Below are 72,089 nucleotides of genomic sequence, written 5' to 3'. Positions count from 1 at the left end.
TTGGATCATGGAAAAAGGAAGAGAGTTCCAGAAAAACATCTACTTATGCTTTCTTGGCTATGCCAAAGACTTGGACTGTGTGGATCCCAACAAATTGTGGAAAATTCTTAAAGAGATGGGAATACCATACCACCTGACCTGCCTCTTGAGAAACCTGTATGCAGGTCAGGAAGCAATAGTTAGAACTGGACATGGAACAATAGACTGGTTCCAAATAGGGAAAGGAGTACATCAAGGCTGTATATTGTCACTCTGTTTATTGAACTTATATGCAGAGTACATCATGAGAAACGCTGGGCTGGATGAAGCACAAACTGGAATCAAGATTGCTAGGAGAAATATCAATAACTTCAGATGTGCAAACGACCACCCTTATGGCAGAAAGTGAAGAAGAACTAAAAAGCCTCTTGATGAAAGTGAAAGAGGAGAGTGAAAAAGTTAGCTTAAAGCTCAACATTCAGAAAACTAAGATCATGGCATCTGGTCCCATCATTTCATGGCAGATAGATGGGGAAACAATGGAAACAGTGTTGGACTTTATTTTTCTGGGCTCCAAAATCACTGCAGATGGTGACTGCAGCCATGAAATTAAAAGACACTTGCTCCTCGGAAGAAAAGTGATGACCAACCTAGACAGCATATTAAAAAGCAGAGACATTACTTTGCCAGCAAAAGTCCATCTACTTAAAGCTATGGTTTTTTCCAGTAGTCATGTATGGGTGTGAGAGGTGGACTATAAAAAAAGCTGAGCACCGAAAAATTGATGCTTTTCAACTATGGTGTTGGAGAAGACTCTTGAGATTCCCTTGGACTGCAAGGAGGTCCAACCAGTCCATCGTAAAGGAGATCAATCCTGACTATTCATTGGAAGGACTGATGGTGAAGCTGAAACTCCAATACTTTGGCCACCTGATGTGAAGTACTGAGTCATTTGAAGAGACCCTGATGCTGGGAAAGATTGAAGATGTGAGGAGAAGGGGACAACAGAGGATGAAATGGTTGGATGGCATCACTGACTCAATGGACATGAGTTTGAGTAGGCTCTGGGAGTTGGTGATGGACAGGGAATCCTGGCATGCTGCAGTCCATGGGGTTGCAAAAAGTTGGACATGACTGAGCTACTGAACTCAACTGATGTTCCTATTGCCATTTTCTTAATTGTTTGGGATTGATTTTGTAGATCTTTTTCCTTCTTTTGTATTTCTTGGCTATATAAATCCCTTTAACATTTTTTGTAAAGCTGGTTTGGTGGTATTGAATTCTCTTAACTTTTGCTTGTCTGAAAAGCTTTTTATTCTCCATCAATTTTGAATGAGATCCTTGCCTGGTACAGTAATCTTTGTTGTAGATTTTTCCCATTCAGTATTTTAAATATATCCTAACATTTCCTTCTGTCCTGCAGAGTTTCTGCTGAAAGATCAACTGTGCATAATATGGGGTTTCCCTTGTATTTTACTTGTTGCTTCTCCCTTGGTGCTTTTAATATTCTTTCTTTGTGTTTAGTCTTTGTCAGTTTGATTAACATGTGTCTTGGCATGTTTCTCCTTGGGTTTATCCTGTATGAGACTCTTTGTGCCTCTTGAACTTGATTGATTATTTCCTTTTCCATGTTGGGGAAATTTTCAACTATAATCAGTTTCAAACATTTTCTCATTTCCTTTCTTTTTCCCTTTTTCTTCTGGGACCCCTATAATTTAAATTGGTGCATTTGATATTGTCCCAGAGGTGTCTGAGACTATCCTCAGTTCTTTTCATTCTTTTTACTTTATTGTGCTCTTCAGAAGTTATTTCCACCATTCTACCTTCCAGCTCACTAATTTGTTCTTCTGCTTCAGATTTTCTGCTATTGATTCCTTCCAGAATAATTTAAATTTCAGTAATTGTGTTGTTTGTCTCTGTATGTTTATTCTTTAATTTTTCTAGGTCTTTGTTAATTGATTCTTGCATTTTCTCCATTTTGTTTTCAAGGTTTTTGATCATCTTGACTATCATTATTCTGAATTTTTTTTCAGGTAGTTTGCCTATTTCCTCTTCATTTATTTGGACTTCTGTGTTTCTAATTTGTTCCTTCATTTGTGTAGTATTTCTCTGCCTTTCATTCTTACTTTTCTTTTTTAACTTATTGTGTTTGAAGTCTCCTTTTCCCAGGCTTCAAGGTTGAATTCTTTCTTCCTTTTGGTTTCTGCCATCCTAAGGCTGGTCCAATTGTTTGTGTAAGCTTTGTATAGGGTGAGATTTGTCCTGAGTTTTTGTTTGTTTGTTTGTTTTTCCTCTGATCAGCAAGGCTAAGTGAGGTGGTAATCCTGTCTGCTGCTGATTGGGTGTGTATTTTTGTTTTGTTTGTTGTTTAGATGAGTTGTTCTGCACAGGTTGCTCCTGGTGGTTGGATGATGCTGGGTCTTGTATTCAAATGGCTTCCTTTGTGTGAGTTCTCAATATATGATACTTCCTAGGGTTAGTTCTCTGGTAGCCTAGGGTCTTGGAGTCAGTGCTCCTACTCCAAAGGCTCAGGGGTTGATCTTTCCCTAGGATACCCCCCAGCATGTGCTGATCTCTGGATCTGTTGTGGGGGAAGCTCAGATTCTAATCTGGTCCTATTCCTCTGTGTTCTTGCCTCCAATGTCCCCTGCTATCAGAACTAGTGCATTTTCTTTTGTGGGAGCTCTGAATGTCCTTTTATATAGTCCATAGACACAGAGTCTGCCTATTTGATTGTGGACTTAATCTGCAGTTTATACAGCTGGTGGGAAGATTTTGTGTCTTCTTCCTTAGCCACACTGCCACTGGGTTTCAACTGTGGTTTTATTTCCACCTCTGCATATGGATCACCCACTAGTGTTTGCTCCTGAGGCTTCCTTGGAGGACTTGGGTTTGCCCTTGTGAGGGCCAGATGTGCAGGTGGTGCGGCTGCTTGGGTCGCAGGAGTTCTGGCAGCACCAGCTACTCAGGGGAGTTGGTGGCTAGGGCAGCAGGAAATACAGTGCTCTAGAAGGGTATGGAAACCAGTATTGGCCAATACACTCCAGTACTTTTGCCTGGAGAACTGCCCTGGCAGAGAAGCCTGGCAGGCCACAGTTTACAGGGCTGCAAAGAGTTGGACATGGCCAAAGCAACCCTGTGCACATACACACAAGATTTTTTTTGCCTGTGGCAGCTCTGCCCCAGTGAGAGTTGAGTGTGAAGGTGGCACAGCTGCTTGGTTTGCAGGGACCCTGGTGGCACAAAGTGTACAGGGACACGGACTGCCTCCACTGCAGGAGTTATGGCCCTATTAGAGTCTTTCTTTGGGCCTCTTGTAGGTGGCGATCAGAAGGCCTCTTTGGTTAGCCTTTCTCTGTAGCTTTGCCTATTCAGGCACTTAGAGGTCTCCCTTGCCTAGGATCCTTCTCTGTTGTTCAATGTGTCAGGCACATAGAGGGGGCCCCCCTGGCTGGGGTCCTACTCTGTAGATCAGCACATTAGGCACTTAAAGAAGCACCCTGGGTGGAGTCCTACTCTGTAGTTCAGTGAGTCAGGTGTTCGATGGGCCAGACTCTCTACTGTTTAGCTGCCCATGCTGGCATGTGGGGAAAGAGAGGCTATGGTGATGGCTCCCCCACTATGTGTGACTCAGCAGTATAGCCTTGCTTCCATGGCTGCCCAGCTTTCCACCACAGGCATTTCCTACCACTATCTCCTCCCTCACATCCCCTCAATCCATCTCCTCATAGTCAACAGCAGCCTTTGCCATGGGATTGCTCCACAATCCCTAAACTTCAGCTCCCATCTGCTGTGCCTTCCAGGGGATCTGTGTCCCTGTCCAGGGTATGCATGGCTGAGGTAAGGACTGATTCTCACTCCATTTAGGCTGCCTCAGATCAGCTGTTTCACTCTCAGCCTTAAATGTTTCTCCTCTAACCCAGACAATTGTCCCAATGTGGGATCGAACCCCTGCTTCAGTTCCCCCCGCAGGTCCAGTTCTACTAACACTCCTGTTTTCCCCCTAGTTCCTTTGTCCTACTGAGTTTTGGGTGATTCTATATATTCTTTTCCACTGGTCAGGTACTCCTGTCCACTCTCAGCTGGTGTTCTGCATACACTTCTGTGTCTGAAGGTGTATTTCTGATGTATCCATGGAGAGAGATGTACTCCACATCCACCTGCTCCATTGCCACCTTGTTCTCCTCCTGTCTTTGTTATTTACTGGCTGGGTGTATGCTTAGTCACTCAGTTGTGTCCGACTCTTTGTGACTGCATGGACTGCAGCCTGCCAGGCTACTCTGCCCGTGGGGATTCTCCAGGCAAGAATACTGGAGTGAGTTGCCATGCTCTCCTCCAGGGGATCTTCCCAACGCAGGGATCGAATGCAGGTCTCCCACATTGCAGGTGGGTTCTTTACTGACTGAGCCATCAGGGAAGCCTGGGTATTCTTAGGCTTTAAGTCTGGCTGGGTATCCTTAGGCAAATTAAATAATATTGCTAATCTTTAAATCTTCATTTATAAAATAGGAGTTTTTGTCCTCGCCTTATAGAATTGAAGGTTTTTGTGGCTATGAACATCTGGCAGTATGCTGGGTAGTAGATATTTATATTTATTTTCATTTGGAATCTGAGAGCCAAGATTTAAATTGACAGCAGATTGGTAATGGTGGGAAGGATGTGTTTGTTGAGTCCCTTTGCTTCTGGCTTTAAGCAATAGCAGATGACCTCTTCATAAAAGGTGAGGGGCTTCTCTCTCTCCATTCACCATCACTGCTGGTTCTCTTCTTGATAAGAGGTGTGTGTTTTCTAAGCACGTGTCGGATATGGACTGTCAGTATCACTGGGGATCAATTTTTCTGAGGATGCTCTTGTTGCCTGAGGCTCAGATATTCACTTCCTAGGTGGCACTAGCAGTAAAGAACTTTGCCAGCACAGGAGACCTAAAAGACAGGGTTTGATCCTTGGGTTGGGAAGATCCTATGAAGAAGGAAATGGCAACCCACTCCCATATTCTTGTCTGGAGAATCCCATGGACAGAGGAGTCTGGTGGCTATAATCCATGGGGGTCTCAAAGAGTCAGACACAACTCAGCAACAAACACACACACAGATGTTCACTAGAGAGCATCCACTGATTATAAGAGTTACAGGGAGCAGTTTAGATAACCTGGTTCTAAGATCTTACCCTCTGTCACTTTCAGACTACTAGCAGAATATTCCCATGCTTCTGACATATTAATATTCAGAGCTATTTTGTCCTCTCTTTGCTTACATCCAGCTGTGTGTATGTTCAGTCATGTCTGACTCTGTGACCCCATGGACTGTAGCCCACTAGACACCTCTGTCCATGGGAGCAAGAATACTGGAGTGGGTTGCCATTTACTCCTTCAGGGGATCTTTCCAACCCAGGGATCGTACTCATGTCCTGCAGCTTCTGTAGGCAGATTCTTTACCACTGAGCCACCTGGAAAGCCCACATTCCACTCTTGTAGTCCTCAATTCTATCTTTGCAAATTAAAAAAAGTTAAAAGGAGGAACAGTTTTATCTCTAAAAGGAATGCTACTTTCTCTAAGACTCAAACTTCAGACAGTCCTAAAAGTAACATATCTTTCCCCTTCTACATTTGCAACTCAGTGGAGAAATAAAGTTAATAGATCACTAATGAATACTGTTCCTAAAATATGCCCAACACTGACATAGAGTGGAGAAAACAAGAAGGAACCCAGTAAAATATCCAAGTGTTCTTTGAGGATTATTTTAGAAATTATCTGACAGAGCTGTGGTGTTTGTTCAGGGGGACTACGTGAGGATGCTTCTTGCTGTCCTTGCTCAGTGCAGTGAGGTAAAGGACCATATACCTCTAGGTGGCTTCTAGGCAGATCTGCTCGTTTTGGAAGACAGTGTTCTGCAACCCACTGGTTTCACTTTAGAGAAGAGAACCTTGCTTCTAAGGTAGTTGATCTTCAGAAACCAAGTCCGGATAATGGGTCTTTGTTGAAACCTCTTGCTGACGATTTCCACACTTTTTATAAGTGTATCCACATTCTTATATTCTTTGTATATGCTGCTGAGTATAAGTAATATAGTTAACAAATTAAAGATTGAGATTAAATTACATCCTGCATTCAGTTCAGTTCTGTTCAGTCGTTCAGTCGTGTCCGACTCTTTGCGACCCCATGGACTGCAGCATGCCAGGCCTCCCTGTCCATCACCAACTCCCGGAGTTCACCCAAACTCATGTCCATTGAGTCAGTGATGCCACCCAACCATCTCATCCTCTGTCATCCCCTTCTCCTCCTGCCCTCAACCTTTCCCAGCATTGGGGTCTTTTCAAATGAATCAGTTCTTCGCATCAGGTGGCCAAAGTATTGGAGATTCAGCTTCAACATCAGTCCTTCCAGTGAACATCCAGGACTGATTTCATTTAGAATGGACTGGTTGGATCTCCTTGCAGTCCAAAGGACTCTCAAGAGTCTTCTCCAACACCACAGTTCAAAAGCATCAATTCTTCAGCACTCAACTTTCTTCATAGTCCAACTCTCAGATCCATCCTGCATTACAGTTACTTAAAACATGATGCAGTGTGCCGTTTACTGTCACTTTTTAACTTCCAGATTTTTAGACTGTACCTTTTAAAGAGACCTAGTCATCCCCTACAGAAACAAGTAAACAAAGTCAGTGAGCAAACAAGCAAGCAAACAAAACCCACACAGACACCAGAACCTGCACTTGAGGAAAGCTGCCACCAGAGGGTGCAGCTGTTAAGGCCAGGCTGTGAGATTTATGTGAATAGTTTTGCTAAAGACACGAACACCTGTTCCCTTCCTGTCAATAGTCAGAATTAAAATTCATTTAAAAAAGTGAAAGGACAACATACTTATAAATAGAAATGATGCTGAAGAACAATAGCTTTTAAAGATATACTTTGGTCATTTAAAAACCAATATTCTGTAATATTTCTGACTCCAAATTAAAATTTCTAGAATCCCTTGATTAGAAATTTACTTTATTATTTTAAATGCATTATTCTACTATTTTTAGTCCCAGTAGTGGACAACAATAGCCCTAAAAGCCTAAAGTAGACAACTTACTTGAAAATTATGAGAATGGGTTACTCAGGTGGTTCCGACTATGAAGAATCTGCCCGCAATGCAGGAGACCTGGGTTTGATCCCTGGGTCAGGAAGATCCTCTGGAGAATGAATGGCAACCCACTCCAGTATTCTTGCTTGGGGAATTCTATGGACAGAGAAGCCTGATGGGCTACTGTCCATGGGGTTGCAAAGAGTTGGAAAGGACTGAGCAACTAACACTCAGACACATCTTAGGATTCTTGGTTTTAGAGTTTTTCAACTATTGATCACTTTTTGCTTTGAAAGCTTGAAAGTCTCGTATTTTTAATGAATCACATTTAAAAAATTTTAAGCTCATAACTCTTTTACATGTATTTATACCATCTGGAGCCTCATAACTGGAGTAAAATGTGCAGAAGATTGTATATTGGTGAATGAGAATCATATCAACCTTTGGAAGCTTAATCCTGTTTCTCTAGATCTGGATTTATGTCCATATTCATAATATTAAACTCATCCTCCATAAAACCAGCATAGATAACTGTTGGGGTCCATCTTACCCAGACCAAGTATAGACCATCATACTCTGCATTATATAGTACTCAGTATGACTGCTAAAACATGATACATAGGTCCTCAGTAATAAGGGAACTTCTCACCCAGTCATTCATCCTCCTCCTCAGATCTCTACAACCTGGTCCAAGTATATTTTTCAAGTTGCTTGTTATTGAACCAAAACAAGCATTAATCTCCAGATGTATCCAGAAGTTGTAGATAAAAAGTCCATTGAATAAGGAGCTTACCCAGCAAAAGAGTGAAATGGTAAAAATGGTAATATTTATAGCTATTTCCTGATTTTAATCATCATCATTTTACTCACCATTTTCCTTATTACCATCCAATATTCATACTGACAATTCATAGCACATATAAACTTGCTTCATGCATAGGATAGACAAAAAATATAAGAGAACCTAGAGCTTATTGGATTGTGGTTCAAGGATGTGTGTGTGTGTGCACTGAGTTGCTTCAGTCGTGTCTGACTATTTGCAACCCTATTGGCTGTAGCCCACCAGGCTCCTCTGTTGTTGGGATTTTCCAGACAAGAATACTGGAGTGCATTGCTACGCCCTCCTCCAGGGGATCTCTCCAACCCAGAGACTGAACCCACATCTCTTAGGTCTCCTGAACTGGCAGGTGGGTTCTTTACCACTAGAGCCATGTGAGAAGCCCCAGTTCAAGGATAGAAACATTCATTTTATCCACTTTTCCTACCATTAAAATTCCAGATCAGGGAAATTAAGCAATTTGTCCAGAGCAATTAAACAACTAGTGGCAGTTTCAACCTATAGGATCAAAAAGGCCTTACTTTTCTGTTACATATTTCAAAGTGGTTTGAAATATGTTGGGCTGGTTAAAATGTAAAGCCAAGTACTAGAAAGAAGTAACCATCAAAAGTACAAGCAACTTATTTTAATTGTGGTTTGTTTAAACAGTCACTTAATGATAATCATGATCTACTCAAAGCTGTTTAAAGCTCTGTTAGAGAGTCTATTGTTTTGTGAAATCCTATCATGTTGCTCCCCAGGGTTAACATGGACTGTCAGTGGGGAGAGGTACACAGCTGAGGCCAGGGTCCACCATACATGTTCATTAAATGATTTCATTTCTAACACACTTCTTCCACCCAGTTAAAGCACTGGGGATTGAAGGAAAGCTTCCTTACTAGAAATAGGAGTTTTTTAATTTAACAGCTCCTTAAAAAATTTTTGAACTTTTCTACTTAAAGACATATTTTAAATAGCTTAATTAAGAAGTTTAAGAAGGTGTGCTGGCAATCCCTACACAAGTAAGATTTATGGTGACTAATCTGATAAGATTACACAGTAATTTGATGTTCCCTTAGTGTATCTTGGACTTCCCTGGTGGCTCAGATGGTAAAGCATCAGACTACTGTGCGGGAGACCCAGGTTCGATCCCTGGGTAAGGAAGATCTACTGGAGAAGGAAATGGAAACCCACTCCAGTACTCTTGCCTGTAAAATGCCATGGATGGAGGAACCTGGTAAGCTATAGTCCATGGGATCGCAAGAGTTGGACATGACTGAGTGACTTCACTCACTAGTGTATCTTAACTATATGATAGAGAAAACCTTCCAAATTGTAATGGAAATTGAAAGCTAAAAAGATATATACAGATACTGGTTTCCATGGTGTGTAAAGCAAGACCAATCCTTATCTTCAGTAAAGCAGGGCTAGTGGAGTGACTAAACAATGCTAGCATTTTTAGTTTGTGAGATCATTAATAAAAGGTTAGACAAGCACCCCGTACTTTATAGTAAATGGCTCATTTATGATTTTCAATCTTTTCAGTCTGTTAACCTTGCAACTGACACTAGTCTGCTTTAGTGTCAGGAAGGAGATAGAAGTTTTATTTGCCCGTGGCAGATTTCTTTGGGATAAGCTGGTGAAGGTCAAAGACAAAGCCTTCTTGATTTAAACCTTTAAGTGCATCATTTCCTTCTTGCTTTTACAACAGTGTCTTAATTGTAAAGTGGATTCGAATATCACATAGGCTATTAGAGTTAACAACAAATCTGGGTCATCTTAAATATTAATGTTCTTTTATCCTGGAATGCTGTGATTCTATGAAATCCATTGATCTAAGGTCGCATAGGAAGATCGTTAATATGAGGCTTTGGGCTTTTTGTATAACTTATTTCTGGTGGGCCTGTGACTTTGGAACTGTATCCAAACCGGAGAGGGTTCCAGGTATCTGGGTTGAGGATATAACTGTGGAGAGGATAGAGCAGCTGGAGAAGGAGAGTTTGGGCTTTTGGCAGGGAAATGTAGTATTTGTGGAAATAATCAAAGAGGATGGTGACTCAGAGAGTAGGGGAGTAAAGGAGTCACTGTGCACATCCTTGTTTCCTAGTTGGGGCCCAGGGCATCTTATGTCAGTGTTTTCTCGTGAGAGAAAGGGATGGTAGGATTAGGTATTATTTGCTTGATAGCTGATTTTTCGTTGCAAAATTTAAACCTTAAATGCGTTTTTTTTTTTTTTTTTTGATAATGGTTGCCCACAGAGCTCATTTTGCTCATTTACCTATCAGTGTATCAAGTCATCCACTGACCCTTCCATCCATCCACAGAAGTTTGTTGAAATTCTGATCTGATTCAGGCTCTTCATATAGTCACTGGGGGTATTTCTAGAGAGCAAAACAATCATGTTTCCTGTCCTCTTGGCAATCATAGACAGGCGGAGGAGACGACATGAACAAATAAAGATAACAAGAAAATTTAAAACTACATTTGTATTCTATTAAGAAAGTTTATAATAATGACAAGTACTGGTGGAGAAATAACAAGTACTATGAGATAGTACTTGAAAAAAGAAATAATTTCTTTTTTGCTCTGTAAATAATGTTCAAGAAGTTAATTTATCCTCATGGTTTGGTGAACTTTACATATCAAATCTCCATTTTCATTTCTAAAATCTTCACTCTTTTCCCAACTTCAGCTCTCCAACTTCCTGTGAACATTTTCTTTTGGATATACCATCAATACTAAAAGTATTTTTGTAAACTCTCCCATGTGTAAGCATTTGTATCAGTCAGGGAAACACCATGTATTTGGTTAACTCAAAGTTGTAGGTTTCTTTTTTCCCTCCTCTCCATCCTTAATTTTGACTTCAGATTTGCTCATTTCCTCTGATATTTCTCTTGTTCTCAACTTTGTTTTGTGCTTTGATTCTCCTTCTCAATTTTGCTTCACTTTTGATCTTGCTTGGTTAATATTTTAATCTCTTTGCATCCTAAGTATAGAATGTACTCAGAAGGCAGAATTATTAATCCCAAGCTCTATTTTCTTCACCTCATTCTCCTTTAAAAAATCTACTTATTTTTTGATTGATATCCATGGGACAGCAACATTTGTGAACCTGTTGCCTTCAAGGAAATTAAGCAATAACCCTGGTGTAAATACTAGCTTTGAGTTATAGACACACTAGAATAACCTGATAGATTTTAATTTTCAGGTCTTTTATGCTAGCTTTTCATCAAACTGGTTATAATGAATGTGTACCCAGAATTTTATTAATTGGAAGAGAAGAGTGTATGCAGTTACATTGAAGTTCATCATATGTTGGTGCAAAGATTGGGTTTTTATGAAAAAATGTGTATACATAACAGAAGGAGTTCAGAGTGTATGAAAATATATAGTTACATTAATGGGTCATGGGATATAAGTTTGGTAAAAGAGTAATAAGGGAAGGGAGGGCAAGAGGGAGGTGGTGGAAGTGATTTAATTAGAGGCCAGATATAGCAAAGAACTGGAGTTGGAAGAACTAGAGCTAGAAAGCTAGAAGATGGTAGTTAACAGGATAGAAAACTTAAACTTGGAAATTTGGCAGAGGCCCAATAATTGGTTACTAGGCCCTGACCACGGGAAGGAGTGGAGATCTGGTGTGGAGGAAAGGATCATTAGACATCCAGTGAAAGAAATGAGAGGCCAGAGTCTTGCATGAATCTCCTATGTGATTGTTGGAGTCACAACAAGTAATGATAGGCAAGTGATGATGAGAAAATGTCAGTGAGCAAGGAAGTAAAATCTTCAGTGACTGGAAAAGTGACTGGGAGAAAGGTTCTGTTCAGTTCAGTCACTCAGTTGTGCCTGACTCTTTGTGACCACACGAACCGTAGCACACCAGGCATCCCTGTCCATCACCAACTCCCGGAGTTCACTCAAACTCATGTCCATCGAGTCAGTGATGCCATCCAGCCATCTCATCCTCTGTCACCCCCTTTTCCTCCTGCCCCCAATCCCTCCCAGCATCAGAATCTTTTCCAATGAGTCAACTTCGCATGACGTGGCCAAAGTACTGGAGTTTCAGCTTTAGCATCATTCCTTCCAAAGAACACCCAGGGCTGATCTTCAGAATGGACTGGTTGGATCTCCTTGCAGTCCAAGGGACTCTCAAGAGTCTTCTCCAACACTACAGTTCAAAAGCATCAATTCTTTGGCACTCAGCCTTCTTCACAGTCCAACTCTCACATCCATACATGACCACTGGAAAAATCATAGCCTTGACTAGATGGACCTTTGTTGGCAAAGGAAAAGGTCTGCTTTTCAATATGCTATCTAGGTTGGTCATAACTTTTCTTCCAAGGAGTAAGTGTCTTTTAATTTCGTGGCTGCAGTCACCATCTGCAGTGATTTTGGAGCCCAAAAAGATAAAGTCTAACACTGTTTCCACTGTTTCTCCATCTATTTCCCATGAAGTGATAGGACCGGATGCCATGATCTTTGTTTCCTGAATGTTGAGCTTTAAGCCAACTTTTTCACTCTCCTCTTTCACTTTCATCAAGAGGCTTTTGAGTTCCTCTTCACTTTCTGCCATAAGGGTGGTGTCATCTGCATATCTGAGGTTATTGATATTTCTCCTGGCAATCCTGATTCCAGCTTGTGCTTATTCCAGTCCAGCATTTCTCATGATGTACTCTGCATATAAGTTAAATAAGCACAGTGACAATATACAGCCTTGACGTACTAGAGGTTAGACTCTCAAAAACACAATATTAAAAATACAAAACAAAATCAATCACAAAAATTATAAAAAAATTGAAATTTGCTTTAAAAATAGGGTCTTTTTTTGGGCAATAGTAGGTTATAAAAGTGAAAATTAAAGGAGTAATAAAGAACTTAAAAATAAAAATAATTAAAAAATGATAATAGTAAAAATATATCTAGGATTTTCTCCTGAGCTATTGAGGGCGGTGTGGGGTCAGTTCCGTTTCAGATGGTTCCTTTTTCCAGCTTATACTTCTCAAGTTCTGTAGGCCCTGTCCGATGCTTAGTCAATGATAACTACAGGGTTTTAATCTGTTGCACCTGTCACTTCCAGAGCCAGTCCCTCTTCTTGTTTATTTTGGCTTCCTCTGTTTGCAGATCTCCTCAGTGTCTAATTTCTGCCTTGACACAAGGGGGCGAAGGTGGTCACACTTATTTAGGCTCATTTGTTCAGTTGTGCTGTGGGGAGGGAGGAACACTGCAAATAAATATCACTGGCGTGTGTTGGGAGTGCTCGCAGTGTATGGACCACATTGGGTTTGCCCCAGCTCACGGCGCATATGCTTTCCTGGTCTACACTGCTCAGGCTCCAGGTTGCTCTGCAAGGGAACTGTCCAAAGTGGGCCCTGGATTTCGTGCAGTTTCTAGGTCTAAGCTGCTCAGGTTCAGGTTCTCGGGTACTATACAAAGGCACAGACTCAGTTGGGTATGCATTTTGTGCTCTTCCCAAGTCCAAGCAGCTCAGGCAACCAGGTGCTTTTCAAGGGCACTGTCCTAGGTGGGCTGTGCGTGTTAATCTCCTTCCCGGTCCCAGCTGTTTGGTTTCCAGGTGCGCCATGGGAGCACCATCTCAGGTGTGCCGTGTGTCTCCTCTGGGGAGCTGATCTCTGGCTGTGACCCTCCTGGTAGATGTCAACCATCCAGGATCCCAGCAAGACTTGGTTAGCAACTGGAAGCCTGCTCACAGTTTGGTGGAGAATGCCATCTCTGGGGCCAAAATTGCCCCTTGCCTTCCAGCTCTGGCTGTCTCCTGCCTGCCTCTCTGCCTCTGGTGGGGGGAGGGGCCAGTTGGCAGCTGGCTAGCTCTCCTTTGATGCTAAGTCACTTCAGTCGTGTCCGACTCTGTGCGACCCCATAGACGGCCACTCACCAGGCTCCCCCGTCCCTGGGATTCTCCAGGCAAGAACACTGGAGTGGGTTGCCATTTCCTTCTCCAATGCATCAAAATGAAAAATAAAAGTGAAGTCGCTCAGTTGTGTTCGACTCTTAGCGACCCATGGACTGCAGCCTACCAGGCTCCTCTGTCCATGGGATTTTCCAGGCAAGAGTACTGGAGTGGGTTGCCATTTGGTATTTGCCTAATCCTTTGTTCTGTGAGTGGGCCAGGTAGGTTAGAGCTTTTCATTGGAAAGTTCTCTCTCTGTCTCTTTTTTTTCTCTCTCTGGCTATCTCACAGTTTGGGTTGCTATCTCATGTTAGTTCCCTCAGATTGTCCTCAGGGCATTTAGGCCTGTCCTTACCCTAAGCATGCAACCCTGCCTCCCTCCTCAGCCACCCTTCCCCCCCATCCGCCCCCACCCTGCTCGCCTGTGGCTGATGCGAGTGTCTCTGCTGGGAGTTGCGGTTAGGCGCATATTCTGTGGGTTTTTTCTTTTTTCCCTCCCAGTTATGTTGCCCTCTGAGATTCCAAAACTCCCACAGACCTGCTGGCGAGAGGGTTTCCTGGTGTTTGGAAACTTCTGTTCCTTCACGACTCCCTCCCTGGGATGAGTATTCGTCCCTAACTCTCCGTCTCTCTTGTCTTTTATATTTCACCCTACCTCCTTTTGAAGAGAATAAGATGCCTTTCTGGGTGCCTGGTGTCCTCCACCAGCATTCAGAAGTTGTTTTGTGGAAGTTGCTCAGCATTCAAATGATCTTTTGACGAATTTGTGGGGGAGAAAGTGGTCTCCCTGTGCTATTCCTCTGTCATCTTCGATTTAGTGTACCCTGGGTGGGACCTCATTGTATCAATAGTTTTGACCTATGGTTCCCTTTCATTATACCTAACTGCCTCTATCCCATTCCATTTCACCTAATCTTTTAAGAAGTACTTTCAAAAATTGTGTGTATGTGTATGTATTTTACTGAAAGCAATCTTAAAGTTACCAATTTTGTCTGAGAATCAGGAAATTTGCTGAATGACCTCCCCCCCCCCAAATTTATTTTAACAAAATCACTGGATTTAATCATTGTATTAATAGATAGTAAAGAAATTTTCACCTGTGAATATTAGCTCTGTTCAGTTCTAAGGGGGTTAGTATAACTGGATCAGCAAAAGAGATGGGAGAGGATCTGTGGTCCTCTCTACTGTTGGTGATCTTGTTAAGAGCGTGGATATAGGTGAATATGGATTGTATGTTAGTATGGTGAGTAGGTGGTGATTGTGGCAGGTGAGAGAGGGTACAGTTTGTTTAAGGAGATGAGATACTATTGATAGCCAACTAAAGGCTGTCCTGTAGGAATGTTGCTCCAGTGTTGTCAGATCTTATCATGAAGCCAGAAATCTGAATGTTTAGATATTATTATGAATGAAATATAATGATGCTTATACTGTTTAAATGTTGACTACCAATTGAAAATCCAATTAAAAATACAGTGTAGGCTGAGGCACATGAAAAGATGATCAATATTGTTAATTATTAGAAAAATGACAATTAAACCTGCAATGAGGTATCATTTCACATTGGTAAGAATTGCCAGCATTAAAAAGTCCACAAATAGTAAATGCTAGAAACGGTATGAAAAAAAGGAGCCCTCCTACACATTGGTGGGAATGTGAATTGGTATAGCCACAATGGAAAACAGTATGGCAGTTCTTTAAAAAACTAAAAATAGAGTTTTCATAGAAAATTATATTTTGAAAAGATACATGCATTCCAATGTTCTTAGTAGCACTATTTACAACAGCCAAGATATGAAAGCAACCTAAAGCCCATCAATACATGAACAGATAAAGAAAATGTGGTATATGTACACAACTGAGTTACTGAGCCATGAAAAGAATGAAATAATACCATTTGCAGCAATGTGGATGAATCTAGTGATTATCGTATTAAGCGAAGTAAGTCAGAGAGAGACAAATATCATATGATGTCACTTACATGTGGAATCTAAAAAAAAAAAATGATGCAAGTGAATTTATTTACAAGACAGAAATAGATTCACAGACATAGAAAAGAAACTTATGGTGACCAAAGTGAACCTGGAATTGTCCACTTTGTATTTTTTATGATGATATATTTTCTCTTGTTTGTATCATATAAACAGAGTCATCTGTGATCATACTTAGCAGAGACCCCATATGGATTTAATATGTACTTAAAAACTGTTGAAAATCACAATTCAAAAAATGATTTTTAATGAGCTGTGTCTTTTTCAAGTTTTCTCTTTTCCTATATCAACCTCAAAAGACAATCTAATTATTTTACAAAAAATATATAGAAGCAATGGAATAGATTCTTGTGTGAGGAGTTTGATTTGTTGATGAGGGGATTTCACAGATATTCTCTGAGCTATGGGAGGTATGGAGAACATAAAAGTGCTTTAAAAATTCTTAATTAGTAAGGTTCTTTTGGACTAAGAAAAAAACTTTTAAGAAAGACTAAAAAATTTTTTTTTTAAGACTAAAATTTTTAAAAAAGTTCTTATATTACCCTAAAAGGGGGGGTAATGATTTTTTTCTATTCATGTATAAGTTCCTAGGAAAGATTGTGATTAAAGTGCATTATTTAAGAAATAAAACATTTCTAACCACAAATTTACTAAAATTCTTATTATGTTTTTCAAAGAAATAATGCCAGTAACTATTTGTACAGTGGCTTTATTACTTTCTTTTTTAAAAAATAGTCCATTTCTCTATGTAATATTCCTGAACATTTTCTTATCATCACTATTCAGAAGGCCTTGTGTCTTGAATATTACACATAAAAATGTAAACTACACATTATTCAATTAAATAACTTGAGCCTAGTCAATGTACCCATAAATGTGGCTAAGAGGGTGACCATCTGACCATTTTCAGAGCATAGCAGAAAAGGATGAAAACACTATCCCTGATTTTGGGGCTTTGGGTTCTGACTGCTAGCTTCTTGGTAAGTCCCATCAATTGAAATCTTCATCCATTTTATTTTATTCAGACCATCTTTGCAAATCCATGGTGATAATTCTGAACCTTGTTTATATTCTCTTAGTTTTCCAAATGCTAGAATTTTTGGTAGCACACTTAACAAAATTGAATTATATCCACACATTGGACCATTCACTTGTCACTATTTAGTGTTGTTGTTTGGGTAAAATTTCTGTATACCTGACCACTCTCTTTCTACAAGAAGCAAGGATATTAATGTTCAAGAAAAAAATGTCATCTTGCTTTGATGCCAGTTTGACACTATGCCATGTCTCCTCTCTTAGAATCAAACTGCATCCAGTTCTATACGGTATAGTGTAACAAAAATGTCAGGTCGTTCATAGTTCTCTCGAATGTTTATATTATGCCAAAGTGCCACTAGCAAAGAACTGCTAACCCACAGTCTGAATCTTCTTTGAAATAAAATAATTTGGTTGGAGTTTTTATTTTCTTTGCCCCTCTTTGCTTAAGTATTTTGATTCAATAATTTGAATATAAGCTTTTTTTTCTGGTTTTCAAGTCTGAAAAGACCTCTCTGTAAAGATTCATGAACAATTTGTGTTCATTTGTATTGAATCTAAAAAACGTTTCCACCATTTATAATACTGAATGGGTTAGTGACATCATGTCCTTTGCACCAGACATCTCAACATCTAGTCCTCATGGTAGGTGTGTTGTCATAAATTCATAAAGTTATGTTGTATCATTTGATTTTGGAAAGCTTTCTTTTTCTACCAGACAACCACCTGAGAAGTCAGCTTTCCATATCTGCAAGGGGCTAATGTTTTAGTGTTTTAGTTAAACTGTCACTAGTATATTGCACTAACATATTAGTAAATGTTATCCAGTTTCATAAAAAAGTAACATTTTTAGAGTTTAAGGAAGGAACTAAAACAAAATAATTGACCTCTTCATCTTGATGACATAAAAAGTCTCCAATCTTCTGATAAGGCCAAGAGGATCAGGAAAAGTTCTAACTATTTTAAATGGAGAAATCTAGGCTTGTGAATTCTGTAAATTAACCAACCAAAGCTCTCTTCTAGAACAAAGAAGCTCTACGCTTAAGAGAAATTGTTGGGAGAAGTATCAAAATTAAGCAGAAAGGAGACAAGCAGTCAATGTTCTGATGAAAGGAGGGGAGGAGAGCAAAGAAGGTAGAGTTCAAACAGAACAAACAGCACTCCTGGCTAAGCCCAAGTTGCATAGGGCAGGCCCAGGTGGAGGAAAAAAACATGTAAAAGGAGGAGCCAAAGTGCTTTCGGACTCTCCCGCGTGCGTATGCGCGCGCGCGCTCTCCCTCTCTCTCTCTCTCTCTCTCTCTCTCTCTCCTGCTATCTTCTAAATAAAATTGAGCTGTAACACTGAAAAAAAAAAGTAAAAAAGAAGGTAGAGTTCAAAAATTTTAAGGCCATAATTTGTTAACATTTCATGATAACAGTAGACAGGGAAATCCTAGAACCAATGGGAAATGAATAATTTTTTACATTCTTCTTTATAGAACAAGAGAGTCTATCTTGCTCCAAAGTTAGTTATAAAAAACAATTATGGCAGAACCCACTCAAAATGATTTTAATAGAGAAAAAAAGCAATGATCAGAATAATGATCCTATGGGTAAGGAAGCCATGCCAGAAATTCATGCCCCAAAATAAATGGAATATTTGTTCCCATATATCAAAACAAATTTAAAATTTGGAGGAAAAAAGAAGCTATGAAAGAACTGCATTAATCAATAGAAAACTCAGAAAAAATGATTGGACAGAACCAAAGTTTGAAAAAAGAGCTCTTGGAATTCAGAAGAAAATTGGAAATTAAAGACCACATGTAATGAACACATGAACAAAGAAATACATAAGAAAAATAGAAGTGAAAGGGAGGAAAATATGTTTCAACAAAAAAAGTAATTTTTAAGGAGATGTTGAACTGGAAAAAAAAAACAACCTAAAAGTTGAGAGTTATGATTTATTAGGTAACCTTACTGAAGATTATAGTACAAAAGACAGCCTCATCTTTGAGGAACAGTTCTAAAGAAGTAAGGGAGAAGCTAGGATATATAGGAGGTTTTGTTGAAAAGAAAGTATAGTCAAACATCAAATGATCACTGCTTACCACAAAAAACAGACATCATGAGTTAATGATTTTAGTGCTTTTTCATGTATGAAAAGATTAGGCTCATTGAAAGTATTCCTTTAAGATGTGGCTTTTGTTTCAAACTTCAAACTTTTAATTTTGTATTGAGGTATAGCTGATCAGATATGCAGATGACACCACCCTTATGCAGAAACTGAAGAAGAACTAAAGAGCCTCTTGATGAAAGTGAAAGAGGAGAGTGAAAAAGTTGGCCTAAAGCTCAACATTCAGAAAACTAAGATCATGGCACCTGGTCTCATCACTTCATGGGAAATAGATGGGGAAACAGTGGAAACAGTGTCAGACTTTATTTTTGGGGGCTCCAAAATCACTGCAGATGGTGATTGCGGCCATGAAATTAAAAGACGCTTACTCCTTGGAAGGAAAGTTATGACCAATCTAGACAGCATATTAAAAAGCAGAGCCATTACTTTGTCAACAAAGGTCCATGTAGTCAAGGCTATGGTTTTTCCAGTGGTCATGTATGGATGTGAGAGTTGGACTGTGAAGAAAGCTGAGCACCAAAGAATTGATGCTTTTGAACTGAGGTGTTGGAGAAGACTCTTGAGAGTCCCTTGGCCTGCAAGGAGATCCAACCAGTCCATCCTAAAGGAGATCAGTCCTGGGTGTTCATTGGAAGGAATGATGCTAAAGGTGGAACTCCAGTACTTTGGCCACCTCATGTGAAGAGTTGACTCACTGGAAAAGACCCTGATGCTGGGAGGGATTGGGGACAGGAGGAGAAGGGGATGACAGAGGATGAGATGGCTGGATGGCATCACTGACTCGATGGACATGAGTTTGAGTGAACTCTGGGAGTTGGTGATGGACAGGGAGGCCTGGCGTGCTGCGATTCATGGAGTGGCAAAGAGTCAGACACGACTGAGCGACTGAACTGAACTGACTGATAGCTGATTAACAATGTTGTGGTAGTTTCAGGTGAACAGTGAAGGAACTCAGCCATACACATACATGTATTCATTCTCAAATCCTCCTCTCATCCAGGCTGGCACATAGCCTTGAATAGAGTTCCATGTGCTATACAGTAGGTCCTTGTTGGTTATTCATTTTGAATCTAGCAGTGTGTATACGACCTTCCCAAAATGATACAAATGAATTTACAAAACTGAAAGAGATGCACAGATATCAAAAACGAACTTATGATATGCATCTTTACCATGACATGGACTATGGTTCCAAGACCCAAGGCTGGTGGAGTCATAATCATATACAACATTTTTTATAGCCATTTTGTATTGAAGCATAATTTTTAACCATCTTTTTTATTAAAGTATAGTTAATTCACAATGTTGTGTTAGTTTCAGGTGTATAGCAAAGTGACACAATTATGCAATATATATTCTTTCAGATTCTTTTCCATTATAGGTCATTACAAGATACTGACTATAGCTCCCTGTGCTGTAGCTGTAGCAGGTCCTTCTAACTGAAGTGGACATTCTGAGAGGATCTGTTACTTGAGTCGGTAGAGTGTGGTTTCCCATGGAAGCACTGGAGGACAATCTTCCCCAGGGTGGGAGTCACATGAGGATCAAAATGTTTCCTTATTTGTAGGAGGGAAAAATTATATCTTTCTCATGGTTTTAGCATGGAAGTCAAGGATCTAATAATGTGGAAACATTTTGAGAGGTGTAAGTGATGTAAAGTTGTATGGTCCTTATATGATTATGATCACTGCAGATAGCTCAAGTCCCAAATACTCAGTTTCTTAGATTATTTTAGAGACTTTTGTTATGTGACTCCTCTATGCCAGTCTCTGTGCTAGGCACAGTTGGGGATGCAGAAATATCTAAGGCAAGTTTTCTGTGGTGAGAAGCTCCATGTCTAAAATAGGAGTCAAGTGTAAGATTGTCTGTGGTGAAAACAGAAGGAAATATGCTTATCACGAAGGTGTAACAGAGGTATGTTTATCACTGTCCTGTCTTAGGGCAGCCTCAGATTCTTTCCATCGACTGAGGCTTTCCTGTTCATGTAACCCTGCTAAGGGACTAGGTCCTTCCTTAACCCCTTCAGTTTTCAGGTCTCCTTCTCAGAATTCTTTGTATCCCTGCAAAGAAAAAGCATTTTAATGTCAATGCTCTTTACAAAAATTGAAAACTAGGTTTCTGTTTCAAATCGTTTTCTTGAGGATAAAGCTTCCAGGTTTTTTTTTTTTTTTAAATAAATGACACACTATAATGCTTCAAGATTTGTATGCAAATGATCTGGGTAAAAGTAGAACTCAAAAGATACAAATTCTCAGTACCTACTTGATGCTCATAACCTAGCCAGATGCTTCTCAATGATGGGTCAAAATATTTGAAATTTTATGGTAGCCAATTACTGTCTTACGGCTCTCTCAGGATGGCAGCTGAATCAAGTGAGAGAGCTTTTTCACAGATATACTACTTTTCATAGCCTTCGGTATTTATTGGAGACAGGAGAAACTTTGGTTGAAAGGGAAAGTTACTTCTTGATTGATAAATTTTTTTCACATAGAGAAATGATGGTTGTGATGTTTGGCAACAGATCTTTTCATAAGTCTATTCATTACTGGGAAGCACTATTTTTCTTTGAGTCACATTCTGCAGTAAATTTTGTATCCTGGGATTAAGCTTTGTAAATGTTTTGAGTCATTGTATTTTCATTGCCATTAGTACTAAATACTCAATTGTTTATGGTAGCTTTGTACCCATGAAATTTAGTTTACCTTCCAGACAATCAAGGACTCTGGCAAATATTTACGAAAGCTTTTGAAAGCACACAGAATTGTCCCATGTGCTGTCCTATTGTACAGAAAAGTCATGAAAGACATTGGCTAGAAGGTTATCAAACTCATTTTTATTTTTTAATTTTAATATTCTTTATTTTTTTGCCACATGACTTTTCTTGGAGTATAGTTGACTTATAATGTTATGTTACTTTCTGCTGTACAGCAAAGTGAATCAGTTACACATATTCATGTATCCATTCTTTTTTAGATTCTTTTCCCATATGGGCCATTATGGGAGTATTGAGTACACAGTATTGAGTACAGTTCCCTGTACTGTACAGTAAGTTCTTACTGGTTATCTATTTTATATATAGTAGTATGTATGTGTCGGTCCAAGTCTCCCAATTTATCCCTCTCTCCCTGACTTTCCTCCTTGGTAATCATAAGTTTATTTTCTACATCTGTGACTCTACTTCTGGAAACCTTCCTTCCTGTCTTTGTTCAAATGTCATTTTTCTCAATGAGGCTTGTCTTCACACTCTATTTAAAATTGCAACATCTCTCTCTAGCATTTACTCAGTTCTCCTTGCTCTTTTTTTGTATACACTCACTCCCTTTGACAAACATGGTAGGTAGGCAGAACAATGGCCTCTAAAGAGGTCCTTATTCTGAACTCTGGAACCCATAAGTGCTATGTTAAATAGCAGAAACGGAATTAAAGTTGCAGATAATTTAGGTTATTTTCAAATAGGGATATCATCCTCGGTTACCTGGTAGGTCCAATGTAATCACAAAGGTCCTTAAAATGAGAATAAAACTGTAAAAAATGAAGATGGAAGAGGAAGACAGGAAAGAATCAGAGAGAGTTATGAGTGGTAAAAAGGCAAGGATAGAAAGTGCACCATTGCTGGCTTTGAAGATGGAGAAGGGGGGCCTCCTGAGGACAGATGGGGCAAGGAAGTGATTCTTCCCTGGAGCCTCCCGAAAGGACCTCAGTCCTGCCAACACCTTGACTTTAGTCCAGTGAGACCCATGTCTGACTTCTAACCTAAAGAATAAATTTGCATGACTTTAGCCACTAAGTCTGTGATAAATTTTTATACAGGAAATAGAGAACTATTAAAATATGTTATATAACATACCATATGATTAATATGTTTATTTTATTATTTACTTTCAGTGTTTCCAATTAAAATTTATTTTAAAACAATAACATATGCATGGTTCAAAATACAAAACTATTCACAAAAGTGTAAACACTGAGGCCTAGTTTCCATAAAAGAAAATTTATATATTTATTTTTTCCTCTCTGTTATATGAAATAAAATGTACTATATATATTATTCTGCAACTTGCTTTTTTTAAATTTAATGATATATCTTGAATCTCTTCATGTGAAACATACAGGATTTCCTTGTTCATTTTTTTTGTTTGTTTTATTGAGGTATAGTTGTCAAATAAAATTGTAAGGTATTTGAGGTGTACAATGTGATAATTATATGTATATATCAGTTCAGTTCAGTTCACTTGCTCAGTCATGTCCGACTCTTTGTGATCCCATGAATCACAGCACGCCAGGCCTCCCTGTCCATCACCAACTCCCGGAGTTCACTCAAACTCATGTCCATCAAGTTGGTGATGCCATCCAGCCATCTCATCCTCTGTTGTCCCATTCTCCTCCTGCACCCAATCTCTCCCAGCATCAGGGTCTTTTCCAATGAGTCAACTCTTCACATGAGGTGGCCAAAATATTGGCATTTCAGCTTCAGCATCAGTCCTTCCAATGAACACCCAGGACTAATCTCCTTTAGGATGGACTGGTTGGATCTCCTTGCAGTCCAAAGGACTCTCAAGAGTCTTCTCCAACACCACATTTCAAAGCATCAATTCTTTGGCACTCAGCTTTCTTCACAGTCCAACTCTCACATCCATACATGACCACTGGAAAAACCATAGCCTTGACTAGACGGACCTTTGTTGGCAAAGTAATGTCTCTGCTTTTAAATATGCTGTCTAGGTTGGTCATAACTTTCCTTCCAAGAAGTAAGCGTCTTTTAATTTCATGGCTGCAGTCACCCTCTGCAGTGATTTTGGAGCCCCCCAAAATAAAGTCTGATACGGTTTCCACTGTTTCCCCATCTATTTCCCATGAAGTGATGGGACCAGATGCCATGATCTTAGTTCTGAATGTTGAGCTTTAAGCCAACTTTTTCACTCTCCTCTTTCACTTTCATCAAGAGGCTTTTTAGTTCCTCTTCACTTTCTGCCATAAGGGTGGTGTCATCTGCATATCTGAGGTTATTGATATTTCTCCTGGCAAACTTGATTCCAGCTTGTGCTTCTTCCAGCCCAGCGTTTCTCATGATGTACTCTGCATAGAAGTTAAATAAGCAGGGTGACAATATACAGCCTTGCCATACTCCTTTTCCTATATGGAACCAGTCTGCTATTCCATGTCCAGTTCTAACTGTTGCTTCCTGACCTGCATATAGGTTTCTCAAGAGGCATATCAGGTGGTCTGGTATTCCCATCTCTTTCAGAATTTTCCACAGTTTATTGTGATCCACACAGTCAAAGGCTTTGACATAGTCAATAAAGCAGAAATAGATGTTTTTCTGGAACTCTTTTGCTTTTTATATGATTCATCGGATGTTGGCAATTTGATTTCTGGTTCCTCTGCCTTTTCTAAAACCAGTTTGAACATCTGGAAGTTCACAGTTCACATACTGCTAAAGCCTGGCTTGGAGAATTTTGAGCATTACTTTACTAGCGTGTGAGATGAGTGCAATTGTGTGGTAGTTTGAGCATTCTTTGGCATTGCCTTTCTGTGGGATTGGAATGAAAACTGATCTTTTCCAGTCCTGTGGCCACTGCTGAGTTTTCCAAATTTGCTGGCATATTGAGTGCAACACTTTCACAGCATCATCTTTCAGGATTTGAAATAGTTCAACTGGAATTCCATCACCTCCACTAGCTTTGTTCGTAGTGATGCTTTCTAAGGCCCAGTTGACTTCACATTCAAGGATGTCTGGCTCTAGGTGAGCGATCACATCCTCATGATTATCTGGGTCGTGAAGCTCTTTTTTGCATAGTTCTTCTGTGTATTCTTGCCACCTCTTCTGAATATCTTCTGCTTCTGTTAGGTCCATACCATTTCTGTCCTTTATCGAGCCCGTCTTTGCATGAAATGTTCCCTTAATATCTCTAATTTTCTTGAAGAGATCTCTAGTCTTTCCCATTCTGTTGTTTTCCTCTATTTCTTTGCATTGATCGCTGAGGAAGGCTTTCTTGTCTCTCCTTGCTATTCTTTGGAACTCTGCATTCAGATGCTTATATCTTTCCTTTTCTCCTTTGCTTTTTGCTTCTCTTCTTTTCACAGCTATTTGTAAGGCCTCCTCAGACAGCCATTTTGCTTTTTTGCATTTCTTTTCCATGGGGATGGTCTTGATCCCTGTCTCCTGTAAATGTCACGAACCTCATTCCATAGTTCATCAGGCACTCTGTCTATCAGATCTAGTTCTTTAAATCTATTTTTCACTTCCACTGTATAATCATAAGGGATTTGATTTAGGTCATACCTAGCAGGCTATGCTTACTCCTTGGAAGAAAAGTTATGACCAACCTAGATAGCATGTTGAAAAGCAGAGACATTACTTTGCCAACAAAGGTCCGTCTAGTCAAGGCTATGATTTTTCCAGTGGTCATGTATGGATGCGAGAGTTGGACTGCAAAGAAAGCTGAGTGCCGAAGAATTGATGCTTTTGAACTGTGGTGTTGGAGAAGACTCTTGAGAGTCCCTTGGACTGCAAGGAGATCCAACCAGTCCATTTTGAAGAAGATCAGCCCTGGGATTTCTTTGGAAGGAAAGATGCTAAAGCTTAAACTCCAGTACTTTGGCCACCTCATGTGAAGAGTTGGCTCATTGGAAAAGACTCTGATGCTGGGAGGGATTGGGGGCAGGAGGAGAAGGGGACGACAGAGGATGAGATGGCTGGATGGCATCACTGACTCTATGGTTGTGAGTCTCAGTGAACTCCGGGAGTTGGTGATGGACAGGGAGGCCTGGTGTGCTGCGATTCATGGGGTCACAAAGAGTCAGACACGACTGAGTGACTGAACTAAACTGACTGAGCCACATAGAGTTGGACACGACTGAATGACTAGCACATTAATAAATATGATTAAGTAAAGATTAAGTTAACCTAAGTAAATGAGCTACTTTATTTGAAGGATGAAAAAAACTGATGTTCAGAGAAATAGAGTGCTGGACCCAAATCACTAGCTAATTAGTGGCAGAGCTGACCACAATGCAAAGCTTCATTTAGACCTAAAATTTCACCCATCCTGGAATCTAAGAGAAACAAAAGGCTTCCAAATCCACATACAATGAAAACAGATTGCTTTGTGCAGTATTTATTAGTTGGCAAAAAAATCTAAATACAATCATCAAAATTCTTAGCATTTGTGACAGAAAACAAAAACACCTTCACATTCCAGATTAACATCATCTCTGTATGTTAAGTAGACGGTTTTAAATTCTTCTATGAGTAGAATCAGAGTTATTTTCAGAGACAACTTTGCAAAGTTGACATCAGGACAGTAGTTTGACATGCTTTGCTTCTAAACACTTTCAAATATATGGATAAAAGTTTTAGAAAATATTCACTGTTGAATACATTTCAAATTGAATTAATGTGAATTAATCATTTAGTAGTAAGTTGAATTAATAGTAAAATACTCTGAGCACCATGTGAACATACAAAAAAGTGTTCTGGTGGTTCACAGAGGCACGCATCAAGCACATCAGATCTGAACTTAAGATGTAATACAATATACGTCAATCCTGAAATCTAAACATTTTTACATGCTCTCAAAAATGTAAAGCTAGAGTCCTTATGAGTGACTGGGAGATTTCATTTTTAGTCACTGCAGATCTTCACTTGATATCAGTTTCCCTCTTTTTTGGCTCACATGTTGTAGGATGAAATTTCATTTAAAGTTTTAAGGTGATTTAAAGAGTCTTTATCTATAATAATCAATACAGGACTAGGTCTATCTATAAATATTTATGTATTTTTGTTTATTTGGAGAAACCTATTTATCCCTTTATATTTGTAGGATTAGGTAATTCAGGTGGGTTTTGAATTGGGAGTACAATGTAGTAACCTTATAGTTTCTAACATTTAAAGGGAAAAGTAGATGTTTGCTTGTTCAATTTTCTCTCTTTATCTAATGGTTTTCTGTCCCTCAGTGGGCTATCTCTGTAGGTTCCACAAAGTGATCTTAAATCATGTTCAGGCACCTGATTTGTGGGATAGAGATGATTTTTATTGTTAATAGGTCATATGAGGTGAATAATTAGACTCAAAGATTAGTGACAGTGCTTTAAATTTGAGTAATATTATGATTTCACTTTGAGATTGGTGATAAAAGTAAAGGCGTAGTTCTGTACTCATAAGTCATATCTAATGACAGAATACTTCACAATGTATGAGGTACTAGTACCTCTTTATAATATTCCAGATTTGCTCCCGCAGCTGGTTAATACTGGAGAAGAACTGAAGAAGAGTTTTTTCTATAGAAGGTGAAGTTGTTTTTTCAACAGTAGTACTTGGAGTAGTGGCACCAGTACTAGTTTGGGTTGTGGGTGCGGCTGTAGTTTGGGGAGTGTCGGGGGTGACAGTGGTTGGAGAAGGAGCAGGTGTGGTGTTTGGGGCAGCTGTGGTCTCTGGAGCTGTGGAGGGGAGTGGTACTGATGTGGTTGGGGAAGTGGTAGGTGCGACAGCTGTGGTCTGCAGTGGAGCTGTAGAGGGCTGTGCTGATGTAGTTGCAGGAGAGCCTGTGGTGCCACTGTTTGCCGTTGCAGATGTGGTGGTAGCCTTAGGAGCAAGAGTAGTCACCGTTGGAGGGATACTAGTACTGGTGGAGATAGATGTGGGAGTCACAGATGGGATCTGCGTGGTAGCCTCCAAGGTATTTTTGTTAACAGTGTTACTTTTATCTGGACAGTTTGGTGGGCTGGAAGGTTTTGGCCTTGGGAAGATTCTTCTCCTTGGATTTGGAATTTTATGGTGTCTTGGATGATCAAAAGGGTATGGCTTTTGAATGAATGGATTCCAGTTAGGTGGTAATTTGGGATGAGACGGTGATCCTATGTATGGTCGAAGATCAATCTGTCTGTGCTGTGTTTCCTGTTGCTTTTTGTGGCCTTCGCTGAGCTGTAGAAAAGGAAGTACAAGAACTGAAAACATCAATTTATTTATCAACTAGGGTATTATTGCTGAATGCAGAATGAGCAGTATTTGTAACTTTTTGGGATTGGAAGCCAGACTGTAGTGACTTGAGTGATTATCCTTGCAATTTCATTAAATCTCAGTAATATCTTGCTATTAGAAATTTTGTCAAACGTATATTTCCCATACAACTAGGATGTTTACTCCTGTGGGCTCAAGCCTGGAAGATTAGCTAGATCTGCCCTTTTGTGCTTGCAGTTTCTCTCGTCTTCCTCTGGTAGAACATGGTCAAGTACTGCCCAACGCTTGAGCACAAAGGCTACTGGGTTGCTGAACTCTATTAGTGAAACTTCAGTCGAAGACATTCAACTGAGATCAAGGAGTCCTATATGAATCACAACCCTCACATCCATCATCCTCAATATATAAAACAAAACAAACAACAGCAAAAACCCAAACAACCAACATAACAAACCAATGCCCATATCAGCTTCATATCATTGATATCAGAGAAAGCCTAGTTTCTAGCCTTTTATTTTATTTTATTTTATTTTTTTTAGTTTCTAGCCTTTTAAATTGACTTTGGCTGTTACCTTTTAACTTTATCATTAAACAAATTAAAATTATAGAAACTCAAGGGGTTCATGAATCCTATGATGTAGAAAAATTTTGCATTTTGCCTGGATAGAGAACCTGTACCCTTCATGATGTATTAAAGGTGTTCACATCTGAAAATAACACAGATTTAGTCCAGTTGTACATCTGACACTTAATATTTTTCCAAATACACCTCATGAATGACTTTTCAGCCACTTTCCAGCCTGACAACCTCTTCTGATTGGGAACTCACTATCCTATCTCCCAAGATGGTAGAGAGTTCTTCCTGTTACAGAATGACATTTCTGGAATTTCTATTCTTAACTAAAAAGAGATTTATTTCTTCAGATTTACATTTTGTCCTAATTCTATGCTTGGCAGTATGTACTTTGGCTACCTGATGTGAAGAGCTGGCTCATTGCAAAAGACCCTGATATTGGGAAAGATTGAGGGCAGGAGGAGAAAGGGGCAGCAGAAGATAACAGAGGATGAGATGGTTGGATGACATCACTGAATCAACGGACTTGAGTATGAGCAAACTCTGGGAGATGGTGATGAACAGGGGAGCCTGGCCTGCTGCAGTCCATGGTGTTGCAAAGAGTTGGGCACAATTGAGTGACTGAACAACAACAGAAGATCCTGGAACCCTTCAAAATTGGAAAATATCTATCCTGCTTTCTGGGTCTTATATTCTGCAAGATTAACATCCTTAGTTCTTTTAGCCATTGTTGACATTATTTAAATTAGAATGCCATCACTGTTTCAGTTTCTTGTCTCTAAATATACTGCAATTTATCTATATTCCTCTTTTTTCTACATCCCTATATCTCTATCTTATACTAGAATTTTAAACTGTCAATCATGTTAATTTAAATTGGAGGTAAGGACTATCATAAGGACAAAGGGGTTTCAGCCTAGAGATCCAATCAAATTATGCTACATTTTTCCTCTTTATAATTTCTACATCAACCCTGTTTAGACCACCAAACAGATAAATCATTCCAGTCCCACATGGCAAAGCTGTCTTCAGAGACAGAGTGTAGAGCAGGTAAAGTGACAACTCTGAGAGACTAGCAGAGTTGTTCGGCTATGATAACTTCCTCAGAGACTGATTTACCCTGCCTCAAAAATAACTTTGTACTCGATTGCTCAGTCGTGGCTGACTCTTTGTGACCCCGTGGACCATACTCTGCCAGGCTCCTCCGCCCATGGAATTTTCCAGACAAGAATTCTAGAGTGGGGTGCCATTTCCTTACTTCAGGAGATCCTCCTGACCCAGGGATCGAATTCACATCTCCTGCATTGGCAGGCAGATTCTTTACTGCTGAGCCACCTGGGAAGCCCCTCAAAATAACTTTGAAAAGCCATTAATTGTTTTAAAAAATTATCCAGGGCATTTCAATTCTGAGACTATCCATAAATTAAAATAATGACTTCTGATCCACATAACTTGGATGTTTTTGCATAGATCTTTCTCAGAAGGCCACAGAATTCCAGAATCTTTAACTGTGAACCCAGGATGTACCTCCAATCAATGAAATATCTCAGGAGGTCCATTAGAGGGCAGTGGTTTTCTAATATAAAATAAGCAGGCCATATTGTTCGAGCAACTCTTTCCCTGCAGATTCAATATGCGAGCCAGATAATCACAGTAGTGCTCTGCTTGAAGCAGGATTAGGGGCCTCTCATCCCACTAGCTCATTCTTCCTCTTTTCAGATGGACATTCAGCTTGCTGTGAAGAATTCCAAGATCTTGGAGGAACATGTTTGAAATACACAACATCAGACCATCAGTGGAAGTTTGCATCTGTCTAGTGTCCACCATTAAATAACTGAATGACTTCGGGAAAATCACTTACTTTTCCTGGATCTTAGTTTACTCACTTATGAAGTGATTCAGATTAAATACGAGACCCAAAGTCTAATTTTACAACATCTATGCTTTGAAATAATTATACTATTTATTTCCTTTATCAGATGATAAATTTTGTGAGGACAAAGATTTTTTTTGTTATTGTTAATTTTTGTATGCCTGATACCTACAACTACACTTGGCACATAGCAGACACCCATTAGACATTTATTGAATGAACAAATGTATGGAATTGATAATAAAGAAACAGATTTCTCATTGAATGAAATCTTAACATTAGAAAGTATTTATTAGGGCTTCCCAGGTGCCGCTACTGGTAAAGAATCCATCTGCCAAGGCAGGAGATGTAACAGAAGCAGGTTTGATTCCTAGGTTGGGAAACATCCCCTGGAGGAGGAAATGGCAGTCCACTCCAGTATTCTTGCCTGGAAAATTCCATGGACAGAGGAGCCTGGTGGGCTACAGTTCATGGGACTGCAAAGAGTCGGACATGACCGAGCGTCTGAGCACAGTACACAGGGTGTCAATAAGTTTCAATTTAGGTGACCAAAATAATTTCTATGACATTTTCATATGAAGTCAAATTAATTTAAGCCTATTAATTTTAATGTTAGTTTAACATTGTGTGGCATGCTACAATATGCAGTAAAGGACCAGTTTGACTAGTTTACTTAAAATGTATTGACAAATTATGACTGGCAGTTATAGAACCTGTTGATTGGAATTGGACTCAGGGAAGCTTGAGACTGGGAGGAGCTGAATGCCTCTGAGGGTTTGAGCCTCATGATTGAAGTATGGAAGTATGTGTAATAAATATAGAAAAGCCAGGAGAGCCAATTAAAAACAGTCTTATTTGGCTGTTCATATCTATTATTTACATTTGAAAAAAAAAATCCTATAGCACTTATTTTGTATCAGGCCCTATTCTAAGTGGTTTACAACTATACATTTATTAATTCCTTGGTAACACCATAGTGAAAGTGTTAGTCACTCAGTTGTGTCAGACTCTTTGCAATCCCATGGACTGTAGCCCTCCAGGCTCCTCTGTCCTGGGATTCTCTAGACAAGAATACTGGAGTGAATAGCCATCCCCTTCTCCAGGGGATCGTCCCAACCCAGGGACTGAACTTGGGTCTCCTGTAGGTAGATTCTTTACCATCTGAGCCACTAGGGAAGCCCCATAAGGTGGGTACTATTATTATCCTCCTTATAAAGATGAAAAACTGAGTCCCAGAGAGATTAAGTAACTTTTCGGAGAGTATGTCTCCATATGGAAACCACACATGAGAGGAGAAGAGAGGGAGAAGTGAGCAGTAAGGAGAGAGCAGGCTGAGACAGGGAGGAGGGAGTGCATGGGAATCAGGGAAAGGGGGAGGGCAGAGTGGAGTGGAGGCAGGGAAGGGGGAGAGGGGAGTGGAGGCAGGGAAGGGGGAGGGGAGAGTGGAGTGGAATGGGTGAGTGTGGGGAGAGGATGGAGTCAGGGAAGGTGAAGTCCAGAGAGGCACCAGACACCTGGAGCAAGAAAGGAGGGGTTGGAAGAAGCAGAAGATTCCTAAAATAACTAGAGGAAAGGCAAATTTTGAGAGTAGGAACAGGAGAAAAGAACAGGCCATGAAATAGAGAACTAGAAAGGAAGAACACTAAAAGAGTGAAGGTCAAAATGGCTCTTTTTTGGAAATTGGGACGCATGCTGAATGTCTTTATTTTTGGTTACTAGCCTGAAAACCTGTGAATCATTTTCCAAAGAGGAAAGAAATAGTATATTTAAATAATGTTTATTTAACAGAGCTAATCATCTGGCTCCTGAATACATCCCCTTAATCTTTTTAGGGAACATCTGAAAGATAGAGGCCAGACTATCTGCTCCCAGAAATTGCTCTACAAAAGCAGAGTAGGTTGTTTCCAGGACTCCAGGTCTGGTCTTTTCTGACTCTGGGTTGGTGCCATAGTCTGGTAGTTTCCATAATGTCTAAGGCCCAGGTCGGACATGACTGAGCGATTGAACTGAACTGACTAAAAATTTAATATCACCATGAATATTCAGGCCTTATATCCTTATCAAGTAGTTTGTAAAATGAAATTATAACAATCTTACAGTCATGAGTTTTACATCTATACTATGCTTTACAATTTATAAATGCATGTGTTCTTATTCTTCAATAGCCTTGTGAGGTATATACCATTATCACTATTTTCACATGGGAAATTTGGGACCCTGTAGGTAGACTGTAGCTCAAGATTCATCTGGATGTTCAGATGATGAGTTAAGCCCACATCAGTTCAGCTCTGTTCAGTAGCTCAGTCGTGTCCGACTCTTTGCGATCCCATGAACCGCAGCATGCCAGGCCTCCCTGTCCATCACTAACTCCTGGAGTCCACCCAAACCCATGTCCATTGAGTCAGTGATGCCATCCAACCATCTCATCCTCTGTTATCCCCTTCTCCTCCTGCCCTCAATCTTTCCCAGCATCAGGGTCTTTTCAAATGAGTCAGCTCTTCTCATCAGGTGGGCAAAGTATTGGAGTTTCAGCTTTTCAGCATCAGTCCTTCCAGTGAATACCCAGGACTGATTTCCTTTAGGATGGACTGGTTGGACCTCCTTGCAGTCCAAGGCACTCTCAAGAGTCTTTTCCAAGACCACAGTTCAAAAGCATCAATTCTTTGGCACTCAGCTTTCTTTATAGTCCAACTCTCACATCCATACATGACCACTGGAAAAACCATAGCCTTGATTAGATGGACCTTTGTTGACAAAGTAATGTCTCTGCTTTTTAACATGCTGTTTAGGTTGGTCATAAATTTCCTTCCAAGGACAAATACAGTTTTTTTTTTATATCATGTATCACCTTGAATCATTAATTTTTAAATTATTTTCCCAGCAGACTCTAAATATCTTAAAGTCCATTTTGTCATTTTTCTGTTGGTTTTGGAAACCATACTTCCTGTCCTTCTTTGTGGTCCCTCCATTTTCTCTATTCTGTGTTCAAACTTCTTACATTTTCTCTCCAAGTGATCTTATGGCTTCAAATATATTATAAATACATATGTTGCCCCTTGAATTCTTTCTGAACCCTAGACAATGTATATCCACTTGCCTCTTGACATCTTGTAGAAATTTAATAACCATCTCAGATTTAACATGTCTAAAACAGAACATTTTTGTTCATTTCCTTCTTTTACCACATACATAATCCAGCAGAAGTTACAGTGGACCTAATCACCAAAATGTATCTTAAATTCACCCTTATGGTTTTTTTTTTTAATTGCTGACATTTAATGCAAGTCACCATTATCTTTTATCTGGACCACTGCTATAGCTTCTTGAGTGTACTCTTTACCTCAGCTTTTGTCCCCTGTAATCTGTTTTCTCCCTGGAACCCAGAGTCATTTCACTGCCCTGTGGACAGTCAGATGGTTCTGAGGCTTCCTGATATACTGAGAATGGAATCCATATTCTATACCAAAGAGGCCCTGGGTGGTTTCCACCTGTTCTCATCACACCCATGATAAAGTTAGTGCTATACAAATATCAGTTAGATTAACCAAACCATTTCTTGTATTTTACTTATGTGTTGTCTTATGTTTTACAGGAAACAAAAGATGCCAAGCTTCTTGAAACTAGAAGTCTTTCTTTTGTTGTACTTTTGAAGTCTCAGTTAGATATACATCCCAAATGTTACTGATACATATGAATAAAAGTTACTTGGAAGGATACTTACTGAGAAGCAAGCACTCAGTGCACAGATGCACACCAGCAGGGGCAGAGTTTTCATTTTTTCCTGTTGGCTTCTGGCAAAAGCAGAAAAGTAGCTCTCTAGTTATGATATTATGGGAGAGGGATACATTTTGGTTAATGATTTATTTTTCTTAGAATGTACAGTGTGAAAGAGACCAGTGGTTTCTGAAATTATGTATATATTTTCACTCCATAGTGGTAAGGCAAAAATTGAATTAAGTTAAAACACATTCTTTCAAAGAGAAAGCAATGGAAGAGGGTCAAGAATTATTCTTATTATAACTAGTTTGTAGCATAAGCATTCCTTACAGATACTAAAGACTGCCTGGGAAGGGCAGAGTCTTAGGAAGTTTAGCAATAAGGGAAGGAAATAATTTCCCTCTTACTTCTGTTCTAATTCTAGAAGCTTCTTTATTTAATGAAACATTATACAAGCTATCTGATATTTACTGAACATGATTTTGCAAATGTTTTATAAGGTTCTTTTAAGATAGCTCAGTTGGTGAAGAATCCGCCTTCGAGGAAGGAGACCCCAGTTCGATTCCTGGGTTGGGAAGATCCGCTGGAGAAGGGATAGACTACCCACTCCAATATTCTTGGGCTTCCCTTGTGGCTCAGGTGGCAAAGAATCCACCTGCAATGTGGGAGACCTGGCTTCATCCCTGGGTTAAGAAGATCCCCTGGAGAAGGGAACAGCTACCCACTCCAGTATTCTGGCCTGGAGAATTCCATGGACTTTATAGTCCATGGGGTTACAAAGAGTTGGACACAACTGAGTGACTTTTAGGAGAAGGCAATGGCACCCCACTCCAGTACTCTTGCCTGGAAAATCCCATGGACGGAGGAGCCTGGTAGGCTGCAGTCCATGGGGTCGCTAAGAGTCGGACACGACTGAGCGACTCCACTTTCTCTTTTCACTTTCATGCATTGGAGAAGGAAATGGCAACCCACTCCAGTGTTCTTGCCTGGAGGATCCCTGGGATGGCGGAGCCTGGTGGGCTGCTGTCTATGGGGTCACACAGAGTCGGACACGACTGAAGTGACTTAGCATAGCATAGCATAAAGTGACTTTTACTTTCACTTTAAGCAAAGAAGGTATTCCTTGTTTCTTTGTTACAAGGCTGTTACTTAGAAAAATTATCCTATCAAATGGCCTCTTTTTGAAATTTTATTTGACTGAAGATTTTACCATGCGATCCCCTTTCCCTAAATCCCTAAAGGACAGGAGTTATGTTTTATTCACTTTATATCATCATGCTTAGCACATAGTGCATATTTAATCAATTAAAAAACTGAGGAAGACAACCATACATTTGGTTATAGGTTGTAAGATGGGAGAGTAAGGGAGGGGCATGACCTTTTACTTCTCTTATTTTGATCATACATATATTCTACCATCAGCTTGATTTTAGAAAACAAAATAAAAGTTAAATCTCTATGTAGACAAAGTAGATATTAGGGCAAATAAATGAATGAATGTGCACACATCAGTGTGTTGTGCTATCAGATCGTATTCACTTCACAATATAGCCCTGTGGTTTATCAAACTAGAGAGTATTAGAGTCAATCATGTTTAGTTTAAATGCCAACTCTGTCACTTTCTGTGTGACTTTGATTGAGTTGCAGTCTTACACATTAAGGTTGTCCTGAGGATGGCCTGGAATAATATATGTTATAAATTGTACCAAGGAAAATGTTTGGTGGTAAAGAACCTGCCTATCAATGCAGGAGACTTAAGAGAATGGGTTAGATCCCTGGATCAGGGAGATCTTCTGGAGGAGGAATTGGCAAGCCACTCGAATATTCTTTCCTGGAGAATCCCATGGACAGAGGAGCCTGGTGGACTACAGTCCATAGGGTTGCAAAGAGCTGGACATAACTGAAGCAACTTAGCACAAAGGCTCAGTGGTAGTTGTTATTATAGTACTAGTTATACTAAGAATAAAACCATCAGGCCCCATTGGAGAAATATATTTTTATTATTTTATCAGTTTCCTAAGCCTATCATTATTTTCTTTTTATTTTCAAGATTAAAAAAATAAAGACAATAAACATAAATAAAAGATCAATATTCCCCATTGATCATATATTCTTCTAGTAACATATGAGTGGAACCTTTTGTCACATAGTTTAGCAGTTCATAAGAACAGAGGAAAATAACTATTAAAACAATTATGACTATTATTGAAAATATTCCATATAACCTAAAAGCTGCTTAGTTTACATTTTAGTATATTAATCCCCAATGTATCTAATATATCCATATACCTTGTCTGATGTGACTCTTCTTAGGATGTTTGATGTAGTTGTCTTCAGCTGATCCTTTTAGGATGGTAATTGGAAGCAACGGAAGAGAACGCACAAGAGAGTTTTCCAGTTTTATAGCTCTTCAGTTGAGTTTTGTGGAAATAGGAAATTTACTAGACTTAGGATAAGGTCACTTCTGTCAAGTAATTTGATTTCAAAGACAAAGAAAGGATACTTGTCATTTGATGAGGTTGACAGTAGTCCTTTGTGCATCAGTGTCTTCCTGATGGACACAGTGATAACAAGAGGTTCTCAATGAATAATTTACCTGATTGATTAGTGTGATAGTGATTGATGACACTTAAGGAGACTTGAACAACCATGGGAAAGGTCTTTCAAGGAGGAACAAATCTTCCACCCCTTCCTGTTTTCCAGCCCATCAAAGTAAGCAGAGGCATTGTCCTGACAGTTCATGTGATGGGACACCATTTTTCTTCCATCAAGAAATACAATTTAGCAAAGTAGGATTTAAAAAAGCAACATGATGCTAAATGCAATTGACCTTGAACAACTTGGGCATTATGGGCGCTGACCTGCACAATTGGAAATCCATGTGTAACTTGACATCCACAGGTTCAGCGACCACAGATCTTCTGGTGCTATAGTATAGCTTCTATTTTTTTAAAAAAAGTCTCTGTATAAGTGGATCCATGCAGTTCAAACTCATGTTGTTCGAGGGTCAACTGTACTGGTGAAGGACAATGGGTTCAGAGCTGAGAGATAAACAATGAATTTTATAATATGAATAATTAAAACATTTTTGACTTTTACTTTGAAAAATATTCAAGCATACAGAAAAGTGAGGATAGTAGTATAATTCATAACCATACACCCACAGATTTCACAGTAGTTAACATTTTGCTATAGATGCTTAATCAATTGCTTTACTGAAGTATTTTAAGGTAAATTATGGAAAGCATGACAGCTTGTCTATAAATATTTCAGTATTTATCTCTAAAAATCCATTCCTTTGTTACACAACATAGCAATGTCTAACAACATTAATAACTCACACATAGAGCCTAAAACTCAGTCTGTATTCGAATTACACGAATTTTGCCAGAAGTATTTTTAGTTGTTTTGTTTTAAACCAGGACTCAAGTAAAGACTATGTGTTACATTTACTTGCTACATCTACTGCTACTGCTAAGTCGCTTCAGTCATGTCCGACTCTGTGCGACCCCATAGACGGCAGCCCACCAGGCTCCCCCATCCCTGGGATTCTCCAGGCAAGAACACTGGAGTGGGTTGCCATTTCCTTTTCCAATGCATGCAAGTGAAAAGTGAAAATGAAGTCGCTCAGTCGTTTCCAACTCTTGGCGACCCCATGGACTGCAGCCCACCAGGCTCCTCCGTCCATGGGATTTTCCAGGCAAGAGTACTGGAGTGGGGTGCCATGGCCTTCTCCGGCTACATCTCTAGCTTCTTTTATTCTAGAACTTTCTCCTCTCTTTTTCCCCATGATATTGATCTCTTGAATAACTAGACTAATTGGCTTATGAATATTTATTTTCAGAAAGAAATTTAAGGACCATTTTAATAGAAGTTTTAGAAATTAGATATTTCTACTCTAAAAAATCTTCAGACTGGAATACAATTTAGACTCCTAGCCATTTCCCCCCCCCCCCCCCCCCCCCCCACATATGGCCTCTTAGAGCAGGTTCAGCAGTTACACTGTTTGGGTTTGACTCCTTGTTTCTCTACTTAGTAGAAATTTAGTTTTTGGCAAGGTATCTGATTTCTCTAAGCCTTACTTTTCTTATGTGCCAAATAGTGGTAGCATCTACGTTCCAAAGTTGTGAGCATAACATTAGATAATTTAAAGAGTCTGATATGGCACTTTGAAATTGTATGTTCTCAGCTATTAAATTGCCATCAGTGGGAAGTAGAAGTAATTTTTGGCATAGCACTGAGTTTGTGCATATGGATATATCAATTCCTTTCCCTCTTTTTTGATTGTAGTTGTTGTTTAGTTGTTAAGTCATGTCTGACCCTTTGCCATCCCATGGACTGCAGCCTGCCAAGCTCCTCTGTCCATAGGACTTCCTAGGCAAAATACTGGAGTGGGTTGCCATTTTCTTCTCCAGGGGACCTTCTCCACCTAGAGATTGAACCCAAGTTTCCTGCACTGCAGGAAGCTTCTTTACCACCGAGCCACCACGAAAGCCCAAGTAACCAGTCATATGTATTTACAATATAATTATTGTTGTCAAAATTGACTGTGAAATAGAATTTTTATTGATGTGAAACAAGTTTTTCTGAGTCCATGGCATCATCAGAATAATTATCAATCATCTTAAGCTATTGCCCACTTAGTTGTTGATATCTAATGATGATTTCCAGAAATAACTAATAATTTCCAGTCTTGGTTCATGCCTGGAGATAGCAGATTCAATTTTTTTGAATATTGGAAAAGCATAAAATAACATATTATAACCTAGTCCATGTCTTTCATATTTTATTTTTCAATAAATAACGACTATTGTTCTTTTAGTATCTTGCATTGTTGTTGTCACTTGACATTTTAGGAACTCATGATTATACAGCAGCATATGTCAATCATAAAAAATTTGGAAAATAAGAAAATTACTGACATATAGACTATAAATCACCATTATGCCTTAATTTGGATTAGCACCAGGTATTTTGATATGTTGCATAACATGATAACCTTACAGTATTCTGCCCATTGAGTTCTGCTGTTTTGAAATAGAAAAGCCACAGCTGATTTTCTGCTCCTCACTACATTCTCACTTCCATACCAGACTGCTTCATAGTCAGGAGGGAGAAATCTTCTTATTTGATTCAATCAGGACAGATGTTGAAAAGTCCATTAAAATAGAATTCATAGTAAAAGACTGTTGTTTTTTAAAGACCATTTTTCCACAGATCAGGGGGAGCAGGGGCTGGTTTCAGGATGATTCAGGTGCATTACATTTATTGTGCCCTTTATTTCTATTATTATTACATCAGCTCTACTTCAGATCATCAAACTTTTTACCAACCTTCTTTCTACCCTGATCCTTTTATACTTTCTAAGTAGTTTATGAAATATAATTAGAATATGTAGATCATCAATTATTTCAATCAGTGGATTAAGATAGCTTTTATCATATCAATATTATTTTAGGATTTGTTTTTGATGTTTTAAATGTACCTTCTATTTTTACTAAAATTGACAGTTGACTTTCGTTAGAGTTTTGAGAAAGTTCTTAGCAGGATGGGAGACACTGTGGAATCCACTTCAAGGTTTAGAGAAATAATTTGGAGTTAGGAGCAAAAGAATTTGGTAATGACACTACAAAAGACTGGCCTAAAAAGTAGTGGAGAGCAGTATTTCAGCTTTGGCTAGCCCTGGCAGGAACTATATAATCACTTTTTGTCTATATATGCAAGGAGAAAAGCAACAAAAAGTATGTGCATCTTCTTTAGTTTTTGATTTTTTCTGCTACTGCTTATTTTATCCATAGTATCAGTCCTAATGTCTTAAATGTGCCTAAATCCTTTTTACTTTCCATGTATTTCTATATAGTTCACAATTAACCATAATCTAGAGCAATTATCCAGAGAAGGAAATGGCAACCCACTCCAGTGTTCTTGCCTGGAGAATCCCAGGGAAGGTGGAGCCTCGTGGGCTGCCGTCCATGGGGTCGCACAGAGTCAGACATGACTGAAGCGACTTAGCAGCAGCAGTAGTAGAGCAATTATCAAAAGCAAGCACAGTGTTCTGGAAATCTGTGGGGGCATTCATTTTGCTTAACAAAACAAAGCCGATAGATTAACAATGGATAATGGTAACATTGAAATCATCTTAATACTGCTTTCTTTAAGTATGTTCATTAGAGGAAGGTTAAATAAATAGTATGTTCTTTCCAATAAAATGGTTCATTTGGTATTTTCCATTTCTCCCACTTAAGTTAGCTTGTCAATCTTTCTTTGCCATGACTGCACCTTTTGTATCAGCTATGTACCTCTGGCTTCAGTTTTCTAAAACTAACCCTTTTTAGCGTGGAAATCTTTTTTTTTCCTTTTTTTTTTTTTGACTTCAAGATTTCATTTTGATTATTTCCTTCTGGCTTGGATTCAGCAAAATGTAAGCTAACTCATTCCACTGAGTAAGGTTCTTCTTCATTGAGAGAAATTACAATTACTTTCATGATTGCCACGTCTGCCTCTGAAGTTTTATGGCTACTTTAAAGATGGGGTTCTGTATTGGAATAGGAGAAAAAGACATAGGATAAGACAGTCTTGGACTTAATGGACAGGGAAAGAAACCTGCTTTTAGAGGATAGCGAGATCTGTGAATATTCACGGAAAAACATAGGGGAGGTAGTTCTTGGCATCTTTCTATTGTTAGGTAGGCTTTTCCATAAAAGAATTGCTCAGTTTGAGTTGGGAAGTTAATTAACAGCATTTGTATTTCATTACCTTATCATTTTAATGCACATATGTAATAAATAGAAAAGCAGTTGGAGGTGGCAGTGATCTTTCTGGCATTTTCTTTAATCCTATGAATTAAAAAATTTTATTACAGTATAGTTCATTTACAATGTTGTGTTAGTTTCTGCTGTATAGCAAAGTGAGTCAGTTATACATATATCTATATTTATATCTATATCTATATATATATCTCCACTCTTTTTTAGATTCTTTTCCCAGATAGGCCATTACAGAATACTGAGTCGAGTTTCCTGTGCTATGCAGTAGGTCCTTATTAGTTATCTACTTTATAAGTAGTAGTGTGTATATGTCAGTCCCAACCTCCTAATCTATCCCCCCTCCCTCGCTTTCCCCTCTGGTAACCCTAAGTTTGTTTTCTACATCTGTGACTTGTGAATTTTTGTAAAGGGTAGAATTTCACTTTCTGAACACAAGAAGAGGGTCAATTGACAGCTATGATGAAAAGGGCTTTTAAAATGCAGTATGTCTTCTAAAAAACTTGCTTGAAATTTTTTCCCTTTAAATGTCAGGTTTTTTTCCTCCAGGAAAGGATAAGAAATGTTATGAAATATGTTAAATATATTAAAATGCTTGTAATTTAACTTTTATGTAATAAAATATTAAAATAAATCTAATCCTTTATCTAAACAATTGCTGAGAAAAATACTGTTTTTAAGTTTCATCTGATTTAAGAGACAGAAAAGTTAAACATTACAAAGGAAGTAGAGACTCTCAGAACTGCTGTCCAATTAAAACAAAATAAAACAGGGGCCTCTAGTTAGAAAGAAAGTCACTGGGCAACTTGTGTGGAAATGCTGGAAATCCATAATTTTTCTTTTCTTTTGTGCTAAATAGAAAAAAGGAACCAAGATAACTCTGAACATGAAGAAATTATTTTCTTTGATTAGCTGACCATAATCAAAATAGAAAAGGAAAGACATTGGCTCAAGTGAAGTCAATTTACAATGACTTTAAGGTAGTTTCCCCGCAGTCATAGAAAGATGGACCCTAATATGTCTCACACAGGGATTTGTCTTCTGAGTACAAAGTATGAATAACAAGAAAGGTCTAATAGACTCTATGGAGACAGTTATAGAGTGGAATGTGTATTATAATTTAGGTTTAGTGAAAATTGTAAATAATTTATTGATACTGCTAGAGTGATTTGGTCATTTTAGGTTTTTGATGAGCTGCTGAATTTCTGGGGCTTTGATTTGTTGGCTACTCTGTGGTGCAGGAGATTTTTGATGAGGATTTGGTAGACGACTATGTGAATGAGGGCTGTGTTTGGCTATCACTAAGCTCTTTTGTCCATTTGCTTTTGTTTGTGGTTTACAGCATCTGGGTTTTTGTTTGCTTGTATTTCACTAGCATTGAAACGATATTTTCTCTGCTCATTTTGCTTTCTTTTAGGATTTTTTACTTGATGCAATTGTTGTTTAATAGTTGTATTCTTACGATGTTTTGGTTGGCTGGAGAGCTTTGACTAGGTTTTATCTTTGGAAATCCCTTTGGACCAGTGCAATTTAAATAGGGTTGAGACTCTCCAAGTTTTTGTCAAGCAGATGAATTTAGCTGTGTGGCAATCCAACCATTTTTTGCCAAGGAAGGTACAGGCTGAAGTGAATCTGATGCTTGTGCAGATGAATTCACATGTAGTCTGTTTTTTTTTTTTTTTTTAGCCTGTTTGTCTCTCTTGTTTCATACTTGTCTATAGGAAGAGAAAGGAGAAGTATTTAGCTTAAATAACCTCTCATTTAAAATTTCATGAATTCAAAATCTTGACTAAGTTTCTTATACATTGAGTAAAACTCTATTATTATTAGATGATAGGAAAAACTCTTTTCTCTGAGATTGCTATTGTGTTAGAAGTAGAGTTTTATTTCAAGAGGACTCTCCAAATGCCACACTGTGGCTACCAGCCCAGAGTCACAAAGCCTGCCACATCTTCTACCCTTGACTGGTGCAATGGAGGAGAATGAGAAGCCTTGAGTTCTCTATTAGTCGGCAATACTTCCAACTCCTAGAAGACAAGGCAGAATTATATTCAGAGCCTTTAACTAAGGGACTTGTGCATTTTAGGTGCTCAATATATGCTGACTAGAGAACATATATTAATAAATATAGAAAACATAAATGTATATTTATAAACTATATAAAATATAGTTTACATGTTTATAAAATAATATATATATATTTATATAAAGATGATATAAAGAGAAACAGACTATTGTACAATACTTTTCCATATAACATTTCTCTACTACATTTTCTTTAATCCTTCTAGGCACATCTTCCAGACAAATTACTAATTAATCTTTACAATAAGATCCTCTAATCTTAGAAGTTTCATTGCAAAAATACTCCCATTCTCCAATTCAAGAATTTGTTTTTTGAAATTAAATATTTTGAATTTTCTTAGAATCCAGAATTGATCATTTCTATCTCTTTATGATTCCATCCAAGTCTGTAATCTAAACTTTGAAATTCTGCATTTTGTATGCTTCATTTTGGACATGCTTTACTAGTTCTGTATGTTGCTTTAGTAACTTTGGGTGTGAAAGATGTTGGTTCACATCTCTGACTGTCAGAAATCCTGCACATTCTTTGACACTAGAGGTATTTCCTGATTCTTCTTGCCAAAAGTGATTTCTTATTAGGGAGTGATATCTATTTTATTTTGTATTGAAGTATAGTTATTTATTTGTATACCATATTATTTTACTCCACTGAAATTTAATTCCTTGCCAGAAATTATACATTACTTTCTCTCCTCGTCAATTATAATGTCTTTCATAAAAAAGGACCACAAAAGTATTCACTGATTGAACAAGTATTTGATAGTTCACATCAGAACCACCTTAAGATTTCTCTGCTTTAGTTTAAATATTAATATCAATATAAATATTAATAACATTGATATTAATATTGTTTCCTTACCATTCCTTTTCCAGATAAAAATGTTCTCAAATCACATTCACCTCTTTGATTTTTTTCTACTGAACATTTTTAATTTTTTCAGTGTTCTCTGTTAATGTGTTCCTGGATTTTATTGCTATTTTATTTTTATATTGATGCTAATGAAGCTCCCATACTTTGGCCACCTGATGTGAAGAACTAACTCATTGGAAAAGACCCGGATGCTGGGAAAGATTGAAGGCAGGAGGAGAAGGGGACGACAGAGGATGAGATGATTGGATGGCATCACCAACCAGTGGACATGAGTTAGAGTAAACTCCAGGAGACAGTGAAGGACAGGCAAGACTGGTGTGCTGCAGTTCATGGGTTCGTAAAGAGTCAGACACAACTTAGAGGCTGAACAACAGCAATATTTCATGAGTGTTTATTGTGTGCTAAGATCATTTCTGAGCATGTTGTGTTATTAATTCCCCTTCTGTTAATACAGCCTTTTGAGGTGGGTGTACACAGGTCATTGTAGCCTCAGCAAGTCTGTTAGCACAGGCTCAGCCAACTTCATTTGTTTGAACAGCTGCCCACACTATTGAGTCACTATTGACTAGTAACTAAAATGATTTATAGTCCATGTTAAGTTCCTTTTTAAACAAATTGACTTTGGTTTATGGTGTTTCTTATATGTTTCTTAAGTTGACTTTGAAAAACTGAAATAGAGAACTATTTATTACTGAGAGATAGAGAAGGAACATACCTCAACATAATAAAAGTCATATGCAATACTAAGCCCACAGCAAACATTATTCTCAATGGTGAAAAACTGAAAGAATTTCCTTCCAGATTAGGAATAAGACAAGGGTGCCTACTCTTACCACTATTATTCAACATAGTTTTGGAAGTACTAGCCATGGCAATCAGAGAAGAAACAGAAATAAAAGGAATTCAGATTGGAAAAGAAGTAAAATTCTCACTATTTGCAGATGACATGGAACTATATACAGAAAACCCTAAAGATACTATCAGAAAATTACTAGAGCTAATCAGTGAATTTAGTAAAGTTGCAGGATACGAAATTAATACACTAAAATCCCTTGAATTCTTGTACACTAGCAATGAAAAATCAAAAAGCGAAATTAAGGAATTAATTCCACTCACCGTTGCAACAACAACAACAAAAAATACCTAGGGATAAACATACCTAAGGAGACAAAAGAACTGTATACAGAAAATTATAAGACACTGATGAAAGAAATCAAAGATGACATGTTCTTGGATTGGAAGAATCAATATTATGAAAATTACTATAAGCACTTACCCAAAGCAATCTACCAAAGAATCAATGTAACCCTTATAAAATCACCAGTGTCATTTTTCACAGAACGAGAACAAAAAATTTCACAATTCATATGGAAACACAAAAGATCCTGAATAACTAAAGCAATCTTGAGAAAGAAGGATGGAACTGGAGGAATTAAGCTTCCTGATTTCAGTTCTATGTATGTTAATATTTAAAAGCACAGACTGGTACCAAATGCATCTGCTTAGCATTGTGGTTTTGCCACTGACCAGTTGTGTAACCTTGGGACACTTTTCTTTCTAACTAGTCCATAATTCAGATCATAATGTATAAATTGTGGAGTTACAATAATGGTATCTCTTTTTAAGTTTCTTTTGAAGGTTAAATGAAATAAAAATGTAGTTAGGATACAGTAGGCACATAGTAGGTATTTCACAAAAGTTGGCTACTGGAATTGATTTTTTCTATATCACATTCTGTCAATTCTAAACCATTTTTCAAGCCTTTGCAGACATGGCAGCACTTGGTCCAAGGAGAGAAGGTAAAACAGTCCTTGAATGCATGCTAAGTCACTTCAGTTGTGTCTGACTCTGTGACCCAATGGATGGCAGCCCACCAGACTCCTCTGACACGGGATTCTCTAGGCAAGAATAATGAAGTGGGTTGCCTTGCCCTCCTCCAGAGGACTTTCCTGATCCCAGGATTGAACCTGAGTCTCTTATGTCTCCTGCATTGGCAGGCAGGTTCTTTACCACTAGTGCCAGCTGGGAAGCCCAGTAAAACAGTGAATAAGGATAAATATGCAAAATTTTTGAGAAAAACTGGTTTTGGTGCCTATTCTTCGTGTCCCTAGATGCGTTTGAATATAACTATCTTTGAGTAGACAGTTTGGAGCAAAATCATTATTAGCATACCATACCATATTACTTTCATCACTAGGGCATGGGCATCTTCAGGTTTTGGTGGCTGTCTTATTCCTAGTTTGTATATTGTGGGATACACTTATTAGTGTAGTGAGAAAGGGAGATCACAGAAATAAAGGACAAATATAGTAAACAAAATGATGAGCAGTAAGATGAGTAGGCAAAGAACTAGTTGGTTTTGACTGAGAAAATAAGCAAATATTCACAGAAAATAAATCACTTGATATTTTGAACAAAAAATAGAAACAATGACATTTTTTGGAATTACAAACATAAAGGGGAAGATTATCTGGACCTGACATAAGACATATTATGAAATGACAATTAGAGGTCACTTTTGGCAAGAAGGATCAAGAAGGCCTATAGTATCAGGAGATGTATAGATTTTCTAACAGGCAGAGGTATGAACCAATGACTTTCAGATCAAGAGAAGTACTAAAACAGAATATAGAGTGATTCTCTATTGTAACAGAATGGATCTAATCTAATGAAGGGCGGGAAAAACATCAGCTAACTAGATACTTGGTGCTGAGTAAAAAAGAGGATATTAATGTTGAGAATTTGGAAAACAAGCTGTCACTCTTACGGTTTTGTAGCCTTAATTTAAATTACTTTTCTGAAAGAATTTATCTTCATTCCAGGCCACAAAGAATAAGAAGTTCACAGTCAAAAATAACTGACCCCACATGTACACAAAGCATGTCAAGGTGAATCAGCAGAAACAAATAGCTGTATTAGACCTTCAAAGGACTTCAGTTAATGGAATTATCAGACACAAATGTAAAGATGTTCTTGAAAAGACATGCAGGAACAAAGCACCATGAAAAAAAACAAAGTAAATTTTAAAATGAGCAAATTATCTTCTAGAAATGGAAAAAAACCCCATAAATTGAACTAAAAAAACACAGTGAATGTATTTAACTTCAGATTAGGTGCAACTCAAAAGTGAACAAAAGATAAGTATGAAGAAGCTATCCAGAATGCAATATAGGAGAAAATAAGTAGATGATATAAAAACTGTTAAAAGACATAGAAGATAGAGCCACAGGGACTAGAATAATGTATCTTTTTTGGAATCCCAGAAAGAAAAGAAATTGAAAGTGATAGAGATATTATTTGAGAGATAATGCTGGCAATTTTATAAAATTGCTAAAAGACAGCAACCCTTAGATTTATGAAAGCTAATGCCAAATAAAGGAGCCCCTGATGGCTCAGATAGTAAAGAGTCTGCCTGCAGTGCATATGTATTATATAATTATATATTATAGTGAAACTATGAAACAAGAAATACCAAAATGGAAGTTATAAAAGTAGCCTGAAAATCATAAAAGAAAAATGATTCCCTTAAGAATGAAGAAGAATTTAATGAATGAATGATATTCTTTATCATGTTTCTTGTCACATATTTTACAAATATATAAGAACAACAGCAACACTCTCTGCACTTTCATTAAAAGCATATCAGAAGTTCATTCTATCAGAGTGCTTGAAAAATTTTCCATTAACTGAAAAATTCAAAGTTTAAAGAACTAAATCTGGGTCTCTTTTCAGATTTAGAAAATGACCAGTACCTACCCTTGTGGCTTCTTCCTTCTCGATGTGGTTAAATTATTAGTTAAATGGATTCTGGTCCATTACTGTGCTTGAGCATGTTCACAGTCCAAGGGTAAGTGAAGACTGGGGACAGGAGTAAGAAGAACCAGGTCTCAACAATGGTTTTTATAGCCTGCCATTTTCCCTATTCCGTTCTTTTTGAAGATAGCAAATATTCTGCTGGAAGAGAAGGTCATGACTGGATTGAAGAGTTCTGCTGAAATAAGAGAATAGATAGTTGTCATTTACTGCGTTTGACAGTTGTCCTTTGTCTTCCTCCAGAGGAACAAGTGCGCTGTGATTCACCGCGCCAGGTTTTTCTGTGCCTGAGTTCAGTTTTCTGGAAGTTTAGGTAATCTATGTGCCAGTGGGGTCTCAAAGACTGAGCTTTCCATGCTTCTTAAAAATGTCTAGTGGTTTTAATAAAAAAAAAATACCCTTTATAAATCATGCCCATTTTATCCAAGATGTAATGTGCACACGGGGAAAGAATAATAAGATTGAAGGTATGAGAGACACTATAAAATATTAGTGAAAGGAGCCCATTTTGTTTGTTGTATAAATCCCATTGCACTATCTTATTTTGCACCCACCTCAGTATGCCTTTTATTACAGTAACGTGGATGTCTGTCTGACCTGCCCACTTAGTTAGGGACATATTTGGTGTTTTGATCACCTTTGTACTGACCATAGCTTTCAGCATAGACTATTGTGAAAATCAGGTACTTAATGTCTGCCTGCTGAACCTGATTTTGTTCTATTTGACGGAAGACAGAATTTCTTCTTGAAATGGAAACTGTAACTTCAGGTACTGTTGACTTGGTCACATTCCACCTTCCTATATTTCAAAAATACGTAGAGGAATATGTGAACTATTAGATGTGCAATTTAAATAGGAATTTTTCACAACTTTTATGCATATCACTCACTTCACTCTTGGAGCTCTGTCACTTCTTTTTGATTCTGCTTCTCATGTAATATTTGTCTACTTATCCATCAAAACAAAACTGCTCACATTTCATTCCTTTATGAAGCCATTCTGAGCTTTGATTATTGTTTAATATCTCATGATTTAGTCCTCTGTTATACTCTGCTGTGTTTCTCTCTCTTTTCTCTTCTCTTGCATCTAGCCATTCATGGTTTGTTATCTAAGCTTCTTAATATTAACTTCTAGGAAAGTGAAAGAACCAGTGTGACATAGTCTCTATTATTTTTTGAGAGCCTACTTATAGTTACCACAAGAAAGCTAGAAACTTAGTTTGGAAAGTTTTTGTGTTCTGGAGTCTTTGAACTCTGGTGCATGCTTCTGAAATTTGTTAGTTTAAAATACAAATTTGCCTTGTTTTAATAATGTTAATATTTATTAATTCCAGATGATTAGCTAATTAGCTAAAATGCAAACTTTTACTTTAACACAGGTAGTGGATACACGGGATCAGCAGCAAGTATTATTTGACATGATTTTAGGAAAAAGATGACAAGTGATGCATGTTAAATTATGTTATGGCTTAAATTAAGCCTCTGCTCTCCAAAAGATATGTTGAAATCCTAACTCCCAGTAACTCAGAGTGTGATTTTATTTGGAGGTAGGGTCACTGCAGATGTAATCAGTTAAGGTGAGGTCATACTGGAGTAGGCTCTATTATGATATGTCCTCTTGAGAAGATGGTCACATACAGACTCAAGGAGAATGTTGTCAGAAGACAGGCAGAGATGGGAATTATGCTGCCATAAGCCAAGGGATGATTTGAGTTAACAGGAAGTGGGAGAAGCAAGCAAGGATTCTTTCCTCAGGAGGAGCAAGGCCCTGCCCACACTTTGGTTTTTGAAGTTCTAGGCTCCAGAACCGTGTCAGTTCAGTTCAGTTCAGGTGCTCAGTCATGTCTGACTCTGTGACCTCATGGATTTCAGCATGCCAGGCTTCCCTGTTCATCCCAACTCCCAGAGCCTACCCAAACTCTTGTCCATCACGTTGGTGATGCCATCCAACCATCTCATCCTCTGTCGTCCCCTTCTTCTCCCACCTTCAATATTTCCCAGCATCAGGGTCTTTTCCAATGTGTCAGTTCTTTGCATCAGGTGGCCAAAGTACTGGAGTTTCAGCTTCACCATCAGTCCTTCCAATGAATATTCAGGACTGATTTCCTTTAGGACTGACATATTGGATCTCCTTGCAGTCCACGGGACTCTCGAGTCTTCTCCGACACCACAGTTTAAAAGCATCAATTCTTTGGTGCTCAGCTTTCTTTATAGTCCAACTCTCACATCCATACATGACTACTAGAAAAGCCATAGCTTTGACTAGATGGACCTTTGCTGGTAAAGTAATGTCTCTGCTTCTTAATATGCTGTCTAGGTTGGTCATAGCTTTTCTTCCAATGAACAAGCATCCTTTAATTTCATGGCTGCAGTAACCATCTGCAGTGATTTTGGAGCCCCCCAAAATAAAATCACTATTTCCATTGTTTCCCCATCTATTTGTAATGAAGTGATGGGACCAGATGCCGTGGTCTTAGTTTTCTGAATGTTGAGTTTTAAGCCAATTTTTTCACTCTCCTCTTTCACTTTCATCAAGAGGCTCTTTAGTTCTTCTTTGCTTTCTGCCATAAGGGTGGTGTCATCTGCATATCTGAGGTTATCGATATTTCTCCTGGCAATCTTGATTTCACCTTGGGCTTCACCCAGCCTGGGCTTTTGCATGATGTACTCTGCATATAAGTTATATATGCAGAGTGACAATATACAGCCTTGACGTTCTCCTTTACTGGTTTGGAACCAGTCTGTTGTTCCATGTCCAGTTCTAACTGTTGCTTCTTGACCTGCATACAGATTTCTCAGGAGGCAGATCAGGTGCTCTGGTATTCCCATCTCTTTAAGAATTTTCCACAGTTAGTCGTGATCCACACGGTCAAAGGCTTTGGCATAGTCAATAAAACATAAGTAGATGTTTTTCTGGAACTCTCTTGCTTTTTCGATGATCCAGTGGATGGCTCTAACCAAACGCGAAAGGCTCTAACCTAACAGCCTGGCCTGCTCACAGAACAAAGGATTGAGCGAATACCAAAGGAGAGCTAGCTGGCTCTGTACTGGCTGCTCCCCACCCAGAGGCAGAGGCAGGCTTGTGACAGCCAGAACCGTGACGCTATACATTTTTGTGTTTAAACCACGAAGTGTGTGAAGCATTTTTTAGGATAGCTCTAGGAAACTAATACCAATAGATACAGGATTTCTTAATAAGTAATATCTCCATGAGGTTTTGAATGCTTTTCTCTTACTTTTTTCTCTTTTACATTAATATGTATGTGTCTAGCTCCCTGTTCTTATAGTTAAAACTTACCAGATTCATGCCCTGTGAAGTCATCCATCTCCAGCATGTTCTTTCTAATTCCTCTTCCTCTCTTTTGTATGAGATTATACTCTGTTTAAATAAGGACAGAACACTATTTACCTCTGTTTTCCTTTATTTTGTTTCAGCACTGTATCATGTTTCTTAGATTTGTTTCTCAATCTAGGGTAGAGCGTCTGCATGAAAGATTTTCTTTTCCTTCCAAAAGAACTGTACAGTTTGCCAACACCTTGGGTACAGATACTTTGCAAAGTTGGCAGATTGCTTTGGAATTATTTTTTATGCTTAAGACATCATCTGTTAGTTAAAACTCTATTGGTGGTGGTTTAATTGCTAAGTTATGTCCAACCCTTGCCTGCCAAGCTCCTCTGTCCATGGGATTCTCCAGGCAAGAATACTGGAGTGGGTTGCCATTTCCTTCTTCATAAAACTCTATTATTTAAAATAAAAAGAAGATTTTCATAATCTAATGCTCAGTGACACAGGGAGTTGAGACATTTTTTATGTTGGGATAACAATAGAGTTTTCTGGAAGTAAAAAAGTCTATAAAGTTGATTCTGTCTCCAGGTTAATATCCTTAAGAGTGGGTATCAGAAGGTTAGAGAAACTGTATTTAGCAGAAAAAGTCTCCTTTGATATTTCAATTCCTTCTCTTTCAATTAACCTAGCAAACAGTTGACATCACCTGTGTCCATGAGAAGTGAGAATTTCTGAATTGTCATGTTTTAAGGATGTATCATTGTTTGGATTATTTTTTGCTTTCTGGAAAACTTTATTCTTTGGGACATGAAATTTGAAATTATTTAGTGGTTTCTTTTGGCAGGCCTTTTCCACACCAATCTTCAAGGCTCATAAAATACTGTCAGTCAGTTGAAGCAGTTTCCTGTTTTAGCAGAAGCATCTTGTTAGGATGAGGGATAAAGCCTTTGTTGTGTTCTACAGCAGCAAGTTGCTCGTTTTATAGCTAACAGACAGAAAGCCCTTCAGGTTGCTCTCTACTTCTTGGGCCTTTTCAATACTCTTTTGGAGTACTCAATGTGTTTTTTTCTAGACTTTGGATTAATTTCTAGGTATTTTGGAGAAGGACCCAAGTGTTTCATCTTTCACTGCATATCCTTTCAGGTGTTGTTTATGGTGGCTGAATAATGGAGATTAGTCTCCGGACCATGAGCGTCCAAGACTCAGGCTTAGGAAAAGCAGAGAAGAGTCCCTGACCACAGTGTTCTCAGCTATCAGCCAGGCAGTCACATTAGTGTATGTACAAGAGAATACATTTCCTCTTCACCAGAGCAGTCAGGGACAGAGGGAGAGCCTAGGTATGTTCTCTCCATCAGTTTTGGTCTGTGATGTCCAAAACTAATAAGATGAAAGTTGAGATGCCATAGTCATCCTCTGCTCATTATTGACAATATCAAGTCTGCCAATATGTTTGTATGAGTTACTCACTGATCAAAGATGCCCAGAAAGAGGGGTAAGTGAGAGTTGAAATCTAGTCTTTTTCCTGCTTACTAAGTCATGAACTTTTGTAAAGGGTTGTATTAAATTGGTAGAAGGGGTAGTAGTTTTTTATTTTCACAAAGATGGTTTATGGTTTATTTGCAACCCTGAAACATAGTGAGGAGGTTTATATTTAAGACAATCAAACTTAGCTGTCTATCGGGTGTCTACATGCTCTTTACTTCAAAACGGTATTTGGAAAGTGGGAATGATTACAGTCTAGCATTTTAAGTGGTGTCCCTGTAGTGAGGGTGACTTTCCTAGATACTCATATTTCTCTTCTAATCATTTCTGGAATCAGCACACACATTTATAAGGTAGTTGTAAGATGTGTAGCTCAGTTAGGAATTCAATTTTTGGCTTTTCTGTATATGGAAGCCTTCAATTCCATAGAGCTTCCCTAGTAAGATGAATCTGATGGATAATGTCTTTATCTCTAATTATTTCTTAAAAAGTAATCAAACTTTTTTCTTGAATGAATATGAAGTAATTGGGATCTGGCTAGACTCCTTGATCTCTTGGCATCAACTTGTTGCATGGGTTTGTGCCATATTTTAGGTTCTTTTTACCTTGTCTCTTAGTCTTCCCTGTTATGTTGCCCTTCATGAGCTGACATTGGCAAATCATAGAAGTCAGTCAATCAATAGATGTAGCATAAAATTAAAAATAACAACAACAAACTGAATCATGAAGTAAAGATCAAGATTGGGTTTGTATCAGGTGACAAATTGAGGTCCAAAAGATAGAGACCAGGATTTAGCACACAGAAATCAAATTTGCAATAATAGTAACCAGATGATAAGAAACCATTGATCAGGAAAAGTCAGAAATGCAAAGGAGCAGAGTCAGGTTTGCAAATGAGTGTCAAAAGTACCAGGCTTCCCATTTCATGAAAGAGAGGAGAAATAGAAGTTCAGTCTTATAGGCCAGAGCAGGGTAGAGCTGGAGAGATGGATCACAGGCAGAAAGAATATGCTGCAGGTGGCCTCTTCCTGTGACCTTGATGTCCACATTTGCCTGGAAACCCATTTCCTGCTGTCCTGGTTGAGTGCAATGGGTATGCAGGTTTACAAAGCATTAGCAAACGTCATGACAAACCCATCAAACTGGATTCTGAAAGTTTAGCATACTGGAAAATGACTTTTTAGTATTAGTGATGTTTCTGATATTATGCAGATTTCATGGACACTCAACATGACTTTCTGGGGAGATCACTGTGGGTACAATCTGGTCCAGGTGGCTTAAGGGAAGCAGAGAAAGTGAACTGAGCCTTTATGGCTTTTAGAGACGTGGGTCTGGGCAAGAGTTCACAATGGGTTTGGGGACTTGTTCTTGGACACCAAAAAACATGAAATACACACTGAATTTCTTCTCTTAGTTGTTCAGATGTGGAAAGACAGGGAGGAGCTTGGGAATTTAAAAGCTGTCAATGGTCAAACATCAAAAATGGAACCAGCCTCTTAATTAGAGGAGAATACATATCAAAGTAGTCATATGGTCATACATTTTTGTAATATACTGTGCTGTGATTAGTCACTCAGTTCAGTTCAGTTCAGTTGCTCAGTCATGTCTGACTCTTTTCGACCCCATGAATCACAGCACACCAGGCCTCCCTGTCCACCACCAACTCCCGGAGTTCACTCAAACTCACATCCATTGAGTCAGTGATGCCATCCAGCCATCTCATCCTCTGTTGTCCCCTTCTCCTCCTGCCCCCAATCCCTCCCAACATCAGAGTCCTTTCCAATGAGTCAACTCTTCACATGAGGTGAACACCCAGGACTGATCTCCTCTAGCATGGACTGGTTGGATCTCTTTGCAGTCCAAGGGACTTCTCCAACACCACAGTTCAAAAGCATCAATTCTTCGGTGCTCAGCTTTCTTCACAGTCCAACTCTCACATCCATACATGACTACTGGAAAAACCATAGCCTTGACTAGACAGACACTCAGTTGTGTCCAACTCTTTGCAACCCCATGGACTGTAGCCCATCATCCTCCATTCCATGGAGAGGCTCCTCTCTCCATGAAATTCTACAGGCAAGAATCCTGGAGTGGGTAACCATTCCCTTCTCCAGGGAATCATCCCCATACAGGGATAGAACCTAGGTCTCCCACATTGCCAGCAGATTCCTTACTGTCTGAGCCACGAGGGAAGTTATTTTTTTTTTCTTTGCAGTATTTATAGTAATAAAATATTTAACCATGAAAGGTTAAGACTAATGTCTTTTTCTTCTTCAATTCTTCTTCTGTCTCGCTTCCTTTTGTGTCTGGAGGCACTGGAGAGGGTGTTGCAAGCCTTTTGGAGAATACGTTATACGGGACTTGAGAGGGGAAATATAGTTAATTTGGACATAATAGGATATATTTATGTGGGTCACAGTCACTTTTAGGTATAGTTAAGTTATTACTAGGCTTCTTGGTGTAAAAGCAGCTTCTGGAAATAATTATATTACTTGGCTTTGTGATATGAATGTGTAGGGCCAAATGTCATGTCAGTGTAAAAACATATCTTAGAGTTACTAGTCCCAAAAGAAAAGTGGACAGAGGAAGAGAAACACATTTTTAAAGGTACAGAGACTGTGAAAAATATTTTACTCATCAGATACAGAAAATTGTAAAGATATAATTTAGTTCTCATTGACGCCTAGTCAAAATGGAAACTCCTGCCTTAATTATTGTTGTTTAATTTATAAGTCATGTCTGACTCTTTTGTGACTCCATAGACTATTTATCATCTATTCTATATCAATCTCAAGAATGTCATGGAATATAATATTCATATTTTCTATTTTCATAGTGCATGAACCAAGCTATTCTGACTCTTTGAAATCCCATGGACTGTAGCCCTCCAGGATCCTCTGTCCATGGGATTTCCCAGGCAAGAATACTGGAGTGGGTTGCCTTTTCCTTCTCCAGGGGATCTTCCTAACCTGGGGATTGAGCCTGCATCTCCTACATTGGCAGGAGAATTCTTTACCACTGAGCCACTTGGGAAGCTCCAATTTAAAAGTGAGTACATCTTTATTTTGAGCCACATATTTTATGCATATCCAGGAAATGTTAGTATTTTCAAAAATATTATAAAACTTGTAATATATTACTATAATTGAGGACATTATCAATAAACTGCATGGTTTCAAAAAACTTTTAGGATAAGTTACTTTTATAAGAAAACTTTCATTACTTTGAACTCTTACAGTTCATATATGAAGGAAACTTGGCAAAATATCCCAATATTTGGTAATGATTTAAAAAATTTACATGTTATTGCCAACAATGAGTAGTAAAGCTTAAATGAAATTTCTAAACTATCAATAATAAAAATATGTTTTAATCATCCATGCTTCCCAGGTGCTACAAGTGGTAAGAATCTGCCTGCCAATGCAGAAGACACGAGAGATGGAGGTTCAGTCCGTGAGGTGGGAAGCTCCCCTGGAGACGGTAATGGCAACCCACTCCAGTATTTCTTGCCTGGAAAATTCCATGGACAGAGGAGTCTGGCAGCCTACAGTACATGGGGTTGCAGAGTTGGACACAATTGAGCACACACATACATGCTAAAGGGAAACTGAATTATTATTTTTTGTTTCTTACAGAAAATGATAATTTCTGTAAGAAACATTTCATTAAGTCATGTCATTTGAAGTGGTAATCAAAGACTAAAAAATTCAACTTACTAAGAATGTAGACATTTTTTAGGTGGTTGATTATTAAGATTTTTAGGGAGGAGATTGTGTCAGTTTTTAAAAGTTTATAATTTGTTGAGATTTCTTACATTTTTCTAAGTAGACATTCACTCTTGTACATGATTTAGAATTCATAATTTTGTATTCTTTTCCTTAAGAGGACCACCCAAATGATATAAGATTCCAGTCCCACAAAACCTGGATGTGCCCCATTAGTAACAATATTGGAATCTGAGGTCAGTAATCCTTTACTATCTCATTAAGGGTAGGCTACCCTTAATATAACCAAGGGCTAAAGATTTATAAGTGTGACTACTACTATTGTTATCTTTCAGTTCAGTTCAGTTCAGTTCAGTTCAGTCACTCAGTGGTGTCTGACTCTTTGCGAACCCATGGACTGCAGCACGCCAGGCTTCCTTGTCCACCTGTCCATCACCAACTCCCAGAGCTTACTCAAACTCATGTCCATTGAGTCGGTGATGCCATCCAACCATCTCATCTTCTGTTGTCCCCTTCTCCTCCTGCCCTCAATCTTTCCCAGCAGCAGGGTCTTTTCAAATGAGTCAGTTCTTCACATCAAGTGGCCAAAGTACTAGAGTTTCAGCTTCAGCATCAGTCCTTCCAATGAATATTCAGGACTGATTTCCTTTAGGACTGACAAGTTGGATCTCCTTGCAGTCCAAGGGACTTCCAAGAGTCTTCTCTGACACCGCGGTTCAAAAGCATCAGTTCTTCGATGCTCAGCTTTCTTTATAGTCCAACTCTCACATTCATACATGAATGAATGGGAAAAACCATAACTTTGACTAGACGGACCTTTGCTGGATTATAATGTCTCTGCTTTTTAATATGCTGTCTAGGTTGGTTATAGCTTTTCTTCCAAGGAGCAAGCGTCTTTTAATTTCATGGCTGCAGTCACCATCTGCAGTGATTTTGGAGCCCAAAACATAAAGTCTTTCACTGTTTCCATTGTTTCCCCACCTATCTGCCATGAAGTGATGGGACCAGATGCCATGGTCTTAGTTTTCTGAATGTCGAATTTTAAGCCAACTTTTTTCACTCTCCTCTTTCACTTTCATCAAGAGGCTCTTTAGTTCTTCACTTTCTGCCATAAGTGTGGTGTCATCTTCATATCTAAGGTTATTGATATTTCTCCTGGCAATCTTGATTCCAGCTTGTGTTTCATGCAGCCCAGCGTTTCTCATGATATACTCTGCATATAAGTTAAATGATCAGGGTGGCAATATACAGCCTTGACGCACTCCTTTAATGATTTGGATCTAGTCTGTTGTTCCATGTCCAGTTCTAATTGTTGCTTCTTGACCTGCATACAGATTTCTCAGGAGGCCAGATCAGGTGGTCTGGTATTCCTATCTCTTTAAGAATTTTCTACAGTTTTTTGTCATCCACACAATCAAAGGCTTTGACATAGTCAATAAACCAAAAGTGGATGTTTTTCTAAAACTCTCTCACTTTTTGGATGATCCAATGTATGTTGGCAATTTGATCTCTGCTTCCTCTACCTTTTCTAAATCCAACTTGAACATCTGGACATTCACAGTTCACATACTATTGAAGCCTGGCTTGGAGAATTTTGAGCATTACTTTGCTAGTGTGTGAGATGAGTGCAATTGTGTGGTAGTTTGAGTATTCTTTGGCATTGCCTTTCTTTGGGATTGGAATGAAAACTGACCTTTTCCAATCCTGTGGCCATTATCTTTACTAATGAAAAAAACTTGTCAACAAAGATAATCTGGGCTTATTTATGTCATGGCTATTTCTGGGAAGTATTAGGGAGAGAGAGAAAGAGAGAGAGTAAGCGTAAGTAAATGTGAGACATTCAACTTTATTAATTATTTTTTCCAGAATCAGTAATATAGAAAGTGGGTATTTCATAGTTCTAATATCCATAAGTTTGTGCATGTACAAAGTTGCTTCAGTTGTGTCTGACTCTATGGACTACAGCCTGCCAGGCTCCTCTGTCCATGGGTTTCTCCAGGCAAGAATATTGTAATAGGTTGCTATGCCCTTCTCCAGGGAATCTTCCAGACCTAAGAATTGAATCTGAGTCTCTTACATCTACTTGCACTGGCAGGCAGGTTCTTTCCACTATCATAACTTGGGAAGTCTATATGTTTATGGACTACCAAATCCTGACACTCTGACACTTTTAGGCTGTTTGATGGAACATAATAATTGTTTTAAGGGTTACATGAGCTTATATTTATAAAGTTCTTACTGTTGGGCAGTACCATGCATGTGTTAAATAAAACAAATTTTTCTCGTGGTGGCCAATGTAGATTTTCTCTGTCTCATTGCTTCACCTCAGTTCTGTTCAGTTGACCTTTGTTAGGTGACTCAGCAGAGTTTTTTCCCCCCATTTTGTCATATTTAAAATTTTTATAGGTCAGCTGAGACTCCAAGGGGAAAAAAAGCTCTCTCTGTTCTACCCCTTCACATCTCAGTCCTGCTCCCCAGAGGCAAGTGTTTCCAACTCTTGAGTGGTTTCTTCCAGTATTTATGTCCATATCTTAAATCTCATAAGTTTAACAGGTACTTTAAAAATTGTTGACATTTTTTTCTTACTTATTTAAATTGGAGTATAATTGCTTTACAATGTTGTGTTAGTTTCTGCTGTACAGCAAAGTGAATCAGCTATATATATACATATATTTGGGCTTCCCTGGTGTTCAGTGGTAAAGATTCTGCCTGCCAATGCAAGGGACACAGGTTTAATCCCTGGGTTGGGAAGATGCCCTAGAAGGAAGGAAATGGCAACCCACTCCAGTATTCTTGCCTGGGAAATCCCCTGGACAGTGGAGCCTGGCAGGCTACAGTCCATGGGGTCGCAAAGAATCGAACATGACTTAACAGCTAAACAACAACACATACCTATATCCCCTCCCTCTGGAGCCTCCCTCCCCCTGCCATCCCACCCCCTAGGTCATCACAGAGCACTGAGCTGAGCTCCCTGTGCTGTACAGCAGCTTCTCATTAGCTGTCTATCTTACACATGATAGTGTATATAGTCAGTGCTATATTTGTCTCATCCTTTTCTTCCCTCTCTTTGTCCACAAATCTATTCAATATGTCTGCATCACTATTCCTGTCCTACAGAAATAGGTTTATCAGTACCATTTCGCTAGACTCCATATATATGCAATGATATATGATATTTGTTTTTCTCTCTGACTTAATTCACTCTGTATGACAGACCCTGTGTTCATTCACTTAACTACAAATGACCCAATTTTGTTCCTTTTTATGACTGAGTAATATTCCATTGTATATATGTACCACAGCTTCTTTATCCATTCTTCTGTTGATGGACATTAAGGTTGCTTCCATCTCCTGGTTATTGTAAATAGTGCTGTAATAGACATTGGGGTCCACATGTCTTTTTAAATTGTGATTTTCTTAGGGTATATGACTATTGGCCTTTTAAGGAGGTATAACATACTTCCAGTAAAGTGTGCACATCTTTACCTTCACACATGTTACATCTTGAATTTTTACACATTACCTATGCATGCACATGTGTGCCTAGAGCCCAGATCAATGTACGAAAGATTGCTAGCTCCCCAGCAGCAGAGTTCCTTTTACTTCCTTGTAGCTGTAACATTCCAAGCATAACTCATCCATCAACTTTGAACTGGGTCTTTCAACCCCAGAACTACTGACATTTATGGGACTATCCTGTGCCCTGTAGGATGTTTGGCAGCATCCCTGTCTTTCACTCATTTGCTTAGGCAGAAGAATACACTCCCCAGATATCTGTGCCCTAATCCCTGAATCCTGTGAAGCCTATTACATGGTGAGGGGGGTATTGAGATGGGAGATGAAATTAAGGTTGCTAATCAGCTGACCATATTATAAGCCAATTAGCCTGAATTATCTAGATGGACCATGTAATCACAAGGGTTCTTAAATATGGAAGAGGCAGGCAGTGATGCACGTTGATGATGGAGGAAGAAACCACAAGCCTTGGAACTTAGGCCACCCCTAGAGGCTGGAAAAGACGAGGAAGTGGATGTTCCCCTAGAACCTCCAGGAAGAACACAGCCTTTCTGACACCTTAATTCTAGCCCAGTGAAACCCATTTGAGGTTTTTGAACAGAATTTTCTGGTTGATCTGTAATGTTTTATACTTTGGAACTTGATATTGAAATTGTTGCTCAGTTACTAAATCACGTCCGACTCTTTGCGACCCCATGGACTCCAGCATGCCAAGATTCCCTGTCCTTCACTATCTCCTGGAGTTTGATCAAATTCATGTCCACTGAGTCAGTGATGTTGTCTAACCATCTCATCCTCTGCCACCCCCTTCTCCTTTTGCCCTCAATCTTTCCTAGTGTCAGGGTCTTTTCCAATGAGTTGGCTCTTCGTGTCAAGTGGCCAAAGCACTGGAACTTCAGCTTCAGCATCAGTCCTTCTGTTCTGGGCATCAGTAGCTTAGGGAATTTCCCTTAACATAGGTTGCTTCCTTCCTATTTGATCACACAGCTCTCTGCTTTTGCAAAACATTTGCAATATATATATTTTTTTAATGTCTATCTTCTCAGCCAAATAGTAGGCTCTGTGAAAATAACAACCCTGTACTTTGCTAAAACTCAAGCACCAAGGACAATGCCTGACACATGGCAGACATTTCTGAGGTGAATGGCGTTGAATTGCATGAAGCATCGTAGGTGAAGCATTTTTCACTTTCCAGCCACAACCCTGTGTCATGGTGACTGTTGTGTGTATCACACCCACTGTGTCCAGCCACTGCAGCATAGTCAATGTGGCTCAGCTCTTTCATTCGACAGAACTTTCTGTCAAAGTTTACTCACATCTCACTTTCTCCCTCACCCAGCCAAGTGGATATGATGCAAGACACACACACATATGATATCTGATGATGCCCTGAAGTGGTTGGAAATTGGAGGGAGGAGGGTTCAGGATGGGGAACACATATATACCTGTGGCAGATTCATTTTGATATATGATAAAACCAATACAATATTGTAAAATAAAATAAAGTAAAAAAAATTGATAAGCTGTTCTTAGTCACCTTTTATGATTATGGTATGGCCTTTTTCCTAGGAGCTGTGGGCTTGGTTATAATGGCAGTAGTGTTTGATGGGTATGTATTCTCCTTTGTGATTAAGAGAAATTTGGAAAGTAAGAGTGCCTTTTTCTTTTCTTTTAAATTGAGATAAAGATGTACAGAACATTTTAAGACTTCTGGAGGCTTATAACTTAATGTTGCAGAGGGCTTGAATAGTTGTGATTTGAGAAAACATGTTCTGTCTTTAGGGCTTCCCAGGTGACTCACTGCTAAAGAATAGTCCTGCCAAGCAGGAGACGTGAATTTGATTCCTGGGTTGAGAAGATGCCTGGAGAAGGAAATGGCAACCCACCCCAGTATTCTTGCCTGGAAAATCCCAAGGACAGAGGTACCTGGCGGGCTATGGTCCATGGGGTCACCAAAAGTCAGACATGACTGAGTGACTGAATAGCAGCAGTAGCTCTGTCTTTTGGGGGAAGCCTGGTTCATTCATTTCACTCTTCAAGGGAAATCTCGGGATCTTGGGAAATTTTCTACTAAAAGAACAGGAATTTCAGATAGCATGGTGAAAGTGTCTAGCATATTAATAGAAGATCAGTTGTCTGTAGGGAAGTAGGGCAGACTTACTGGGTATGGTGCAGCTGGTGGGCAATAGCCCTCCTAAAAACATATAGGGTACAACTTGCAGAATGTGAGGGGTAGCTCTGGAAGTGTGAGTGACAGGGAATAGATTTTGGGAGGGAATAGGTGTGGGGAGGGCTCTAAGTCTTGACTGGAAGTTGTACCTAACAGGAATATGGGAAACAGAAGCTTGGGAGGAAAGGTATGCTGAAGGTGAAATGAAGTTAATGGCAGACTTTCATCACCAATGAGCCCTTACATTTCACTGGAGCATCAGTGTGATGTGACCCAACAAACTTATTTTACCATGGGCTCATGGAAGAGAGGAGAGGAGTGAACAAGTGGCCAGCCTTGCCTGGTGACTGAAATAGGGCTCATGGCAGAGATGGCAGATTGCCCCCATTAAAAACTTTGTTGAGGGATGAGATAATGCATGCCTAAACTCAAAGGGATAAAAAGCTCCTTGATGGTAGGAAATGTTTTGACTATGAATGCCTAGTAGTATTTATTTAATCCTCAAATTGAAGATTAAACTGGAATTGGCATGGATCTGTTCAGTTGCTACTAGCAGAACAGGTAAGGAAACAGACAGCTGACATTGCAGAGACCCTGATGATCCCTCATGCTTATGATGATCCCTTATGTGATGCTTAAATATTATACAAATTTGCAAGCCAGATTATGGTAATGACAGCTGACAAGGAGACTGGGGCAATCTGGCTCTAGTAGTGCCTTAAAGTAGGAGTTCAGAGTTATTCTTAAAAGGCTAAATATACAGAGATACAAATTTGTATGCTCCCAGACATTTTATACATTCCATAAAAAGTTGGTTAATCTTTTGTTTCAAACAATTTAAAATTTATTTTTCAGGAACAAATGCAATTTGAAATGACCTTAATATACCTGATATACCTCTAAAAAGTATTTTCCTGCTATAATCAAATTTCATTTTAATTCTATTTTATTAAAATAAATAAAATTCTGCCTCATGTCTCCATTTAGACATTTAGATTTGCTAGAATGGATAGAATGGACTTTTCACTCCCCAAATCAATGACACTGTCTTTATTAAAAAATGATTACCTAATTTGAGAGATATTTTGAGGGGAAGTAAAATGATAAATTTATTAGAATACTGTTTCATTTTTTATATTCATTGGCTTATGCTGATGTACTCAAGACAGCATGTTAAAATTTAATAATGTATTTAATTTATATTAATGTATTTATGCATGCATTATTTCTATTTTATTATTTTATATTTATTTTAAAAATTTTGTGTTGTAACGTATTTTTACTATTTCATTGTCCATATTGATTGGTACATTTCTGGGAGAAAGACAGTAAAAGTTGATATAATTTTATAATTTACCTTACTGCTAGCTCTCTCCCTGTCTATGCAAGAAGTCAGGAACTCATATTTTACCTTACCTACTTGTTCAGTTTCAAGATGCTGAACAGGCTGCTACTGATATGTGCTAATAGTTCCTAATGAGCAGTTCACCCTTCTCTGGTTAGCTTTCTATCCTGGGAGGACAACCATACAAACTCCTTGTCTCTCAGATTTTTGTTGGAGTCCATTGATGAAAGAAATAGGAGAAGGAAAGAGGAAGGGATATTATACTGCTCTCTTCCTGTTGTGGGCAGTAGTGATGACCCTTCACAGCAACAGATAACACTCATTTCATCCACAGTCCTCAGCTCTCATTCAGGTTCTGGTATTGCTATTCGCTCCTTTGTCCCATCAAGTTGAGGCACACCACAAGCTCCACTGTGGTTAGACTTTGTATGCCTCAACACCCTTTGCTGGTTCACTTAATACTGTCCATTCTCTTTGAGCAGATCTTTTACTAAATGCTTTTTGTCCCCCTCATAAAATGTGTCTGTTTCTTTCTCTGAAACTCATTTTATCAGCTGTAGGTAGGTAATAAAAATAGGAAAGGTGATAGTCATCAAGACAGCAATACGTGCATATAATTGCTTGAACACTTTATTTGCTTTGGTTAGAACAAGATAGGTTCCATTGAAATAATTGAAGTTCATTTTACATAAGATCTCAGAGAAGTTTAGAAAATAATTTTTCACATCTCCAAACAAGAAATTAAAGGAATTTATTCCCAGAACTCTTTAAATTCATACAGGTGGATGTAGTTTGGGAGTTGTAAACACGGAGAGTTGTATTGGGCAATATGGTGGAGGGAGGGCTGATTATAATTTGAGTAGTAACTTTGGTAGGAACTGTGGAGGTAATTTCTGCTGATATTGTGTTGGTAGGTGGGCTCTTTTGCTGAAGGCATGGGTACTGTTGAAGAGGTTGTGAATTCTGTTGTGATAGTGGGTTCTGTGAAAATGCTGAAAGTGGTTGCTGTGGTAGTGGAGTTTGTGAAAATACTTGTAGTGATTGTTATTGTGATGGGTTATGTACTAGTGTTGATAATTGCTGGAGTGGGAAATTCTGTATAAATAGTGGTAGTTGGTGTGGAGGTGTATTCTGTAGAAGCAATAGTTGCTGCTGTGGTGGAAGTGATGATGGTTGCAGTAGTGGTGAATTTTGTGGAAGTTGTGGTAATTGGTACAGTAGTGAGTTCTGTGGAAATGCTGGTGGTTGCTATTGTGATGGGTTACATGCAAAGACTGGTGGTTGGAGTTGTGGTGGGAGGTTCAGCAGAAGTGGTGGGTTCTGTAGTCGTAGTGATGGTTGCTGTGTTGGGGAATTTTGTGGAAGAGGTGACGGTTACTGTAGAGGTGGGCTCTGTAATGATTGCTGCTGTGATGATGGGTTCAGTAGAAATAGTGGTGGTGGTGACTGTGGCTGGTTCAGTAGAAGTTGTGTTTGTTGCTACAGTGGGGGTTTCTGTAGTAGTGGTGGTTGCTATCGAGGTGGATTCTTTGGAAGTAGGATAGAGCTTAGTGGAAATAGTGGTGGTTGCTGTGGTGGTGGTGCCTTCATTAGAAGTTGTGGCAGTTGCTGTGGTTGTGGGTTCTTTGAAAGTGGTAGTGGGTCCTGTTATGGTGGTATCTTCTGTGGAAATAGTGGTGGTTGCTGTGGTGGTCGTAGGTTCAGTGGAATTGGTGGTGGTTGCTGTGGTGGTAGTGGCTTCATTAGAAGTTGTAGTAGTTGCAGTGCTACTGGGTTCAGTTAGAGCAGTCATAGTTGATATGGTGGTCAGTTCTGTAGAACTGACTGTTGTTCTTGTAGAGGGTTCTTTGGAGGTTGTGGTAGTTCCAGTTGTGGTGGTAGGTTCAGTTAAAGTGGTGGCGATTTCTTTGGTGGTGAGTTTGGTAGTAGTGATTATTGTTTCTGTGGTGTGGGATTCTGTGGAAGTGGTTGCTATAGTGGTGGGCTCTATGGAAGTAATGATGGTTGCTGTGGTAGAGTCAATGGTAGTGGTATAGGGTTCTGTGGGAGTGGTAATGGTTGCTGTTCTGGTGGTAGATTTTATGGAAGTGGTTGTTGCTGCTATGGCAGTGAGTTGGGTTGAAGGGGTGGTGATTTTTGTTCCAGTGGTTTCTGTAGTATTGATACTGTTTGCTGTGGTGGAGGGTTCTGATGAAGTACTGATGGCTGCAGCAGTGGGTGCTATGGAACTGATGGGTGCTGATGAGATGGTAGGTTCTGTTAAAGTGGTAGTGGCTGCTTTTGTGGTGGTAAGTTCAGTTGCAGTACTGGTGGTTGCTGTGGTGGTAGATTCTGTAGAAGTGGCTATTGCTTCTCTTGTGGTTGATTCTGTGGAAGTTGTAGTGGTTCCTGTTGCTGGGGGAGGTTCATTTGAAGTGATGATGGTTGCTGTGGTTATGTGTTCAGTGGGAGCAGGAGTGGTTGCTGTTGTGGTGGGTTCTGTAGTACTGATGATGGTTGCTGTGTTGGGGAATTCTGTGGAGGTAGTGATGGCTACTGTAGTGGCAGGCTCTGTGGAAGTGATGGTTGCTGTTGTGGCAATGGGTTCTGTGGAAATAGTTGTGCTTGCTATTGTGGCAGGTTCTGTGTAAGTGATAGCTGCTGTTGTGGTGGTGGATTCTGTGGAAATGGGGATAGTTGCTATTGTGGTAAGTTCAGTGGAATTGGTGGTTGCTGTGGTAGTGGGTTCAGTTACAGTGGTTGTGGTTGTGGTGGCAGATGATTTTCTAGATGAAAATATTGTTGCTCTGGTGGTGGGTTCTGTGGGGGAGGTGATGGTTCCTGCTGTGGTGGTAGGTTCAGTTGAAGTGATTATGGTTGCTGGGGTTACATATTTAGTGGGAGCAGGGGTAGTGGCTGATGTGATGGGTACTGTAGTACTGGTGATGGTTGCTGTGTTGGGTAATTCTGTGGAAGTAGTGATGTCTACTGTAGTGTCAGGTTCTGTGGAAGTGATGGTTGCTCTTGTGGCAATGGGTTCTGTGGAAATGGTGGTAGTTGCTATTGTGGCAGGTTCTTTGGGAGTGATGGGTGCTCTTGTGGCAATGGGTTCTGTGGAAATGGTGGTAGTTGCTATTGTGTCAGGTTCTTTGGGAGTGATGGGTGCTGTTGTGGTAGTGGATTCTGTGGTAGTGTCATAGGGTTCTGTGGAAGTGGTGATAGTTACTATCTTGGTGCTAGGTTCAGTGGAATTGGTGGTTGCTGTGGTGGTGGGTTCACTTACAGTGATTGTGGCTGATATGGTAGAGGATTCTCTAGAAGTGAAGATGTTTTCTCTGGTTGTGGGTTCTGTGGAGGTGGTGGTGGTTCCTAATGCAGTGGTAGATTCAGTTGAAGTGGTGGTTATTGCTTTGCTGATGAGTTCTATAGTAGTGATGAGTTTTGCCCTGGTGTGGGATTCTGCAGATGTAGTGGTGGTTGCTGTGGTGGTGGGCTCTATGGAAGTAATGGTGTTTGCTGTGGTAGACTCAGTGGAAGTGGTGTAGGGTTCTGTGGAAGTGATGGTGGTTGCTGTTCTGGTGGTTGATTTTATGGAAGAGGTTATTGCTGGTGTGGTAGTAGGTTCAGTAGAAGGGGTTGTGATTGTTGGCATGGTTGATTCTGTAGTATTAATGCTGGTTGGTGTGGTAGAGAACTCTAGTAAAGTAGTGAATGTTGCTGTAGCAGTGGGTGCTGTAAAACTGATGGGTGCTGATGTGATGGTGGATTCTCTGGAAGTGGTGATGGTTGATGTTGTGGTGGTAGGTTCTTTTGAAGTGATTGGGGTTGCTGTGGTGGTGGGTTCTGTAGAATCGATGATTACTGCTCTTGTGGTTTGCTCTGTGGCCATTGTGGTGATAGATTCAGTTGAAGTAGCGATTGCTGTGGAAGTGGGATTGGTGAAATCTGTGTTAGTTGCTCCTATGGTAGGTTCTATAGTGGTGATGTTTGTGGTGGGGGAGTCTGTGGATATAGTCATGGTTGGTATAGTGGTAGACTCTGTTGAAGTGATGGTGGGATAAATGGAAGTGTTAGTGGTTGCTATTTTGGCGGATCCTGTGGAAGTAGCATAGGCTTCCATGGAAGTGGTGAAGCTTTCAGTTGTGGTGGTAGGTTCAGATGAAGTGGTAGTTGCTGTAGTGGGCTCTGTGGAAATAATTGTTCCCATTTTGGTGGTAAATGATGTAGAATTCATGGTATTTGCTATTGTGGTGGGTTCTGTAGAGGTAAATATGGTTACTGTGGTGGATTCTGTGGATGTGGAATAGGGTTCTCTGGAAGTGTTAATGGTTACCATTGTGGTGTTAGGCTCTGTAGAAGTGGTGGTGGTGGGCACAGTGGAAGCAGTGACTGCTCTTGTGGTGAGTTCTGTACTAGTATTGATAATATCTATGGTTGGAATTTCTGTGAAAGTACTGGTGGTTGCTATGGAGGTGGATTCTTTAGAAGTGAATATTGCTGCTGTGGTGGTGGACTCTGTGGAAGTAATCATTGAAACTGTGGTGGTGGGTTCTGTGGAAATATTGGTCATTGCTACTGTGGTGGGTTCTGTGGAAGTAATGATGGTTTTTGTGGTTAATTCTGTGGAAGTTGTATAGGGTTCTACAGAAGTGGTGAAGGTTGCTAATTTGGTAGGAGGTTTATTTGAAGTGGTGCTGTGTTCAGTGGAAGCAGTGGTGCTTGTTGTTGTGGGTTCTGTAGTAGTGATGATGGCTGATGTATTGGGCAATTCTGTGGAAGTAGTGGTATTTACTATAGTGGTAGGTTCTGTAGAAGCGGTCATTGCTGTTTTGATGATCGGTTCTGTGGAAATAATGGTGGTTTCCAGTGTGGAAGGTTCTGTAGATGTGACTACTGTTGCTGTGGTGGGGGTCTCCACGGAAGTAGTAGTGGTTGCTGTGGTGGTAGAATCTGTGGTAGTGATGGATGCTGTTGAAGTGGTGGGTCCTGTGGAATTGGTGGTGGTTGCTATCATGGTAAATTCCATGGAAGCAGTGTAGGGTCCTATGGAAGTGATGATGGTTGCTGTTTTGGTGGTAGGCTCAGTTAAAGTGGTGGTGGTTGGTATTTTGGTTGAATCTTTGGAAGTGATAGTTGTTTCTTTGGTAGTAGGTCCTATGGAAGTGGTTGTGATTTGTATTGTGGTGGCAGGTTCAGATGAAGTGGTGGCAATTGCTGTAGTGTTGGGCTCTGTGGAACTGATTGTTGCCATTGTGGTGGTGGGTGATATGGAAGTTGCAGTGGTTGCTATTGTTGTGGGTTCTGTGGAAGTAAATATGGTTGCTGTGGTGGATGGTACAGAAGTGATATAGGGTTCTGTGAAAGTGGTGTTGGACTCTGTAGAACTGATATTTGTTCCTATGGTGGTGGTGATATCTGTGGAAGTTGTGGTTGATCCTGTTGTGGTGGCAGATTCAGTTGCAGTGGTGTTGATTGCTGCAGTGGTGGGTTCTGTGGAAGTAATGATTGTTGCTGTGCTGGTGGTATCTCTAGAAGTGGTTTCTGCTGTAGTAGGTTCAGTTGAAATGATAATGGTTGCTATGGTGATGTGTTCAGTGGAAACAGCCGTGGTTTCTATTGTGGCAGGTTCTGTAGTAGTGGTGGTTGCTGTGGTGGGAAATTCTGTGGAAGTAGCAGTGGTTATGGCAGTGGAAGGCTCTGTGGAAGTGATGGTTGCTGTTGTGGTGATGGGTTCTGTGGAAATGGTGGTAGTTGCTATGGTAGTGGAATCCGTGGAAGTGATGACTGCTGTGGTGGTGGTGGGTTTTTTGGAAGTGGGATAGGGTTCTGTGGTAATAATTGCTGTTTTGGTGGTAGGTCCAGTTGAATTGGTGATGGTTACTGTGGTGGTTGGCTCTTTAATGATGGCTGGTATAGTAGATTCTGTGGTAGTTGCATAATGTTCTGTGGAAGTAGTAATGGTAGCTGCCTTGGTGGTGGGTTCTATGGAAGTGGTGGTAGTTTCTCTGGTGTTGGGTTTGGTAGAAGTGGTGGTTCCTGTGGTGATGGATTCTGAAGAAGTGTTGATTGTTGCTGTGGCTGTGGGTTGTATGGAAGTTGTAGTGGTTCCTGCTGTGGTAGTAGATTCAGTTACAGAGGTAGTGGTTGCTGTAGTATTGAGATCAGTGGAAGTGGTGCTGCTTGCTAATGTGGTGGATTCTGTAGTAGCGAGGCTGATTGATGTGGTGGGGGATTCTTTGGACATGGTGATGGTTGATGTAGTGGTAGGCTTTGTGATTTTGTTTGTTACTGTGGCTGATTCAGTGGAAGTAATGATGGTGGCTGCTATGGATTCTGTGGAAGTGGTATAAAGTTCAGTGTTTGTTTTGATGGTGGCCATTGTGGTTGGTTCAGTGGAAGTGGTGTTGGTTGGTGTGTTGGTGGATTTTCTAGAAGTGATGATTGTAGCTGTGGCACTAGGTTCAGTAGAAGTTGTAGTGGTTCTGTTTGAGGTAGTAGGTACAGTCAAAGTGATGGTGGTTTTCTTGATAATGGGTTCTGAAGTAATAATGGTTGCTGTGGTGGGGGTTTCTGTGGATGTGATGGTTGATGTTGTGGTAATAGGTTCAGTTAAAGTAGCTGTGGTTGTTGGATTGGTGGGCTTGGTGGAAGTGATAGTTGATGTTATGGTGGGTTTTGTGGTGGTAGATTCCATAGAAGTGATGGTTGTTGCATGAGTAATAATGTCTTTGGAAGTTGTGGTAGTTCCTGTTGTAGTGGTAGGTTCAGTCGAAGTGATGGTGATTGCTTGGGTGGTGGGTTTTGTAGTAGTAATGATTGTTGCTGTGGTGTGGGATTCTGCAGAAATATTGGTGATTGCTGTAGTGGTGGGCTCTGTAGAAGTAATAGTAGTTGCTGTGGTAGATTCTGTGGAAGTGGTAATGGTTGGTGTTCTGGTGGTTGATTCTATGGAACTTGGGGTGTTTGCTGTGGTGAGGGTTTCAGTGGAAGCTGTGATGATTGCTCTTGTGGTGGGTTTTATAATTGTCATGATAGTCATTGTGTTGGGGGATTCCAAGGAAGTAGTGGGTACTGCTGTAGTGGTGGGCTCTGTAGAAGTGATGATTGTTGTTATGGAGGTGGGTTCTACAGAGGTGTTTATTGTTGCTTTGGTTTTAGGTTCCATGGAAGCTGTAGTGGTTGCTGTGGTGGTCGATTCTGCAGAGGTGTTGATTGTTGCTTTGGTTGTGGCTCCTGTGGAAGTTATGGTTGTTGAAAATGTGGTAGGTTCTGTAGATGTGATGATGGTTGCTGTGGTGGGTGATTCTGTGGAAGTAGTGGTGGTTACTGTGGTTGTGGGCTCTATGAAAGTGGTGGTGGTTGCTATTGTAGTGGGTTCTGTGGAAACAGTAATGGCTGTGGCATATTCTGTGGAAGTTGTATAATGTTCAGTGGACATGGTGATGGTTGCTGTTGTAGTGGGAGGTTCAGTGGAAGTGGTGTTGGTTGCTGTGATGGTGGGCTCTATGTAAGTGATGGTTGCTGGTGTTGGGATAGGTTCAGTTGAAGTTATGGTGGCTGCTGTGTTGGTCAGTTCTGAAGAAGTGGCGGTGTTTGCTATGGTGGTGTGCTCTGAAGAAGTGATGATTACTGCTGTGGTGGCAGGTTCCTTGGAAGTTATAATGTTTCCTGTTGTGGTAGTTTCAGTTGAAGTGGTGGTAGTTGCTATGGTGGTTGGCACTGTGGAAATGATGGTTACAGTTTTGGCAGAAGGTTCAGTTGAAATGGTCATGGTTCCTGAGTTGGTGGACTCTGTGGAAGTAATCGTTGCTGTTGTGGTAGGTTCTGTGGAAGTAATGATAGTTGCTGTGGTAGATTCCGTGGAAATGGTAGTAGATTCTGTGGTGGTGGATTCTGTAGAAGTTACGGTTTTTCCTATTGAGTTGTTAGGTTCAGTTGAAGTGGTGGTAATTGCTGTTGTGGTGTGCTCTGTGGGAAATTTGGCTGCTATTGTCTTTGTAGGTTCAGTTGAAGTGGTGGTGGGTTCCGTGGAAGTGATGGTTGCTGTTGAGGTGGTAGGTTCAGAAGAACTGGTAGTGGTTTCTGTGGTGGGCTTGGTGGTAGGAATGGTTGGTGTTTTATCAATGAGTTCTGTGGAAGTGGTGGTGGTTTCTATTGCAGCAGGCTCCATGGAAGTAACATTGCTTGCTGTGGAGGATTTTATGAGAGTAGTATTTGGTTCAGTGGAAGTGATGGTGGTTGCTATTGTGGTGGCTGGTTCAGTTGAACTTGTGATTGCTGTGGTGGTTGGTTCTCTAGAAGAAGTAGTGGTTGTGTGTTCTGTAGTAGTAGTAGTGATGGTTGCTGTGGTAAGCAATTCTATGGATTGTATACTGGTAGTTGTAATAGTGTGTTCTGTAGAAGTGATGGTGGTTGCTGTGGTGAAGGGATAAATGGGAGTAGTGGTGGTTGCTATTTTGTTGGGTTCTGTGGAAATAATGATGGCAGCTGTGGTAGATTCTGTGGAAGTTGTATTGTTTCCTGTTGTGGTTATAGGTTCAGCTGAAGTGGTTGCTGCGGTGGTGGGTTCAATGGAAACAGTATTGGCTACTATTGTGGTAGGTTCTGTAGTAGTGATGATGGTTGCTGTGGTGGAGGATTCTGTGGAAGTGATATTGGGTTCTGTGGAAGTCGTGATGCTTGCTGTTATGGTGGCAGATTCATTTGAAGTGATGGCGGTTGCTCTGTTGGGCTCAGTGGTAGGGATGGTTGCTGTTTTATTGGTGAATTTTGAGGCAGTGGTGGTAGTTTCTATTGTGATGGGCTCTGTATAAGTAATGAAGGTTGCCGTGGAGAATTCTGTGGAAGTAGTGGTGGTTGCTGTGCTTGCAGACCCTGTGGAAAGAGTGGTGGTTTCTATTATGGTGGGCTCTGTGGATGCAGTGATTGTTTCTGTCACAGATTCTGTAGAGGTGATGTAGGATTCAGTGGTAGTGGTTATGGTTGGTGTTATGGTAATAGATTCAGTAGAAGGGATAGTTGCTGTGGAG

This window comes from Bos indicus x Bos taurus, chromosome 6, assembly GCF_003369695.1.
Source record: "Bos indicus x Bos taurus breed Angus x Brahman F1 hybrid chromosome 6, Bos_hybrid_MaternalHap_v2.0, whole genome shotgun sequence".
In the NCBI taxonomy this organism is placed as follows: Eukaryota; Metazoa; Chordata; class Mammalia; order Artiodactyla; family Bovidae; genus Bos; species Bos indicus x Bos taurus.
The sequence above is the reverse complement of the archived record's forward strand: the minus strand, read 5'-3'. Positions refer to the sequence as shown.